General features: G+C 39.7%; 1 protein-coding gene across 3 annotated transcripts; it reads left to right on the top strand.

The window, feature by feature from the left end:
- The first annotated feature begins 53,946 nt into the window (after nt 1–53,946).
- Nucleotides 53,947–60,515, top strand: LOC148022620 (uncharacterized). 3 transcript variants are annotated; one of them, XM_087695580.1, is made up of 3 exons: nt 53,947–54,079; nt 59,238–59,549; nt 59,988–60,515. In XM_087695580.1, exons 2-3 carry the CDS (start codon nt 59,394–59,396, stop codon nt 60,144–60,146), a joined length of 315 nt encoding a protein of 104 aa, XP_087551706.1. In that variant the 5' UTR covers nt 53,947–54,079; nt 59,238–59,393; the 3' UTR covers nt 60,147–60,515. The 3 variants fall into 3 exon arrangements, with proteins under 3 accessions (XP_087551706.1, XP_087551707.1, XP_087551708.1); XM_087695581.1 differs by having other exon boundaries at nt 53,949–54,079; nt 59,190–59,549; XM_087695582.1 differs by lacking the exon at nt 53,947–54,079 and adding an exon at nt 54,149–54,256.
- The last annotated feature ends 11,574 nt before the right edge of the window (nt 60,516–72,089 follow it).

Here is a 72,089-nt window from a genome sequence, read left to right as displayed (position 1 = left end):
AAAAAGGCAAGATCTTGCCATTGTGAGGATTTTTTTATCATTTCTCAAGTTATGCAATCGAGCTCTTAAGGCTTCTAACCTCCCACCACAGGGTGTGTACTCTTTGAACACATGAGCATGAGGTGAGTATCATGTTGCATACTGTCCATTATACATCTTCTTTCTTGTAGATATGGCTTCTTGGCATTATATGCTACTTAAAAATATATGTCATGATCATGGCTTCCATGGATATTTGCTAGAATATTAAGTAACTCTTTCTAATTGAAGTTTCCTTCAAATCATTGGTATCAGAGCTTGATTTTGGTTCTATTATGGAGTCATTTTCATATCATAATCCAATTTTACAAACATTAAGATAGGCATTGCAATTAGAAATTTGGTCACAAGGTTTAGTTACACCATAGCCATGACTAAATAGGTTCTTCTATAACAAATCGTGGTTAATCTTGAAAGATATGGCTAAGAACTAGAGAAAAGTGGTGGAGGTCCTCCCATTTTAGCATGTCATGGCCATTGTTGAAAGGCAATTAAAGAGACGTGGACAAAGAAGTGCCTAGTGGACATAGTTGAGACTATCTTTTCCATTACTTTTTTGAAGCATGTCCGTTCCCTTCACTCTTCAAGCTTATTTGCAAGATTTCATGGAGGATCTCACCAATTTGTCTCTCCTTGAGCCTCTATGGCTTTAGCAGATACTTGATTTTTCTTCCACGCAATGCTAGGAGGGGGAAAACCATAGTCAAGGGGATTGGTGCCACATAGATCAACTACGATTTAGTGCAATCTACACTAATTTCAAGCTATGAATTACAACAACATGCAATGCATATATATTATCAATTGATTCATCAAAGTCTATCTTTATGGTGTCATCAAGTAGCCAAAGACACCCACATACTATTTTTGTTGCAATTGGATGCATCTTGCCTTGTTGGAAGGTCTCCCATGATGTCATGCAATATAGTTGACATGGTTCTCTTCATTGAACTTTATTACTAAGGATTTACACAAGGCCTTGCACAACCACCTTTTGGCCACAAAGTAATCCTCATTTCCACCAAGGGTGGCATCCCCCTAATAGTTGCAAGCATCCTTGCAAGAGATAAGTTTTTACAATCTTCTCCAACCTTTCCTCCTTTCATGTACACAATTCCTCAAGGCCTTATCATACCACCAATGTGTGAAATCAAGATCTTCATCATTTCCCAAAATCTTGGCCCTTGTGACATTGTAACTTGACACATGATTTGACATCATACACAGTCATATAACACAAACAACTTGTTTTATACACATTTCCACCCAAACTCTACACAAAACATGAAGTACCTACAACATATACAAGAGGCTTCCCTTATTTCCAAAAAAAAATATTGTGACAACATCAAGGAGGAGAGCTACCTTGAGATCATGAACAAACATACAATAGTGCTCGCAATATGTTTCTAGGGATGCCTCCTAAGTGATTGTGGGCTGAAATATACCTCTCTACCAAAATAGCACTCCAAATTCTCAAGTAAAAATAGTACCAAAAAAGGTTTTAAGAGCTATTTAAATAAAATAAAAATATCAAAAATTTCCAAAAATTTCTTTATAATAATAAAATAAAAATATCAAAAATTTCCAAAAAATGTCTTTAAAATAATAAGTCCCAAATTTGAATGCAAAAAGGTACCAAATGTCATCTCTAGGATACCAATGATTATCAAAATTTTTAGCAAGTAGTAGAAAAAAAACCAAGATCAAAGCTTGGTACACAAGGCATACAAAAATAAGGTATCAAAATAAGCTAAAATGATGTTTGCTATATAATGTATCAAAATGTACCAAATGTTTAGAAATGCATCAAGATAAAAACTACCCTACATCAAAACTAAGTACTTAAAGAACCATTCAGTTAGCACAAGAATACGTACATGTCATGTTATTTACAATTTGTATACAGAACCATTCAGCTAGCACAAGAATATGTGTATGTCATGTTATTTACAATTTGTACCAAAAGAATTTAACGAGGCATACCAAAGATGAAATACCTATTGAGCCTCCACTTATGGGCAAGATTCTATATAACCTTGGTGATTTCAATTTGATGCAGCATGCATTTTGACGCATTTAGATTTGCATGTACTTATTTTGCCTCTTCAACATCAAAAGGACCCTATTACCATGACTCATCAAGGCATCACTCAAACACAATAGTGTCATCCTTGATTCCATTTGCAATAGCATTGGAATGCTCAATCCTTAGCAAACTCTCCTTCTTTTCTTAGGGAGTTGTTCTCAACTCATGTAACCTACTCAACTTTTGCATATAGTTTGTCAAAACCCTATCAATGGTGGTGGCCTCCAAATCAAAAATGCAATCTATCACAAAATGTCAAAAATTCAAAACATTATCCTCTTTTGTGCAGATATTGATGCACCCTATGTGCAATCAATCTTTCGATTGGACCCAAGACTGCCTTGAAATACATTGTTTGCCTTCTATCAATTATGCAACTTCCTTTCCAACCCTCCAAGCTTGCTTCTCCATAACCTTAGCACACTCTCTCCAAACTTTGCCTATGTAAAATTATGTCCTAATGGGTCATTTTTGGTAGTATTATACCTCTTGAAAGCATAGCACCTGGCAAATTTTGATGTGATCTCCCTACATGATGGAGTATCCTAGTACACCTTGTAGAAAAGCAATATGAAATCCTCAAATAAACTTTATTGAAAATGGTTTAGGTAAATTGTGGCATTCTTTTGATGCCACTACTTGGACACAAAAAGCCACTAATCATTCTAAAGATCAGCATTGGATAAGTCATGAGTGACCTTCCCCTCAAGGCTTAGGACACGCTCCTCGTGCAGTTCTTCTACTATAAAGTAAAATTTGTATAGTATAGGATACTCATCCATTTTGTTTTTCCTCACAATACACAAGTATTTAATTAGTTACTGCATAGTGCTCACCACCAAAAATTCATCCTATAAGTTCTACATCTGATCAAGCAATTGCTTACCCTTCTTTGTGGCTAATTTGTCCTCCTGCACAAATGAAGTTTTCTCTATCCTCTCATCAACGATACATTTTTCCTCTCCAAGGATCGACCCATGTCCTCTTTGGGTGTGGTAGATTCCATGCTACCATGTTGCTCTTTCTTAGTGCTACAGACCTCTTATTGGCTACTAGTGGGTGTTTTGGTCCCATTTGTCTTTGATCATTTTTTGGTAGTGGCTCTAGGGGTTGCTCTTCAAGGGGATTGGCAAGTTGGAATCCTCATAGCAACTAGCACTCACAATACTCCAAAGCAATACTTACTCTAAAAGTCTACTAGCTTGACACCTTCAAAATTGTGGACACAAGAGTCCTCAATAAATAGAACCCTAGAAACCCTAAGTAGGAAGAAGAGAGCATTAAGTAGACCGGTGTCCATGAAACTATCCAATGAAAGACCTCATATCACATTTATACATTAAAAAAAGAAAGTTCACTTACATCCACCACTGCACATTCAACTATAGGATATCCAAACCATAATAGGCATCCTTGCCACGTATTTTTTTATTTTAGACTTTTCGCTACAAAGTTTTTTAATGTTTCTTTGAAGGTATCCTTTAAAAATCCAAACTACCTCCAAGTTTGCTAAAAGAACCAAAGGGGCAAGCAAAAAATTGGTACAAATTTTGTACCACCAAACATGCTTGCACGTAGTGGTCTAAACTACACAAAAGCTAGTGGTAGAGTGGCTATTTTATTTGTAAGAGATCTAGGTAAGCCCTTGATAAATTGTCTCAAAGGTTAATTGATTAAGCTTCACACAATAATCACCGCACTAGGATGTAAGATTATTAATGGTGTGCATAAGGTAATGTGCCTAGATAATTTCATTGTGGGCAATGCTAGTTAAATTCCTATTATCAATTGCACTTCTTTTTGTTTTCTTAAGGTAAAGGTTTGTTAGCATTTGCCTTTAGGGCATAAGCTTATACAATGGTGCACTGAAAAGGTGGTGCAAGTCCCAAAAAAAATTTGCCTAATGTTAACTCATGTTAAGTGGTCCACTTGCCTTGAAATTTGTGGATATCTTGATTTTTGAGAAAGAAAAGTATCTTTTAGAAAACTAAAGAAAAAGGGTTCTCTCTCTCTCTCTCTCTCTCTCTCTCTCTCTCTCTCTCTCTCTCTCTCTCTCTCTCTCTCTCTCTCTCTCTCTCTCTCTCTCTCTCTCTCTCTCTCTCTCTCTCTCTCTCTCTCTCTCTAGAGTGCCACCGGGGAACCATACCCGTTGCTTCAGCCTCTCCATGCTAGACAGGCCCATGCAGGACATCTTAAGATGACCCGCTCCATGAGCAGTTCCACACTGCACTTGAAGTGCATCTAGATTGTATCGAGTCTGTATACCATTTTGTACCTACTCATCTAGTTCACCATAGCACTAGATAGTAGCTTTACTGAGACTCGGAAAACTTCCCAAACCTTTTGTATGTAACCTTTTGGTCTCATAGGCCAACTTGGCCTTTTGTAGATGTTAATATAACTTTCTTCTTCTTCTTCTTCTTCTTCTTCTTCTTCTTCTTCTCTCTCTCTCTCTCTCTCTCTCTCTCTCTCTCTCTCTCTCTCTCTCTCTCTCTCTCTCTAGAGTGCTACCAGGGAACCACACCTGTTGCTTCAGCCTCTCATGCTAGACAGGCCCATGCAGGACATCTTAAGATGACCCGCTCCATGAGCAGTTCCACACTGCACTTGAAGTGCATCTAGATTGTATCGAGTCTGTATACCATTTTGTACCTTCTCACCTAGTTCACCATAGCACTAGATAGTAGCTTTATTGAGACTCGGAAAACTTCCCAGACCTTTTGTATGTAACCTTTTGGTCTCATAGGCCAACTTGGCCTTTTGTAGATGTTAATATAACTTTCTTCTTCTTCTTCTTCTTCTTCTTCTTCTTCTTCTTCTTCTTCTTCTTCTCTCTCTCTCTCTCTCTCTCTCTCTCTCTCTCTCTCTCTCTCTCTCTCTCTCTCTCTCTCTCTCTCTCTCTCTCTCTCTCTCTCTTTGTGTGTGAACAAAGGGCAATGCTCTTGCATGTGATAGTGCATCCTTGTTAGACTTTTGGCTTTTTGTTAGTTTCCAAGGGCCAACAATATATTTACCACTCCTTGTCGCCAATCAAGGCAATATCAATTTTTCACCAGCAAGAGAACACTATTGGCTTATATTATGGTATGGACCATCCATTGAAGCAACATTGCTATTTCATTTGTACCATATTTATAGGTCAAGTTCTTAATCAAATCCTCACTAGCTTAGAGAAGAAGAGACTTGGAGACAAATTTCAATTATATGATTGTAGCCCGCTCTCTTTCTCTCAGTCTCTTTTCTCTTCTTTAATAGACCCATTTTTTGAAAACTTGATTTGGTAGGTCATATACCTCATTATGATCTTAAAAATTTTCCATTAAGATCTTAATATGGTTTTAAAGTTTGATCTAACATTTAGAATCCTTTTATTGTGTATGTACATTTGTTTGTTGTTCTTTCTCTAAGGCTATGCACTATTTTCAACAAAACACACCACCAAATATGACATAGGTATAGAGGATGTGAAGATCTAGAAGGGAAATAGTCCAATCACAAGGGAAGGTAGGCAAACCTAAGATGCAGTTAACCAAGGCTAGTAGAATCTTGAAGGGATTAAGAAAAGGATTTCTTGTTTATCTAGTCAAACTCAACAAGGTCGATGATACCAAGGATAAAGACTAGACTTCATGGTTAAGTGAGTTCTTCAATGTTCTGAAGGAGCTAATAGGGTTGCCTCTTGAAATGGATGTGGATCATGAAATCAAACTAGTCCCTGGGGCCAAACTTGTAGCCAAATGGCCCTATAAAATGTCTATCCCCAAAGCAATCGAATTAAAGGAGTTGTTAAAGCTATTGTTTGATCAAGGATTTATTCATCCCAACAACTCTTCCTAGGGTGCTCCTATTCTATTCCAAAAGAAGGATGGGACCCTCATGCTGTGTATCAATTATAGGGAATTAAATCAAGTCACCATTAAGAATAAGTATCCCATTTCATCATTATATATAGGAAACACTATAATTAGATCACATGGTATTTGCAACTATAAGGGATTTTGTTCATGGGAGACTTTGATGTGAGGACAACAATGAGCAAACAATGCAATACAATTTAATTGTCATTGGGATAGTCACATGCTACTACTGGAAGCTACTAAAGTTAGGATCATGACACCGTATCCTCTTTTAGAATAGGATAAGGAGGTGGTCACAATCTATAAGCAAACATATATGCTTTCCACATTGAGTAAGGAGCAATATAGTGGAGTACACATTGGGATCTTGAGAGAACCTAGTTTATACATGACTTCTCAACAACACCTCCATGACTCATTAGAGTAAGTTATACATACTTCTTCTTCTTCATGATACCCTCACCCTCCACCACCTACTTACATACATATACATGTCATGGTACACTTTACGAATGATTGCCATCATGTATATGAGGATGCCTCTAGCACCTTCTTTATGATATGCATCTTATGACACCATTAGAAATGCATATTTCATAGCTTACAAATCCACTATACTCTTTTCTCTATCGCAAGCTTCCCCATACTCCCATTCTTCCTCTAAGGATACCCTAGAATAATTGGTATGGTGGCAAGTGTTGTGAGACTCGTTCATGTCTTAAACAATAGAGGTTGGGGAGGCTTTGGAGTGCAAAGCTTGATGGTTGAACTCACCATAACATATGACAACATGGATGAAGCACTAATAAGAGATGCATCAATAATTCTTAAGCATCAACTTGTAGGAGTTGTGTAAACAATTCTTGGTCAAAGGAGGCTTGGAGGTAGATTTGGAAACCATGATCACCTAGCAATTTGGCACATCTATGTAGAATCCTGTAGTAGGTCTCAAATGAGTGCTTCCCATATTATCCCTATGCCACCACTTGTATATTATTCACATTTAACATGGCATGTAAAGCCCTTGGGAGCATTATTTAAGAGTTGAGTTGGATTTTCCAATACGAAGATATTAGGATGTTGACATTCATGAAGGGCGAATCTTCTCTTTCCAAATCTTGGGTTTTTTATTTTAAAAAGGGTAGTGTGGATTTAAAAAAGGGAAAATGGATAGGCATAAATTTTGAGTATATCTATCATTGTACTTCCCTCCCCCTCCCTTTTTAAAAACTTTTTTCAATTTCATTTTTTTTCTCCCATGAAGTCCTTTTGATCCAAAATTGAGCATCAAAACCATTCCCCTCTCATCTCCATTTTGGTGATTTTTCATGGCCATTGAACTTCTATAGTGAGAGCGATCATGTTTTCAATCCTTCTTCTTGCATCTATATTTTCTTCTCTATGTAGCTATAGATTTTGGGTAGAACATAAGTGCTATCTCTCTCTTTGTTTTCTCTTCTCTACTGTTTTTTAGTTGATGTTGGTTCTAACTCTCTTTTTTTTTTTGTTCTTACACAAAACATTTTGGGCAACAGGCATATGTGCACATCTCTCTCTCTCTCTCTCTCTCTCTCTCTCTCTCTCTCTCTCTCTCTCTCTCTCTCTCTCTCTCTCTCTCTCTCTCTCTCTCTCTCTCTCTCTCTCTCTCTCTCTCTCTCTCTCTCTCTCTCTCTCTCTCTCTCTCTCTCTCTCTCTCCCTCTCCCTCCCTCCCTCCCTCCCTCCCTCCCTCCCTCCCTCCCTCCCTCCCTCCCTCCCTCCCTCTCTCTCTCTCTCTCTCTCTCTCTCTCTCTCTCTCTCTCTCTCTCTCTCTCTCTCTCTCTCTCTCTCTCTCTCTCTCTCTCTCTCTCTCTCTCTCTCTCTCTCTCGCTGTTTAGGGTTTAGAACTTTATGTTGGATCTAACTCTTATTATTGTCTTCTTACAGAGATCATTTTAGGTAAGAGATATAATTGTTCATTTCTCTCTTCTTCACGTCATGGTTCCTTTCTTTTGCTATTTAGGGTTTAGGATTTGATGTTTTTTCCAATTCTTACAAATCATTCTAGGAAGATTCCATAGGTGCTCGTGTGTGTGTGTGTGTGTGCGTGTGTGCGTGTGTGTGTGTGTGTGCGTGTGTGTGTGCGTGTGTGTGTGCGTGTGTGTGTGTGTGTGTGTGTGTGTGTGTGTGTGTGTGTGTGTGTGTGTGTGTGTGTGTGTGTGTGTGTGTGTGTGTGTGTGTGTGTGTGTGTGTGTGTGTGTGTGTGTGTGTGTGTGTGTGTGTGTGTGTGTGTGTGTGTGTGTGTGTGTGTGTGTGTGTGTGTGTGTGTGTGCGTGCGCGCGCGCGTGCGCGTGTGTGCGCTTTTTTTTTTGCTACAACAATCAACATAGAGTAGAGTAGAGGTTCCCTTTTCTATTCTTTAAATTAGTTTATAGGTGTATTTTTCCTCTCTCTTTTTCTCTTGTCATTGATTAGTTATTTTCTCTTAAGAGAGATTGATGGTTTCTTATATCTATCATTTTCAATAGGTTTTGATGATCATAAGTTTACAATCTAATGTTCTTATAGCAATCAATAGAGAGTAGAGTAGAGATTTTACCTTGTTCTTTGCAAATCAACTTATAAGCTTTTAAATAAATTGAAGTACTATGTTTGAACATGCAGATGTGACAGAAGGCTTAGGTGGAGCATGTAGCTCATGATTTTCTTAGTTGTGGTGGTGAGTACTTCATCTATTCTAGATGGAGTAGGTGTATTCGGAGTCCCCTCTGTCTATTCAAATCCACATGTCATTTGGTTGCCATCCATGTATCTCTTATGTTATGTACACATATATCACACAATGTAGTGAGTTATAGAGCATCTTAGGTGTCAGTAAAAAGTTTCCATTTGGATCAACATGCCTTTTGGTTGCATCCTTGTAGCTAATATTTTGTATTTTTTGTTCTTCTATGGGTTGAACATTTAGTAAGGTAGACTCTTGGGAGGGAATTGAAGGGTTCACTATGGGATATTGAGGTTGGTAAACTCAGTTGGGCCTAGAATTATCATTCAAGATAGCATTTGTGGATGTTTTGAGGGTGCAGGGGATATTTTATCAAGGCTATGATGTTAGGGTTTCTTTTGGAATAGGTGAAAAAATGAGTTCCCAAGGCTAAAGTTTGAGACAACCCTTGCACCCAAAAATTTCAAATGTATGCACTTGTCAACATAGCTAATGTGGAAATCCATGATGAATTTATATGAGCATCCTAATAAGATGTCGGTTCCCACTCCTTCCATAAGGAGATAGAAATGGTCTATGTTTTCCACCATTAGTTGTATTTTACACTTCATAGTGAGGTTGGCCGCTATAGCATTGTAGATGTGCATTAGTGGGTTGCATTGTCAATTTGCCTAATTATTGTGCTAGAAATAGTTTGGAAGGGTGTTGTAATCAGCACTTTCATCAATGAGTGCATTAGCTATAAGCTCTTTGGTAGTAACCAACCATCAAATTTATAGGTAAGTGGGTAAAATAATAAGGTCATCCTTTGCTCCTAGGTTACTAATAGTGGTAGCTTTGATGTTGAAGGTTCCAGGTAAGAGATTAGTCATGGCCTGATGGGTGAGTTATGTAGGTTTCTCCATTTGCTCCTACGATGTTTGCTCGATCATCACCATGATGGCTCACTTGGGAACGGTGGGCTATTTTATAGGTGGTTTGTGCAAACAATTATTTTTAGTAGGATAATACCATTTAATATGACTAACACTGAAATGGAAAATGCTCTGGCTTTCCAAGGTTTCCAACTCTACGTTACTAGTACTGCTGATTATAAAAACGTAGTAGGGTAAGGCCTCCAAGTTTCAATGTTTACTCATGTCCTTTGATCGAATATAGTAGTACAAGGTTGCCCTTGTCAAAGATCTCTCTCTCTCTCTCTCTCTCTCTCTCTCTCTCTCTCTCTCTCTCTCTCTCTCTCTCTCTCTCTCTCTCTCTCTCTCTCTCTCTCTCAAGCTCTCTCGCTAACTCAAAAATGACAAATGAGCTATCCCCCTACCTTCTTAGCTCCTTAAACCCTTTCTCTCTTGCTTTGTTACTTCTTGCTTCTCTCTCTTTGTTGTCTTAATGTCGTGAAGCTCTCTTTTTCCTATTTTTTTCCCTATTTTGGGCCTACTGTTACAGTAGAAACTCTACTGTGTATTTCTGGGTTCTTATTTTTTTCTTACCTAAATGCATCCAAATCACAAGCAATCACTTACATTAATCCAATCTACTTACCTATATCCAAAAAAACAGAAAAAATTCCTTACAAAGGAGATCGAATACCTCTTCAACACCCTCACTTCCTAACTATCTCAAGCACTAGCTCGGGGAAAACCCTACTTCAATGCTCGATTTGAAGTGCACAAGCACTCAAAGCTTGAATCCATTGGTTCTAGTAACAGAACCAAAATGTGGGAGCTTCTCGCTCGACCACCAAGACCCATGGACCGCTTATTATTTCAAGCGTTTCAAGCCAAGTGCAATGGCTATCTCTCACATAGTCATGCGTGCTCTCACACCTACAAGTGTAGTGCGCTTACCTCCATACTTGATCAAGTTGCTACTCCCTCTCATTTCTCATTCTTATTGAACCAAGTGTGCCACAAGTCCTCTTTAACTATGCTTGTTCACACGAGTGACTACCCTTTGCTAGGAGACTTTAGAGTGTTAATTAGGAACCTCAAGTTGGTCCATGTATGATGAGCCAACACTTCTCTTGTAAGGTAGATCACGCATCGACTAGACAACAAAACTTATGACATCCCGAGGATTTCAAAGGGCATTGTTTGATATTGAGGTCTATTGTGCTACTAATCATTATCTACCTACCATATGGCTAGATAGATATGATATAGGTGGTTTCATAGAGCAAAAATGGTATAAATAAATTAGAAATCATTTACATATGTGGTTTCTTAATATTTCAACTTATAAACTCAAGATTGAAAGAGTTAAAGATAACCTGAAGAAATGTCCTAAGTTATGTAATCTCGTTTACTAGGCACCTTTTGCAATCATGAATGTTGAGCTCCAAGAGAAGTCCCTCTTAGAGGAAAATAAGTGTCCTAACTTCAATAGGAAAGGGCCAATATTGAAACAAATGTTGAAGTCTGGATTGAAACCCTAAAAGATTACTTTGATGCAACTGGAATAAGAGTGGCTAACAATGCCATAATTGCAAAGCTACTACTAGTTGGCAAGGCATGCTTATGGTGGAAACTATGGTGCTAAGAGAATCCTACCATCAAAGCTTCTATAACTTGGGAAGATGTCAAGGGGGTCATAAACCATCAAAGTCCCTCTTAGAGGAAAATAAGTGTCCTAACTTCAATAGGAAAGGGCCAATATTGAAACAAATGTTGAAGTCTGGATTGAAACCCTAAAAGATTACTTTGATGCAACTGGAATAAGAGTGGCTAACAATGCCATAATTGCAAAGCTACTACTAGTTGGCAAGGCATGCTTATGGTGGAAACTATGGTGCTAAGAGAATCCTACCATCAAAGCTTCTATAACTTGGGAAGATGTCAAGGGGGTCATAAACCAAAGTTACTTGCTATCCTCCTATCATTCTATAAAGATAAACAAGTTCTTCAACTTGAGACAACTAGACCTAACACTAGAAGCATATTATTCCTAGTGTGTAACACTCATGAAATATGCTCCCAAGATGGATATCCACTAACAAGTTGCAAGATTTTTCCAAGGATTTGATCAACCCTTAGATACTTACCTAGAGTCTCTAAGGTTGAGTAACTTGCAAGATGCTCTTATACGAGATAAAGCATTAATCAACTCAAACATTGAAGACAATTGCCTCTTAAAAAATACCAAGGGAGACTATTGTTGTAGCCCCTAATCCATCTGGAATACATAATAGGATTGCAATGCCTCATACAGGAACATAGCACACTACTGTAGGTAGTGTGGTAAATACATCATATTGTATCATGCAACCAATAGAAAAACCCAAAAATAATAATATAAGAGCATGAGAATACATCCTACAACACTCATAATAGCAAATCAAAGACATAAATTAGAGAATATGCTGGAAACATATAAGAAAAATAGAGAAAGAAATGGCACCAACAGATCTTATAGATAATCAAAAATCTCCATCATACATCTAGTTGTAATCAAGAAGAATTTCCAAAAATGTGAGAGACACCCATAATACCTCTTCAAGTCATGCTTGAAAACTATAGACATAACTACACTTCATGGGGCATCTAACTTCATGAGACATTTAAATACTACTCACTCACAAAAATACTCAAAGCCTTTTACAATGAGGTAAACCACACAAAGAAACAATGAGTAGAGCCTCTCTAGTCATAGCTCTCTATTGCGGTTACATAACCCACTCAAAAGACTACCACAAAACCTAGGCGTATATATTATAAGTATGATATAAAAAACAAAGTTTGACAGTGATACCAAAAAAATTTCATGAGATGTGAGGCTTATGAGCATCAAGAGAATCAATGGATGGACTTTTCATGAGGTATGAGGTTTATCTATCAATGGCTTTGTGGGCTTTGATGGAGCTGCATTGCCCTTGCCTAAAATTGACACTATGCATACGTTGTCGATGGCAAGGTGAATGCACTGTGACTTCTAATCAACATTGCAATGTGCTTGCTTCTTAAATGTGCATCCTAAAATAGTGATTCTTTACCAACATCATTTGCGTTTGGCAACACATAAAATATCATGGGTATGATCTTATACTCAATAGATTCTACAACTTTGCACTTTTTCAAAAGCGCGTATGATTGACCCCCAAATGGCCTGAGTTTGCATTTGTGAGTTGTAGTTGTGGTCAACAGATGAGAGTCCAATGATTGTGAATTAAGATATTAAAGTCAGACCCCTCATCGATCAATGAATTGAAAGTATGTGTTTGTTGGGCGGTGACCGTTATGCATAGGTAAGTCGGTGCCACTACTTTCTCATATTTGTCCTCAATCTCTATAATCGTGGCAACTCGTACATTCACAGGGAACTCTAGTATCAGAGGCTTGTGCAGTGGATGTGCGGGAGGATAGTACTTCTTTATGCAGCTACCGTTGAAGAAGCCTATGCCCTCTTCATCTAGGGTCTCAAGCTCTACATTGTCGGTTCGACTAATTGTGCAGACTCTGAAAGGCCCTAATCACCTAAACTTCATCTTTTGTTTATAGCCTTTCACTGAGTATGAAGGGAGCTTCAAGCTCAACTCCCATGACCTACGAACCTCTTATTGGTCAAGTGTTTCAAGCCGAGTGGCCATGGCTACCTCTCACATAGCCGACGCGCCCTCCCTACCTATGGGGTGTAGTGATCTTATATTGATGCCTGATCAAGTACCCTCCTCTCCCGTGCACGCTGGTAGCTCCATGATCCTTGAGGCAAGCTCAAGCAACCTCAATCCCTCTCCAACAAGCTCCACCCTCCATAGCCGTGCGAGACAAGAGAAGAGTAGAGAAGAAAAGAAGATGAAGAGAGGAGATGGGGAGCTTCTTCTCCTCGATCCTTCACTCTCACACTCACTCCCTCTCTCAAGCACAAGCAAGAAGGCAAGAAGAAGAGGAGAAGAAGAAGAAGCTTTTTGCCACATACAAGAGTGAGCTTCTTATTTACTTTTCAACTTTATATACAAAACCCTAAATCCCTTTTGGGCAATCATCCCCTTTTTTACATGGCCGGTCATTGCCTAGGCCCCTTGTCCCATTGTTCTTCTATCTTCCTACTGCCCAACCACTTTTACAAATTGCACGGGTGAAAGCCCGGCACTCTTAAAATAAATCATGGTGCGCCTTGTGCTTTTTTACAAAAGTATAGACTTGGGCTTTTTCTCGTGCGCCTTTTTCCTTGATTTAGGACTTTCTTGCACTTCTTGTGTTTCCAGACTCTTCTTGGCGCGCCTTCGTCTTCTGTTTCACTTTTTCCTTGGCCTTGTCTTCTGCTTTAGATTTTCCAGCTTTTCCACCTTGTTGTTTGAGGATTAACATTACCCCCTGCCTAGACGAGTGCCAGTCCCATGGCACTCACCGTCGTAGGTAGCAGGCTCTGGCATGCACCGAAGATGTGAGTGGAAGGGACTACTACGATGGGCGTTGGAGAAGGCTTAGTGGTGGTACAGATGAAGGTGGTTGGCGACACTTTGTTGGCTAGCGTGGTTGGTGATAGGGGTGTTGAAGTTGGGGATAGGACCAGGGAGTTGCATTCATGGGTGGGCACATGTGTTGATGTTCGGGGGATGCTGGGGAGGGCGAGGATTCGTTGGTTAGCTTGTAGGATGATGAAGGATACGAATTTAGAATGGAGTGATGATGAAGAGCGGACAATTCTCTGTTGGAGTCGGCAACACCTGTAATTGAAGAGATGTATATGTGGTCTCTCCCTAGGGTTAGTGCTAGTCTTCTTATTGTGCACAAGACGTAGTGTTGATTAGTTTGGGAGACCGGTTGAACTCTCAGCAAGCTGAGAGTATTGTCCTGTACTTGAGGACCCAAATTGTACATATATTGTGGTGGTGCGGATATTATGTGAGTGCACATGCATGCTTAGATATTACATAGTTAGGAGACCACGGGTCTAGTTCCTCATAGCAACATGTGGAGGAAGCAAAGGTTCAGTGAGGTAGAAAAAGATATCAATGGCGAGGGAAAGTACACATGAATGTGCATGAGACATCGATGGGACTATGACAACACAATGTAGCATGGTTGAGTGCAGCAACACCTTACTTTCGGTAGCCGGTAGCCACTTGTATGGCTTGACGAGTACAGTGTACTTTCCATGGTTGTTCATGCATTGCTTACCACGATCGATTGCAATGGTATTAAGGCGGAGTGCAAAAAGGAATCGTGCAAATAGGTCAGGGTGACAAGTCTAGGCGAGACTAGCTCCCTAGGTATGACCTACCCCTGTGATGCACCCTGAACAATCGTGGGGAATGTGTAGAGGGTTAGGGGACTAGGGGCGACAGAGCCAGCCAACCAAGGTCACTGGGTGTACCTAATTTGAGGGCCCCTAGGCATCATGTTGTGATTGTGAGTTTTTTTTTATAAATAAGAATAACATGAATACAACCATTGCAATGCTTGAGGCTATCAACCTTTCAATTAGATTGGAAAATATCAAGATTCAAAGGCCGCAAAACTAGATATTATAGCAATGATTGTGTCCTTGCCTTGTTGCTAGAGGAACAGTTGTTGAGATGGAGAGAGACACTAGAGATTTTGCAAAACCCCTTTGAAACATGCAATGTTGGTACAATTGAGGTAACAACTACCGTGAGTGCCAGGTGTAGAGTGTGACCAGAAGGAGAGAGTGGCCACTAATCATGCTTTGGGCCATGCAATGTGGGCGATTGGCCAGGGTGATTTTCACCTTTGGTGGTGTGGCTTCGTCGTGGCTCTTTGCGAGGTTGGTGGTCTTGCGGTGACTTGGGCATTGAACACTTTCGTACAAAGACCTGTGTCGTCATGCATCCACTTGATACTTCATGAGAGTATATGCAAGTCACATGTATTGATTATAATGAACATATGCAATCACAAAAGGATATTAATTTATCAAATCCATATGGGCTGACTACGATGCATATCATCGGTGCTTGTTAAAGACATGGTATGTATTAGTAGTAGGTTTGCACAATTAGAGATTTTGCCCCTTTAATCACTTAAGGACAAAAAGTTATGGCAAGATGGCCTTTGTTAAGTTGCATATACAACACGGGGGCTATTCTATTTGTATGAGGCGGGGCGAGTTTGGGTGATCGGGCGATTGGGGCTGTGTCGGTGAGGGGCTCCCATCAAGCTAGCCGAGGAAAATATCGGCCAGGGCCCGAATGGTGTAGTCTCTGGCCGCAGTTGTTTCAAGAATGCTTTTAAACACTTCATCAAATTTGCGCATGTCTTTAGTTGCCTTCTCCGCCTTCGAGCACCTGGTGCCCGAGCGTCTGGTGGGGGCCTACACGGCTGATGTTGCTACATCTCGGGTGCTCCCTTGAGCCTTCGACTTCTTTGCTTGGGGATTTTTTGTCTTGCATCTTGGGCAGTGTCTCTTGGGGCCTCTTTTCAACATGTACCTCTTTAGAGTAGGCACATAGCATTCTGGTGGAGGTGCTAGTGCCTTACGCTCCCTTCGATGGCGGAGGGCTTCTTTGCAGGCCAGCTGCATTGTGTGCTCCATGACGGCTTCTGTGGAAAAATTTGCAAAATGTGAACTAAGGTTAGGCTTTGAGGTAAGATAGAATTATTTGCATGAAAGGGATTAAACAGTGGATTATCAAGCGCTTATGAGGAGGGGTGAGGTGAGGTATGCAGCATTCGTTGTAGAGGGACGGCCTTGTGATGATATTTGTTCTACTTTGATGCAGAGCGTATTCCAGTCATTAGCAGATCTTGGCTTATGCTAAGTTGCATGGACTGGTTGTGATGGAGTGGAGCAGGGCTCATCCTTGGAAGGATAAACCAAAAAGGGAAAAGGTGTATAGAAGGGGGTGACGCCCCATCCACGCCATTACAGATGTTGGTCAAGGCTTCCTATGGCAGTAATGAGGGTTGCAGGCCCTCCACCTGGAGGCAAGAATGGTCACAAGACTTGTAGACATGTGACGAGAGGAGGATCCAAGGAGCTCATCCTATCAAACCTAACTCTTCTCCCTGTGCTTGACTTATCATTGCTTGTGTGTGTTGGTATTATCTATACAGGGTCACAAAATTCATTGTTCATTTATGTAAGTATTTACAAATCCATGTCACTTAATGAGGATGAAAACCAATCGTAGAATTTCGAATTGTACTAGAGTGTGGCACACACGTCCAGTACTCGTGGCAACTTACTTAATAACAATAGATATTTTGCAACATCGAGTAGCATGGTACCTTGTCCGAGCCTACTCGCAACATCTAGCTCCTCCTTAGTGAGAACCTTATCAATTAGAGAGTTTTCTTGGCTAGTTTCGGCTAAGTCCATACCTTGAATGGCAGTCAGCATGAAAGGAAGTCGGCGCCACATAGGTTGGATCTCTTTGAGACCGCCATTTGGCCAATCGTTCCTCTAAGACGTCATAATCTGGGCTCCCAGTTTGGCCATTGTAACTCGGTTTTCAAACCAACACTTTTCAAATTGACTTCGACCCTCTAATTGTCGCTTTAGTTGCTCTATCTCTAAGAAATTTGATTAGCAGAGCACATCATTGAATGTCACAGTTAAGCGTAGTTCGTTGGCTTCCTCATCAAAAATGAGTCGCATGCGATCATGCAGGAGCCTGCCATAGTGCTCGTCAAGATGTTCTTGCTCTTCCCAGGATAGGGGAAATGGCAAGTATTCTTCAAGCTGCTCCCTAGGGAATGTGCCTATGTCTGCTAGGACGTAGACACGTGCGAATGCTTTGAGCCTAGCATCCAACTCAGTTAAGCATTCATCGACACTTCTATGTTCAATGAGGGCTTTCTCGGTTGCTATCTCATGCAAGGTTCTAGGAGTTTCCCTAGGCTTTAGCATAGCTAGGGGACTTAGGCCTAGATGAGCAAGATTGGTCAACTCTAGGATTGCTTATGTCCTCGGGGTTTCCGTGTTCCTCCTGAGGCTTTATTGTTATTGTATCATGGTTCTCCTTGGATGCGACTGGTATAGATTTGTCACCCTGTTGTGACAATGTTGCATCCAATCTTGATTGGTCAATGCAAGTTCTGTTGTCAGTGGATTGAGTGTTGTCAGCAGCCGTTGATGGTAATGGTTTCTTTGATTTTTTAGAGCACACGAATGTGCCTGAGGTTTCACCGCTATTAGGAGAGATGGCAATGGGCTCATTGGTAGATGGACTCGATGCTTTATTCCTCAGCCCATCAACGCTCTTGGTCTCAATCTTCTTGGTGTCTACAGCCACAAGCAACTGCCATTGTTTTCTCCTCTTTTTCTTGAGTAATTGCAATGCGTCCTTTAAGGACTCAAGACCCTGAACCCGATCAACCGTTGATGTGTTTGGTTGGGTCTCAACATTCTCTTTCTCTAGTGAGTCCTTGTAGGGCATGGCTGTGGCCGGTTGAATAGCCTTTCCAGGTTGATTGGTCAGATGCGCCCTCTCCTTGGCCTCCTCTTCAAGAGATCTTTCCACCAGCCTATGTTGAGATGGCAAGCTCAACACATGCGGACATTGATGATGGACCACCTGGATAGATGGGTCTGCACGTCTACACTTAGCACGTTGGTGGTCATTATGACACTCGCATGGCCACTAACTTATCCCTTATTATATTTAGGTTGTTACACCTACCTACAATTGGCAAAGATATAGAGTCAGTCGATTAGTGTAGTCAGTTATGCATTGATTGACTTAGAAAGCCACTTTCCTTTATGTTGTATCTTATCTATACTTTGTGTACATTGTATAGTGTGTGGAAGAAGAAGAAGAAACCAGCAAGAAAACATTTTTCCCTCCATCTCTCTTCTTGTGCTCTTGAGTGAGCTTCCTCTTGTGTATATAGTGTGTGTTTGGCACAACAACTCAAGCAAAGTCCCCCACCACATGATTCTTGACAAAATATCAGAGCCACGCAACTGAGAGAGACTCATTTTGAAGGTCGAAGTGAAGGAGAAGAAGTAAGGTTCAAGCAAGCAAGCAACATGTAAGATATCCGCTGTTATTTTGGGCGTCTGAGGCCGTTTCAGACCCTGTTTTAAAGCCGCAAGGTTACGGACAACAGTTTCAAGGTACATTGTGATTTCAGCTGTATCGATCGAAAGTGGGTGCACAAGTTATAGATTTTGAATCTGTAATTTTTGAGGTGTTTGAAGGAAGCAAACATATGGTTTATCTGCAAACAGGTTGTAGATTATATGTACTATTGAGCAATCAGTGAAAAAGGTTGCTTTGTGTATTGATGTGCATGTGTTGTGAAAGATTGCAGAAGACTAGCTTGCTATGTTGTAACCTTGTTTGTGATAATGGTAGAGAACAGTGGAAATCCCATTATTGAGAAGCTCGAAAAAAGCAACTACCCTTCATGGAAGTTCCATGTGATGAACTTCCTCATTGGAAAGGGCCTTTATGAGTTTGTTTCAGGTGAAGAAACGGAGCCAGAGCTGGGTATCCCTCCGACTGTAGATGAATTAAAAGCACGGAAAGAATGGAATGCGAAAAACAAAAAGGTGATGTACTGACTGTCTACAGTCATTGATAACACGATGTTGGGACATATCAGGAATACAAAAAATTCACATGCAGCTTGCACAATTTTTGAGAATATGTTTTCAGTAAATACAAAGGCACAAAAGATTCAACTCAAGCAAGAGTTGAATGCCTTGAAGAAAGCAAAAATGTATGTCAATGAGTATGTGTTGAAGGTGAGGAGCATTGCAAATGCTTTAGCAACGATTGATGCAATGCCTGATGGTGATGATTTGGTTTCATCTACTTTGAGTGGCCTTAATAATGAGAAGGTATGGAAATCATTTATTACTTCAGTATATATGGGGAAGCCATTTCCAGATTTTGATGAGCTGATCTCTCCCATGATTACCGAAGAGAGCAATATGCAGGGTGACTCATCTGAAAAAAATGGTGAACAGGTTCAAGCATTTTACTTAAGTTCAGGAAGGGGACATGGTAGATCCTCTTGAGAGGTTGTGGTATGGGACATGCTGGCAATAACCAACAAAACAGGTTCAATCAACAATTTGGTGACATGCAGGTTTCAGGAGGTCGATGAAACTTTAGAGGCAGGGGGAGCTCTAGAGAAAGAGGTGGATGGCAGAATAGAGGTTCTGGAAATTCTACTATTGTTTGACATTATTTTGGCAAAACAGGTCATATTGCAGCCAATTGTTATGCTAAGAAGGATAATATTCACAATGGTAAATTGCAACAAGGAAACTATGCATCGTTTTCATGATGGAATGAAGACAAAAATGAGCGTCTATTTGTTATGCAGCATATGATGAATGCAGTTACAAGAAAGGGGACACATGATGATGTATGGTATGTCGATTGAGGTGCATCTAATCATATGACCAGTCATGTTGAATGGTTTAGAGAGATGCAGGACTTACAAAATCCAGGTTATGTGTAGATGGGTGATGATTCATGCCACCCAATTTCACACATTGGAAAGATTCCCGTGTCCTTGTATGATGGCCAGACAAAGAGTTTGACAGATGTATTACATGTGCCATCAATCACAAAGAAGTCTGTTGGCCAAATGGTAGAGCAGGGGTTGCAAGTCTGATTCAATGCAAAATGTTGTTTTGTAGAAGACTTTTAATGATAAGTGCAGGCTCGCAAAAGGAAGTAGAGTTGGCCGCATATTCACTTTAGATGATGAAATTCCTACAATGGATGCTGTTATGTATGCTAAAGGAAAATGAGTAGTTGCATATATTGAAATATGGCATAAACGTATTGGACATGCAAATGTACAAAGGCTGAAATTAATGCAGTCCAGAGGATTGTTTACAGGGTTGCCTTCATTTAGAGTTGCAGAATTGCATAAAGTCTGTGAAGCATGCCAGTTTGCTAAGCAGGCAAGACAACCATTCTCACATGACAGAGAAGTGAGTAGAAAAATACTTGATGTAGTGCATACAGATATTCGGGGACCTACACAGAATGTATCTCTTGGTGGCAGCAAATACTTTGTCACATTTATTAATGACTATTCAAGGAAGTTATGGGTATACTTTATGAAGGAAAAGAGTTATGTGTTTGAGCACTTCAAATCTTTTAAGGCAGTTGTTGAAACAGAAACATGCTTAAAGTGAAGTGCCTGAGATCGAATGGAGGGGGAGAGTACCTCTCTAATGAGTTTAGTGGCTTCTTGAGGACTCATGGGATAAAGAGGCAATTTACTTGCACGTATACCCCACAGCAAAATGGGGTTGCAAAAAGAAAAAATAGGCATATTGCAGAAGTCGCACGGGCATTAATGGCTGAAAAGAATATGCCCAAACATTTTTGGTCTGAGGCTGTCCATACTGCAATCTATATTATGAACAGAACCCCCATAGCTGCAGTTCATGGGATGACTCTTGAAGAATGCTTTACTGGCAAGAAGCCCAATGTATCGCACTTAAAGGTATTTGGATGTGTTGCATATGTTCATGTGTCAGATGAGCTATGGAAGAAGCTTGATCCAAAGGCAAAAAAATATATTTTTATTGGATACTCTTTAGAGCATAAAGGGTATTGCTGTTATAACCATGTCATAGGTGAGTTCAGAGTAAGGAGGGATGTTATCTTTGATGAGATGGGCAGCTGGTATACACCTGATGGTGATGTATTAGATGATGATAATGATCAGGACAACTATATGCAGAAAGAAAAACAAGAATCTTGGAGTCTTAGTGGACCAAAAACATCATCTAGTACTATACCTACAGTGAGCCCTTAGTCTCCCAGACTAAGGAGTAGCCCCACATCTTCAGGTGGATCTATAAGTGTTGCAGGGAAGGACAAAGGAAAGAAGAAAGTGTTGGATGGTAATGATGCATCTACCAGTCATTTGGGATTTGACAGAGATTCTAGTGGTTCAGAGAGTTTGGATGATGAGCTTGGTATTCCTTCAGTCAAGACACCAGGTGTACAGAGAGCTCATAGTAATGTAAAGGCTCCATTGAGTGATTTGGTGGTGCACAAATCTAGCAAGGTCAGATACCCTGTTAAAAGATTTGGTTTTGAAGGTTATGCAGATCACCATTATGCTTATATGGTGAAACTAGTTGAGAATGTTGAGCCCACTTGTTTTGAGGATGCTGTTGGTCATGCTCATTGGGATGCAGCAATGTATGAGAATATTAGAAGCAAATAAGACTTGGGATTTGGTACCCTTAACTAAGGGTAAGAAAGCTATTGGCTATAAGTGGGTTTACAAAGTCAAGCATAATGCAGATGGTTCAGTTAGCAGGTATAAAGCTAGGCTAGTTGCAAAAGGCTATGCTCAAACATATGGCATAGATTATGAAGAGACATTCAGTCCAGATTCTAGGATGGCAATTGTTAGATGTGTGATATGTTATGCAAGTATGGTATGACAACATGTAAGCCTCTTTTAGTACCATTGGAGCAAAATATGAAGGTGAGTGCCAACTTTGGGGATGAGATAGAAGACCCTACTATGTTCAGGAGGATAGTAGGGAGTTTGATTTACATGACTATCACAAGGGCAGACTTGAGCTATGTTGTTGGCCTTGTCAGTCAGTTTATACATATGCCTAGATAGCCTCATTTGGATGCAGTTAGACATATATTGAGATATGTGAAGTCCACGTTACATTATGGACTTTTTTATGAGGCAAGTGTGAACGTACAGGTCTTTGGATACACAGATGCAGATTGGGCTAGTAGCATGTCAAACAGAAGATCTACTAGTGGATTCATGTTTTTCCTTGGTAGTGTAGCAATTACATGGAGCAGGAAAAAGCAACCTACAGTTGCTTTATCAAGTACAGAGGCTGAGTATAGAGGTGCTGCTATGGTAGCATGTGAGGTGGTATGACTGCAAAAGTTATTAGGTGATTTGGATGTGCAGGGAGAGCCAGTCGATTAGTGTAGTCGATTATGCAATGTTTGACTTAGAAGGCCACTTTCCTTTATGTTGTATCTTATCTATACTTTGTGTACATTTTATAGTGTGTGAAAGAAGAAAAAAAAATTAGCAAGAAAATATTTTTCCCTTCATTTCTCTTCTTGTGTTCTTGAGTGAGCTTTCTCTTGTGTATACAGTGTGTGTTTGGTGCAACATCTCAAGCAAAGTCCCCCACCACACGATTCTTGACAGCTTAGGCTTCAGGTGCTTTGGCAGTGCCAATGGTGTCGAAGATGTTGGTTGCGACACCTCTTTCACAAGTGAATAGCCAAGGATGCCTTCCACCAGAGGTGTCGTCACGGCCAAAGGCTGTGACTACCGTGATTCCTGATTGGAAGTAGTAATGGCTAGTTCAGTGGACTAGCTATTATTAGTAGATTGCGGTGTTAGGTTCTCAGGCAGACTGGAAGTGGTTGTGTCTTTTGTTGCCCTTTGAGCATTCACTTGTGCAGATCAAGCCTCAGTTGATCTAGTCACATTAGATTGCACAGTCATATCCTTGGGCCGAGAGCTATGGGTGGTGTCATGTCCCACCTCTTGGACATCTGGAAGCTTGGATGAGGATAGAGATTGGGATTGAGTGGTTGCACTTGATGACTGCTGTTGTGCTTCCTGTGTCTGTTTAGGGAAAGAGGGTGTAGGAGACTTGGGACCCCAAAGTGACTTTGACCCTGGCTGGGAGATTTGCTCGTGGCTATTAGATGATTCTGCCATTTGCGTTGTTGAGCATTTAGCCTTGCCATGAGCAATGTTGCACCTATGATGCTTGTTATCCACTTGGGAAGTCAAAGGCTCCTTAGACACTAGTGGCTTTTGCGTACCCTCAACAATTACATTTGATATTTGCTTGTCTAGCATGCTAGGCTAAGGATCCACCCTTCGAATAGTCCCACTTGGTTTCTTGATTTTGATTGTGAAGGACTCGGTCGCTCAAATGTTTTTGACTCGAAACTTGGTTCTTCATTTAGATTTCCTCCTACGCTTCCCTGCTTGTGACATGAACTGGCCTTCAACTGACGGAGGTGGCTTAGCCGGGGGCTTTGGTACCCAAATCCATCAATTACCTACGTAATACCCTTCAGCACATAGCAACGCTTTGGATATCCATCGCGACATTGTGCTGGCTCTCCATTGATGCCTTCGTCTGTAAGCCTCGGGCTTCTTTTGTGGTCTTCTGTGATATTTGTAAGTCTAAAGCATGTCCTTGGCATTGTCTCTTGACATTCTTATTTTAGGTATGGCCTTGCCTTCACTGGTTCTCTCTGTTCAATATGTGATTGTATCAACTCTTGCAACAAGTCCTTACTCTTGTTCCTAGGCTTGCCTAGTATGTCAGAACATTCCTTGTCTTTCCCTCAAGGTTTAATGAGGTCACCCTTGCTAAAGGTTGCAATTATCCTCACACTCAGTAGCATCAAGTGTATCCTCTGTGCTACATAATCGGCCTCACACTTCGTCACCCTTTTGAAGGGTCATCCTAGAAGGGTTTCCTTTTCACAATCAGCACTATTTGGAGGGACATGGAATAGGATAGGCAAGCTTCCAATTTCAATGGTTACAAGGATGTTGCACTTCCCCATAAGTGCTTGGGAGTGTCCCCCGTAAGAACTAAGAGTTGCATTAGTCGGTGGGAGCTCTGATTGGCCTAGTAGGGTCCATGCTTCATAGGTTAAGATATTAAAATCAGCTCCTTCATCGATGAGAGTGTCGACACAGTGCTCCCTTTTTGCAGCGAGTTTGACTTTAAGATAAACGGATGGTATTATGTCTTCATCTTCAGGGTCTTGGCTTGTAAATTCAAGCATTTTGATACATGCCTTTGAGTCCCCAACTCTGCAACTAGATGTGGATTCTCCACTAATTCCATGGGTCGTCTGTGTAGTGTCATTCCAGGTGCATCTATCAGTAAGACTATCATGTTTAGTCATCCTCGCAGTTGTAGCTTGATGTTGTTTCATTCCACTTTGACTAGATGCAGTTTGGACGCAACACATACGTGTTTTTTTGGTGTGGCCTTTTTGTCTTTGTTAGCTAGATTGGCCCATTGAGGCTCTAGGTTCTCTACTTGTCTTTATTTGGGTATGGGCTTTTGGTTGCTCCTCTGCAAGTAAGAATCCATGCTTGTTTGGTACCATTACTATACTAGGGTCTAATTTTGGAGAACCTGTCACAGCACACATTTTCTCTCCAACCTACTAGGGGGAGGTGCGGAGGGGGGCAAAGCCCCCTCTACGGGGGTCCTATTAACAGGGCTCTTTGGCACCCAGCTATGCCTCAGGGTCTATGTGAGTTCCTTGTTATTGAAAGCAGCCGTCAATTTTATTCGCACTTGTGCTTAGTGCTTTCCAATGCACATTGCCAAATCAGGCTTCTCCCTTTCAGTGCACTTTAAATGATGAAATCAGCGTGGGGTGCAAATGCAAAATGACCAATGCAGTTCCTACTCTTCCCTCTTTTGTTCGTAGCCTAATATGGCTCTAAGCGCATTTCCTGGCTATCCTCTCATATAGTCTAAGGTCTATGCTGCACACTCTATACTCCGTCAAGGCCCAATTGGAATCTGAGGGTCAATTTCAGCTCTAAGTCTCACCTGTTCTATGGCCTACTTCTAGAGATTGACTCTAGGCTACCTAGATGTGGTTTCTCCAATCTCTGGCTTCTGAGAGCCAGGTCCGATACCTAGGGATATTTGGGGATGGGTTCGAAGCAGCCTTGGCCTGAGGAGGTGGCTCATTTACCAGTTTACAATGTTTTGCCCTGGTGGTCCGATTCAGTGAGTTGGACTGTTCGAGTCTGGGTGGTCCGACTAGTGGAGTCAAACTGTTTGATCGAACCAGGTGGTCCGAGTTTCAAAATGGGTCTACTGCCATGTGGCAGGATCCGACTGGCAGAGTCAGAGGTCAGGTCATGTAGTTGGTCTGATCAGACCGAGTGGTCCAACTCTTAGGTGGTGCGCCCAAGTCAGGTGGTCCAAATGGTAGACAATCCAACTTCGAGAGTCGAACAGTCTGAGTGTCCAATTCCGGGACTCGGGCACCTGCAGAGTGGTCCGACTGCATTTGTTGCGGCGTAGTTGCGAGGGCACGAATAATGAATGCAACACGTGGAGATCCTAGCACAAGCTCCAACTTTCCAGATCCAACAAGCATAGCTCAGAGAAGGTCAAGGAATACCTAGGATGGCTGGGCGACGGCGAAATGACCGGATCGAATCCCTTCTACACCTGCACTCATAGTCTCTCTCTCAAGCTCTTTCTCTCAATGTCTGACTGCAAAATGAGGCTTCCCTTGACCTTTTGAGCCTCTTATTGCCCTACAAAAGTTTCCTTCAACCTAATGGTTGCCCCTCCTGCACCCATCTACTCAAGATTTAGATTTTATGCCCGTTTCTCCCTGTTTTCAGCAACAAAAAACCCTTCTGTTTTCCCTATTTCCTTGGTCCTAGTCCTATCCTAATGCAACAAAAATAAAAAATAGTGGATGAGATTGATTTACATACTTGCTTACTCAACAACAAACCAAAATGCTTACTTGTTCGAAAGATCAAAACACCTAAATCTCCTATCTATCTCAAGCACTAGTTTGGGCTGAAAACCCTACTTCTATGCTTGATTCAAAGTGCGCGGCACTCAAGGCTTGATTCCGTCTATCCTGGCAACGGAACCAAAATGAAGGGAGCTTCAAGCTCAACCCTCGAGACCTAATGGACCACTTATTGGTCAAGCGTTTCAAGCCAAGCGGCCATGGCTACCTGTCACATAGCGGATATGCCCTCCCTACCTATGGGGTGTAGTGAGCTTACCTTGATGCCCGATCAAGCACCCTCCTCTCCCGTGCATGCCGGTAGCTCCACGATCCTTGAGGCAAGATCAAGCAATCTCAATCCCTCTCCAACAAGCTCCATCCTCCATAGCCGCACGAGACAAGAGAAGAGTAGAGAAGAGAAGAAGATGAAGAGAGGAGATGGGGAGCTTCTTCTTCTCGATCCCTCACTCTCATGCACTCACTCCCTCATACTCACTCACTCCCTCTCTCAAGCACAAGCAAGAAGGCAAGAAGAAGAGGAGAAGAAGAAGAAGCTTTTTGCCACACACACAAGAATGAGCTTCTCATTTAGTTTTCAACTTTATATACAAAACCCTAAATCCCTTTTGGGCAGTCATCCCCTTTTTTACATGGCCGATCATTGCCTAGGCCCTTTGTCCCATTGTTCTTCTATACAAATTGCATGGGGGAGAGCCCAGCACTCTTGAAATAAATCATGGTGCACCTTGAGCTTTTTTACAAAAGTATAGATTTGCGCTTTTTCTCGTGCACCTTTTTCCTTGATTTAAAAATAGTTCCATCAGCTTGTTGTCCTAATCACTATGCAAAGTAGAGACTACATGGTCAAGACGTTCAGTAATATCTTATTTTTAGATTTAGCCTAGCCATTTACTTAAGGGTAGTAGAGTGAAGATTTCCTATGAATGATTAGGAAGGTAGACAAGAGATGGACAATCACTTTGTTGCTAAAGTATGTGCCTTGGTCACTAACTAGTTCAATGGGATAGCCGAATTGTGAGATCACCTGCTCCCAAAGAAACTTGGCCATGGTTCTCGCATCATTTTTTCTAGTGGCTCATGCTTCTACCCACTTTTTTGTGAGGTAGTCTGTGGTGACAACTATGATATACTTGACTTGTGAGTATCGTATAAGACTAATCGCCCCAATGAAGTCAATCCCCCATTTTTTGAATGGTTGCCTTGTGATGATTGGGGCTAGCTCCATCCTGTCCTTGCGAATGGGGACCTTGGTCCATTTTGGCACTCATCATAGTGTTTCACAAATTATGCTACATCACAGAAAAGCATGGGCCACCACAATTGAGACAACAACACCTTGTGTATTGTCGTGTCTCCACCACTAAAGTGCCCTTTGGCAATTTCATCATGTGTCTCCGCAACAAGTATGTCATGCATTTCATGTACATATACACATCTTCGTAGTAAGCTATCTTGCCCTAACCTATAGAGCTAATTGACTATCAACTAATAGGGTTGTATCTTGAGGATAAGTCACTTAAGCTGGGTCTTCTCAATAGGTCTTTCAGGTAGTATGTGCTCTAGCACTTGGACTATGCCATCTAACCAATATGGTGTCAAGTCAAATCTAAATAAATATTTCTTGCTAGATAGGTTAAAAAGATTCTTGTTTCTTGGTAAGTGTGCGGGACACATTGATCAGCCATGAAGTGTTTCTTCCCCTTGCATACAACCCTGAAGAAGTCGAATTCTAGTAGAAGTAGTAGCCACTTGGCTATGTGTCCAATAGTGCAAGATTTTTTTACGAGATACAATAGAGCCTAATTGGTCTACAAAGAAAGTGAAAGTCGTGGCTAAAAGATAATGTCAAAATTTCTTCACATCAAACACCATGGCCAAACCTTCTCTCTTAGTTGTGGAATAGTTTATCTCAGTATCCATGAGTTGTTTGCTAGCAAAGCTCATTGGATAGTCTAGTTTGTGTTCACTAGGTTGACACAAAACAGGCCCATGCTAAACTTCAAGGCGTCAATATGTATGTAGAAGGTTATGGTCCAATCTAGGGCTCTTAGGATTGAGGCAGTTGTCAGAACCTTCTTCAACTCTTTGTATGAGCATTGGTATTCCTCGGTCCATTCGAATACTGTCAGTAGTTTGTAGAGTGGTCTAGCAATTAGCACATAGTTCAACACAAATCGCCAATAGTACCTTGTATGTCCTAGGAAGCACTGAACTCCCTTGTAGTTGATCAGTGGTGGAAGGTCAACAATAACCTTGACTTTCAAGAAGTTAGTGTGGCAATGTCATTCTTGGACACCACATGCCCCAGGATGCATCCATGCTTCACCCAAAGTTGTCACTTAAGGGGGTTCAATGAGAGACGATACAATTTGCATCATTCAAAGGCTACGTGGAGTTTGTCTAGGTGTTCCCTCCAACTTGAGTGAACACACAGATCCTCAATGAACATTTCTAGCTATTGCCTAAGCATGTCCTTGAAGATGGCACACATGAGCCATTGGAATGTGGTGGTGCGCTTGGCGGCCCAAAGGACATGACTATGTAGGCAAAGATGCCCACTCGGTAGCAAATGTGATCTTATGCATATTATTAGGATACACTTGCACCTAATTGTAACCTAAGAATCCATCCAAAAATTTGTAGGCTTATTTGCCATCCACTCTCTCAAGCATATACTCAATGTACGATAGTTGATAGTTGTCTCTCTTCATAGAGCAATGTTGACTTCTTATAATTGATGCACACTTTGATTTTTTTATTCTTCTTCAAGATGATTATGATGGAAGAAACCCAATCCGTGTGCTTAATTTCATAGATAAATCCCCCTTGATTGCATGAGCATGCTTGGGATTCATTGGGTATAGTTGTTGCTTGATCAACATCTGGTGTCATGAGAATATTATGAGTCGCTACCATAGATCTACTCCTTTCAGCTCATCAAGGGACCAAGCGAATATGTCTATATACTCTTTTAGAAGTGCAATGAGATTTGATTCTTCCTATGTGGTCAAATCATCATCTATGAAGACAAGTCAGGCTTCTCCCCTTCCCTAGCCAGGTCAATCTCCTTGACTTTGGCAAGGCCCTTCTACGGGACCATTCACTTGTCCTTACCTCTTGGCACCGAGCAACATCACTATTCTATCACCCTTCTTGAATTTCATGAATTGCTTTGGTAGATCTTGCAATTTTTTCTACTCCTCAGCTTTCAACTCCCTAGGTTCTCTCTTTCTCTCCTCCCTTCACCATATGTGCCTTAGGTGGACTGGTAGGTCCCCCTTGGTGAATTTAGTCTTGAGTGGTTGGGGTATTTTAGGATCACTATTTGAGCTTACTTCTAACTCAAAATTGAACTCTTCATCTTTGATAGAAGAGGGAGTCTCTCCTGGTGGCCGTAGCTCTAAAGGTGATTCCATTCTAAACAATGATGTGGCACTTGGTTGGGTGAGCCCTGCTTGTTTGTAATCAATTGCCCCGAAGTGCTCCAACCACATGTGATCGCACTCTGTTTGCATGGTTCCTCTCTCAATCTTAAAGGTATTTCCCTTCTGTTGTTTGGAATCTACTCATATTTACTCAATCACATCTCTATCAATGTCATACTCTATTGTATCAATCTCTTCTTCACTCTCTTCATGGAGGAAACAACAATCTTCATACTCGCATCAGAATTGTCCTCATTCGACTGCTCATCATCTTCTAGGTTTTTATGCTCCTCTTCTTTCTCATCCATGACTAAGGCCCAATTGTACATTAGGCTCAAATCATGTACCTTGGTCCACTTCCACTTGGGTTTGTCCATGAGATCCTTAAGGGGTTTAAGATTAGTGACTAGGTTGCTAACTAGCTTGTTCGTCAAGTACTCTAAGATCTCGTGGAGCTCTAGCTTGTTGTTCGGGACATGGAATGTGATTGGGGTGGGCCAATTACAAGAGCTTCTAGCCATCATGCATAATGGTACTAAGGGCTTATTGGTGGGTTCACGAGCTATCTTAACAGCTTACTCATATTTCTCCTTGTTGTCGGAGAATGACAGATCGATGGTGGCTAGCATGTGCATCCAATCTCGCTCATCCTCAGGGCTAGGGATATATTTTGTTAGCGGCCTACCATATTTTCTGACCTGAGCATCACCCTTTAACATAACAAAGATGGTGTAAAGAGCAGTGCTCATGTCCGCCCATAAGGGCCAAGTTGTACATAGTACATATACCTATCTAAAATCATTATTGAGGTACACTCTTCAGTACCACAAATCTTGTGTCTATGTCTCTTCTCTCTCTCAACCTACATCTTTACACAAAACCTCCATTGCAGCTAACTCAACAAAGTGGTATCAAAGCTTGGTTCAAGCAATTAGGAGCTTGACATTTCTTCAAGTGTAGCAGCTTGAAGTTGAAGAAGAGTTCACTGTGAAGAGTTTGAAGGCAGAGCAACAAGGTTTGAAGCTTCTTCTTGAAGCTTGAAGGTTCCCTCTTCATTTGAGCTTGTTGGCAGCCATCATTGGCCACTTGGGGACCGCCCCATCATCTCCAACACTTGGACCATCATTCCAATCTCATCAAGGCTAAAGCGCCATCAACATGGGTATGCAGATCTGGTTTTCAGCATGCTCATGATCTATAGTAGCTACTTCTCTTCATTTGGCATCATGGTTATCTCTAGACTTTGCATCTAATGCTTAGCATTGAGCATTGAAGTGTAGTATTACACTTTAGGTCTAAAATACATAGTATTCAAATCTGTAATAAACAAGGCAGCACCTTCTCTCTTGAGATTGATGCTCATATAATAGCTATTTGGATGTATCTTGATGATAGTTGCTTTGAGAACCATGTGGCATTGTCTTGAGGCCATTTTGAACTAAACTTGGCAAGGATTTGGTTCATTTTGCATACATATTTGTGGCTGAAAATAGGGCAGCAACTATTTCTTGAGTGAATAATGCTTATGATTCACTTATGTGATGACTATCTGATGTCCATTTGATGCTACATGACTTGGAGATGTTATGTCCATGATTAGAGATCATTTTGGGGTGATGAGAGTCATCATTTTGCTTGGTTTTGACATAGATTTGGCTGCTGGAATAATAGGGCTAAATGACATTTTGATTGTGTATACATTATGTATTGCTTCTAGACTTGGCTCGTGCATTCTATACCATGTATTTATGCTTATGGTTGATGTTACATGGTTGGATTTGATTCCGGAATGCATTTGAGCAATGATTAAACCTTGTTTTTGGATCAGTTGTACCTATAGGTCTACTACTGTACATTCAGGATAGTTTTCTGCATATTCAGGACAACATACCTCACTGTCAATAAAGTCGATATATTTCTATTATGCAAGAATATTATGGTGATGTTTTGAGTAGCTTTGCATGATCTTTGGAGCTCAATCTCAGTCAGTCTAAGAGGTTATTTCAATTTTGAATTTTCAAGATAGATTTTTCTTGAATGTTAGGACTGCACTCCTGACATGCAGGACAACCACCTATATTGTCAAGAATTTCAGGATTGCACTCTATTTTTGTCAAGAAATTGGTATGTTTCCTATCATTGAATGCTTTTGAGGAATTTTGGGCAATGAACTAATGTATGTTCTTGCTACTACATAGTTGGGGATATTCCTAATATACAACTAAGTGGATTTTGAGGCTTCCATTACTTGGCATTAGCTGTTATCTATTGTCATACAATTATTTGGCTATAAACCATGGCTAGCAGCAATGAAAATCATCTCATGCATATAAAGAAAAAATCTTGAAGGAGGACACAACTTTGTAGTTTGGCAAAAGCAGTGCTATAATAACTTGTTGCAGAAGAAACAAGCAAAGTGATTAAAGTAAAGCAAACAAAGCCAGCTGATGTAAAGCAGGACAATTGGGATGAGCTGAATGAGCTTGCATGCTCGACCATTGAGCTATCGATTTTCGATATCTTGTTGTTTAACATTGAAGGGTTGGATTTTGCTTATGACATTTAGAAGAGATTGGAAGAATTGTATGCCTAGAAGAGTGTTGCAAGCAAAGTCTACTGGTTGAAGAAACTCATGGATTTACATATGAAAGAGGGTACTCCAATGTCTACTCATCTTAATGAGTTTAACTCCATTTTCAGCTAGCTTGCCACTTTGAAGTTCAATATTGATGATGAGTTCAAAGCTATGTTCTTGCTTTGCACTTTGTTAGAGAGCTGGGATACCTTTAGGACTGCTATGAGCAATCTAATGCTATGCTTTTGCCTATATAAAGAATTCTCTACTCATGGAAGAAATGAATCGGCAAAACAATGCATCCAATAGTCTTCCAGTGCTTTGCATACTAGAGGCAAATCACAATAGAAAGGCAAATATAATAGTAAGAGATGCAGTAAATCACATAATAAGGATGTTGAATGCCATCACTATGGCAAGAAGGGTCGCTTCAAACATGACTACTATAAATGGAAAAAAGAGAAAGGGAAGGGCAAGAAGATGGATGATAGCAAAGAAGAGAAGAAAGAGAGTCAAGCTGCTAAGAAGAGCAGTGTAAAGATCGAAGAGGTGAATGTAGTCAGCCATGAGAGTGACAATGGGAATGATGTACTCTTTGTCTCTTCATGTTTCAATGTACATGCTTTGATAGCCGATACAGATGATGATATGCACACTTGGATTTTGGATTCAAGTGCTTCTTTTGATGTCACCCCTCACCTTGAATGGCTTACAGACTATATAGGAGGTCGACATGGTGCTATCCATCTTGGGGACAATTATGCATGTGACATTGTAGGCATTGGCAGTGTGCAACTGTAGTTTTAGTATGGATCTATCTTCACTCTTCAAAATGTAAGGCATGTACCGCAGCTCAAGAAGAGCTTGATTAGTATTGGACAACTAGATGATGATGGATTTCATACCACCTTTGGCGATGGGAAATGGAAGATCTGCAGAGGATCTAGGGTTATTGCCAGAGGTTGCAAGAGTGATACTTTGTATCCAATTCATGTATCTAGTGTGTGTGACCTTGTTATCACCGTGACTAAGTAGCCAAGTGTTTCCTTGTGGCATGGCTGGTTGGGAACATGAGCCAAATAGGAATGAAACTACTTTCTCATTTTGGTTACTTGCCTTGTCTTCATTATGCTGATTTTAAGCACTGCGATCATTGTGTTTATGGTAAGCATGCGCAAACATCTCATAAAAAGTCTCTTTCACTTGAATCTTTGCCTCTAGAGATAGTACATTCCGATGTATGTTAGATGCTAGGGTTATCTCTAGGAGGAAAGAAATATTTTATCACATTTGTTGATGATGCTACACAGAAGGTATGGGTTTACCCTATTCGTAGCAAGGACAAAGTGCTTGACAAGTTTCAAAAATTCTTGGCATTCGTTGAGAACCATATTGATAAGACACTTAAGTGTCTTTGCTCTAACAACGGTGGGGAGTATGTGTCCAAAGCCTTTCAGGAATTTTGTGACAGCAAGGGGATAAAGAGGGAGCTCATTGCCCCTCATAATCCATCCCAAAATGAAGTTGCATAGTGCATGAATCGGTTGGACCATACAAGATAAGATCTGTACGATGTTGTCTCATGCTACATTACCCCATGGCTATTGGGTAGAGGCTATTATGACAATCGTTTATCTAATTAATAGGTCACCGAACAAGTCTTTGTGGGGGAGAGTCCTTCAGGAAGAGTGATCGGGTAAGCCACCTTCTTAAAAAAGAAAAATGTAGCAAAATGGAACCAAAAGTCCTTTAAATGCATATTCCTAGGATACAATGGTGAGGATGAGATGGTTTATAGACTTTGGGATCCCAAGAAAAGAAAGATAGTATGCAAAAATGATGCCATCTTTCATGAAGATCGCATGCATAAGCAACCCAAGAAGACTGAGGAAGTTGAGATGGTTGTTTTTAGGGAGGATGTACCTTTTAGACAATCATTTGTGCCCAATGGACAGCAACGTATACATGTTGCAAATGATCCTGAAAATGCAGGAAATGGTACTGGAAAATTATTTCCCATGATACTCCACAATTTCAGCTTGAAAACATGCACTTAGAACAGCCTGAACTATCAAGATAGCATGCTGGAATTTCAAGACAGCAACCTATACATGCAGAATTACAGGCCCATATTTCAGGAAAGCGACTTGTAAATGCAGATTTGTAGGCCCAGCAACCAGCAAATGCAGAACCTTTGTTGTGTAGGCCAACCCAACCTTCAAGGTAGCCAAATAGGTTTATTCTTGGTGCGCAATATGATGTAGATTATGTCATATTGACAAATTGTGGTGAATCATCATGCTTCAAGGAAGCAATGACTAGATTGAACAACAAGAAGTGGTTCAAGGCTATGTTGTCAAAAATGGAATCACTTGATAAGTATGGTACTTGGGACTTGGTGCGGCTACCTAAAGGGCAAAAAACTCTTCCACACAAGTGGATTTACAAAATGAAGGTCGCTTCTAGTTCTTTGCAAAGCATAGTTAGTTGCAAAGGGATACAAGTAGGAACATGGAATTGACTTTCACAATATCTTCTCTCCCATAGTCAAGATGACTACTCTAAGAACCATTTTGGGCTTAGTTGCAAGCTGAAGATATGGAGCTCATACAAATGAATGTAAAAACTGTATTTTTACTAGCAATCTAGATGAAGACATATGCATCCAACAGCCTGAAGGTTTTGTAGCTAAGAGAAAAGAGAAGATAGTATGTAAGCTCAAACCGAGTTTGTATGGGCAAAAACAGGCACCGAGGGAATGATATCATAAGTTTGATACTTTTATGCAATCTCAGGGCTTTCAGAGAAGTCAAGTTGATCACTGCCTGTACACCAAAAGGCAACAGATAGCAGTCTGATTATCTTGGTTCTATATGTTGATGACATGTTGATTGCTAATAGGGATACTCATGCCTTGGATTCATTGAAGAAAATTCTTCATGGCAGCTTTGACATGAAGGATCTTGGTGATGCTAATCACATTCTTGGGATGCGGATACTCAAAGATAGATTGAAGGGGTTACTCTATCTATCTCAGCAAGAGTATATATCCAAGATTTTGCAGCGTTTCAATATGGAGGGGGAGGAAAGCAATAAGAGTTCCATTGCCTCCATATGTGAAACTCAATGCAGACGACAACCCTACATCTGATGAAAGGCTGAAATGGCCAAGATTCTGTATGTTTAGTCGTTGGCAGTTTGAAGTATGCTATGGTTGCTACATGTCTAGACATTGCATTTGCAGAGGGAGTGGTTAGTAGATACATGGCAAACCTTGGTAAGAAGCATTGGGAAGCAGTGAAAGGTATTATGGGATACCTCAAGGGCACAAAGGATTCATGCATCTGCTTTGGTAAATAGAAGACATCTATCATTGGCTTTACGGATGCAAACTATGCTGGATATGCAGACTGTAGGAAGTCCACTACAGGGTATGTGTTTAACTTCACAGGGGGATCTATCTCTTGGATATCCAGGTTGCAAAAGTGTGTTGCACTGTCTACTACAGAGGTAGAGTATGTGGCTACCACTGAGGCATGCAAAGAGGCCTTATGGCTGTCATGTTTGGTTGCTGAGCTTGGGAATACTCCACTATGACAGTTAGAGTGCTATCATGTTAGCACGGAACCATGTCTTTCATGCAAAGACAAAACACATATAGGTGAAGTATCATCTCATCTTAGAGGTACTTAACAGCAAGATCATTGAGTTGGTCCATGTGCACATTGAAAATAACCCTACAAACCTTCTCACAAGGGTCTTCCAGTAGCAGAGAGGTTTGCCCATTGCCGCTAGATGATCGATATTGGATAGGTATAGTCTTTTCAACTTTGTACATACTTAGACTTAGCTAATTCTTTTCCTCTACCTTTGGGCACATTGCCTTTAGGGGAGAGGTTGCTGGGATAAAGGGCAGTGCCCATGTCCGCCCATAAGGACCAAGTTGTACATAGTACATATACCTATCTGTTAGGGCTCGGATTCTACCGTTCATTTAGTACTATTTCATATATTAGTATTAGTATGCATGTAGTCTTTTGGGTCAGCATATGTAAAGCAGTCTTTATACTTCATATGATGTGTCACCTGAAAATCAGGGCGCAGGTCCAAAACGTTAGGCAGTTGTATTCGAGTAGTTAGTTTCTGATCATGAATGGAATATGACTGTGGGTAGCGCTCAGGAATGAATGCTGATGTTTGATGGATTTGAATTTCTTTTTGCTCTATCTAATTATGCCTATATGGTGCTTTACAAGGTGGTTGTGTACCAGGAATTAAATCTATTTTGTGGTCTTTTGGACGTGAAGGAGGTAATCCAGGTGGTAGATCTTCAGCAAAACAGTCTTTAAATTGTGCAAGAAATTCTTTATGCCTAGGGTGCATATGTTTTTCTTTAACTTGCAGTTCATTCACCCAAATTAGATAAGATTTACTACTTTTGCGTAATGCACGTTTAGCTTGAGTATGAGAAAGCAGTGGAAAAGCATTAGATGCATGCATACCATACAATGTAATATATTTTCCTTGAAAATGAATATTAATTGAATGTGTGGAATAATCTATATCAGGGTTATGCTGATGACGCCAAGGCTTACCTAAAATAATATCACTGGACTGTAATGGTACAACTAGAAAATTCCTTCTTTCAGTGTATTCACCAATTTGAATTTCTAAATCATGCACCTCTTATGTTCCATTATACCTTGTGCCTAAGAATGCTGCTTTAATGTGATAATGCATAGGAACAGTTTGTAATTTCAATTCTTTCACTAACTTTGCAGAAATAAAATCATGTGTACTACCATCATCATGCAAAATAATCTTTTCTTTTCCATGCACTAAACATTTCATTGTCAATAAAGAATGTGGAGTTGGCATACCTGGTAAAGTATCCGAAGGAGTAGTAATGTCGTCTTCATCTTCCGTGAAATCAGGCATTTCTTCATGTTCTTCATCTTCCATTGCTCCAAGATAGTTGATATGGACATGTGGCTTCTTTGATTGGCAATTGTCTGCTAGATGTCCAGGTTGGTGGCATTTGTAACACACGATAGGTTTGGCTTTAGATACATTGTTTGCAATGGCAGGAAGTCTAGGAATATTAGGATTTGGCTGTGAAATTGGCTTGGGGTTTTGATTGGTATTGGATGGTAAAGCAGGTGGTTTTGCCCAAGACTTACAGAAAGATGATGAAGGAAATCTTCCAGCATGCGTAACTGGAGTAATGCATTCCAAAAGCGTTCGGTGTACTGAGGAATATGCTCACGATCTCTTTGCTGAAGAAGGTCCCATTGCTTTATGGCTTTTTCATGGAATTGTGGAGGAAGGAAATTCTGCATAAACTTCTTCTTGAAACTCTCCCAGGTAGTGGGACAATCTATACTCTTACGAACCATGGTCCACCAAAGAGATGCTCTATCCACTAAATGATTAGTGACACACTTGATTTTATCTTTTTCAGTGTATGTTTCCTCATGAAAGTAATCATCAAACTGACTGATGAATGCAAGAACAGTTTTTCCATCTCAAATGCCATTGAAAGTACGGAATTTGAAATTTCTTTTACTTATCTTTGTTTATTTGTGGATGGATTGAGCTTCGAGAGTCGCATCGATGGTACGTCGGATAAGATCTTTAGATTGTGGTTTCTCTTTGTCGATAGTCGATCTTTGTAAATTGGCCAATTGAACTTGCAATGCTTGCCGAGCTCTTCGTTCTTTATCCAGCTGCATCATAATTAAATCTAGCTTTTGATCCATCGTAGGTTCAGGAAGATCGCCTGCAGCCATTAAACCATCCATATGTGGTTTCGTCATTCTGCAAAACTTCAAAAGACCTCACACTCTCAAAATCCAATTAGCGGGATGAGCGTAGCTCAAGATCGGGTGTACAAGGGTTATATATTTTTGTGTGGGGCTTTCACAATCTTCGTCTTTGGCTATTGCGAGATTTGTAATCTTTGAAAAATCTGCATTTTGACCTTCTGCATGTGCTGAAACTGGTTCAGCAAGTCTGCGTATGCGAACAGTACCTTCCAGGGAACAACTTTGCAGTTCGGTACTTTTGCGCAGGAACAGTGCTTCTAGGAGTTTTGAATAGAAGTCAGTTCTGACTTCAAGTTACTTGCCAGACCTGCAGAGTAAGTAATTTTTGACTTGCAGATTTTAGACTTGTAGACTTTGTAGATTTTGTGTGACTTGACTTAGAGTAGTAAGCTTTGAGCTTGATCAGCCACATCGTCGAATTTTAGAGGGGGGGGGGAGGGGGGCGTTTTTCTGACGCGGAATTTTCAAATGCTGCCGCCCTGCCGTCGACTGAGATTTTTTGAAGCTTTTAAGCTTCTTTAAGCTTAATAAGCTTTATATTAAGCTTTTATGCTTATGAGTTTTGAAACTTATCTCTGTATATCCATGACTTGTAGAAGAGGATGTAGGAGTGGTCCTTCGCCGTTGCAGGCCGGTCCTTCGCGATCAGAGACTGGAAACAGAGGTTCTTGACCGCCAGGAATCCACCCGTATCGACCGTTCACGATGAGATTGACCGTAGAGCTCGATCGTTCCAAGAGCTCCGCCTTCGCACAAGATGGGTAGCGATTGGAAGCTTTCGATCTCAGCTTCGCTCTGATACCACTAGTGCGTAGATCGGATGCCGTATGCTCACGTAGTGAATGCCGGAAGGTCCCCAAGAACAAAAGAACTTTACTTTTTGCACAAAACTCAAGGTAAAAAGCATGCACGACATGAACATGCGCCCATCAAAATATAAGTGTGAACTCGAATACTCGCTATCCTCCAATGCTTTCCTCCGCCACTGCTGCTATCTCTACACATCAACTGAAGCATTCACAATCGTTAGTAAAATAATACACTTAAACCGACAAAAGTGAATACCTAGCAGTCTTCAGCTACATAAATAAATCAACTGGTTAAAAATCAATCCTAACCTTAATTTATTAAGAGTGCACACTCTAAACTCATAAACGTTTATTCATTTAATATGTATTTTACGGAATCACCCGCTATGGAATCACCCATGTACACACTAAATTAATGAAATGCCCGAAAAGGATAGGCGTCCCCATCAACTTCTCGCACAAAGAATCCACTTTGTGTATGAGCCCCGGTCAACAAAGTTTACGAAATCCACTGTAAAACCTCACGGAATCCACCGTGGCACAGAATCCACGGTGAAATATGCCTCCTGGCATCACTTACACCAGGTAACATGTATCATCTTGCTTTTAGATATGTATCATTGCTTCATATAGGAAATCTAGGTTTCTACCATCGAACATTGTCATTTTTTGTTGCTGTTTTTAACCAAAGACACAAGGAAGCAATGACATGATCGCCAAATTGTTGTGGACCCTAATCTATATGGAATGCGTAATAGGAGTACAATGCCTCATATAGAAACATAGGACAATACCATAAACAATGCAGTAAATACATCATAATGTATCAAGCAACTAATAGAAAAACCCAAAAATAATGGCATAGGAGTATGAGAATACATCCTACAACACTCATAATAGCAAATCAGATATATACATCATAAAATATATTGGAAATAGATTAGAAACACATAGAAAAATACAGTGCCAACTATCAAATCTCATAAATAATAAAAAATCTCCATTCATACATCCTGTTGTAATAATGAAGAATAACCAAAAACATGAGAGATACTCATAATATCTCTTCATGTCACACTTGAAAACTGACTACATAACTACACTTCATGAGTCATTTAAAGACTACTCGCATATAGAAATATTAAGACTATAGTAATAGACCATGGTAAGGGCAAACATCATGCATCAAGCCATACCTAACAACTATGACACCTTGGAAGACCAAGAAAAGAGATGCCACAAGCGTGGCAAGATAGGCCACATCCAAAGGATATGTCCCAATCATTGATGCTTCCATTGCAATGAGCTAGGGTGTATCCAAGTCAATTTCCCTAAATTAGGCCAAGGAAATGTGGAACTAGCAAGGAAATAAATGTGCATAAGTTCAATACTCGGTATACTTTAAGAGTTGAATAATGGTGGAGATGTATAGACCACTATAACCTTCCAATATGTACAGATCCCTAGAAGAGATCTCGATGCCATGCAATGAGCCTTTTGTAATATCTTGGGATTACTTGAGGGACTTTGTAATTTTAATATTTAAATATCACTAGAGTAGCATAATGAAAGCAACGTATGTCCTAAACCATAGATCCTAGGATCTAATAACAACTTGCCATTGAAATCAATGGCCCTCAAGTTCTCTCAAGATGAGGACATCTCAATTCCTCTTTAAACTCCTCTACGTTGACATGAACAAGCACACCTCTTATGTTATTTTATGGCCCACACATTCTACTATGACATCAAGCCACTTCTCATCGTTGCTTTGGGAAATAAGCCAACCTCGGCCAACCCCTCTCTCTCTTTCTGAGCATTGATCATAGCCTTGAGTTAACTAGAAAATATGTCATAAGCAAGCCACATATGATAAAGGTGCCATCATTACAAGCCTTGGGCTTGTGAAAACTATAGTAAAAGAAGAAATTCAACTCCGAGAAATGATAGACTAACTACTCCATGATTACCATTAAGATGACCTCCTAATCATCACATGGAAATATTTTATCTAAACATAAGTAACTTATTCTAGTGGCTACTCATTTTTTTGGGGAAATAGGTTGTTGGTACCTCTGCGTCAAGTGGCTACCCTTTTTAAGTCAATAGCTACCACAAAACTCTCCCTATTACTACTCATATTCTCCCTCTTTGTCTTGGTTGAGAGAGAGAGAGAGAGAGAGAGAGAGAGAGAGAGAGAGAGAGAGAGAGAGAGAGAGAGAGAGAGAGAGAGAGAGAGAGAGAGAGAGATCCTCGATAGCATCATCAACTTTCTCATCAACACTTGTGTATCATCATAATGGAAGAGAAACCTTTAAGGAATGCCTATGAATCAAAAGCATACTGGGTGAAGTATGTGTAGCATTGAACAACTGATAACACCCCAAAGGAGTGCTTTAATTTTAGGACTTGTAATTGAATCACCTCCAGAAACTCCAATTGCTACACAAGTTTTCCAAGTGGCTTTGTATAAACCTTAAACTCTTGTATTAGGAACATGGGTAACACTTAAAATATATATATATAGATATGGATAAAAGATGGTATCAAATCCATCTTAAAGGGAGCTTAATAGGCCATATGTGTTCACGTTATGCTCAAAGAAGAGTACACCTTGAGGATTTATACGCAATAAAAGTTGTTATGATAGGATAGTAATAATGATAAGCTCCCAATTATGTCGATTGAGTTAACTATTGTTGCAACAGTAACTTGTTTCTTAATTTTGAAGAGACCCCATCACCTTCATGAGATGATATTATATGCCCTATTTTAAGTAACAAAGGAACTTATTTGCTTGAAACGGGAATATCCCCATTTCATAATAGTTGTTGGGATATCGTTGCTCTTCGTGCTACAATGAGAGTAGAAAAGCATGATTATGTACTAAAGTTAAATCCCTAAAATAGTCTACAAGAACATAGTCTAGAAGGAGTTTATATTCTCTAGGATGAGAGAAAGGACAAGATGGTTTACGCATATACGTGTGTGGAATAGAATAAACTTATGAAACTCTTTTAGTAATAAAGGAGATTAAGACCTTATGGAAGCATTCTTGTAATCAATGACTTAAGTATGTGAGTAACTAGATGAATCCCTATCAAAAGAGCTAGGATTAAATTATTGTTTATACTATTTTCTAAGAGATTGCGTAACATTGTCTTTGTTTCTTTGACCTAAAATTATGTGAAGGACCTTCTGTTAACAAGTCTAATCAAGGAAGTTATTTTTCAACATTGAACTACTAATTGTGATAGGATTAATTAGACAAAGTAAACCCCGTGTGTGTGTGGGTAGGTGGTAAGCAGGAGGGCATCCATCCTATGGTTGGGTGGCCGTGATAAGTTAGGAGGCTTCTCATCACTATAAATAGGGTTAATTATGATTGAACAATGTGACCTAGGATTTGGTTGTAGAACTAACTTAGTGTTGTTTTAGCAGGGTTGGGTTTATGCATTTCAATTCACTTGATAGGATGTTTATGCATTTTATTCTCATTGAAGATAACACCATGATTGCATGCTACCTTCTTACCTTCAAGATCCCAAAGACAGTAACACCCATCTCATGTGGATCACCATATCCAAGAAAGATGCACTTCTTGGATTTTAGATCAAGCTCGTTTTGCTTGTCCCTAGAGATATGGCTCGTAACCAAACACTCACAAGTGATCATAAAAGAGTGTCTTTCTAGAGCACACCTCTTTTGGATTCTTACCATCCAATGCCTTGTTAAGTGGACTATTAATCACGTGAGCAACTATCTTAATAGCATTAAGACAAAAACCATATGTGAGACCCACATAAGATAGCATAATGCGAACCCTTTACTGAATAATCCTATTCATTTTCTCAACCACTCCATTTTGAGATTGGTTTTCTGGAGCAATTAACTCTCTTTTGAAGCCACACAATTATAAACATTCCAATATGTATGACAGGTATATTCTCCACCATTATCAATTCTCAATAAATGTAGCTTCTTTCTTGACTAATCTTTCGCATAAGGGCCATTGTCAATGAAAGTAACAAGTAAGATAGTCCACCTAAAGAAACCATAGTAGCCATATACATGCATGCATCACTATGTTTTAAATCCAAACGTTTGGATCTTCTAGTACCAACACCCCTTTTACGTGAAACTTTAGTAAGCTTGTCATGCATATAATGCTCACACATACCTAGAAGTGAAAATTAAAAAGATGGGAGATCTTGACAACATGAAAATATATTCATTCCAATAAGAGACACATGGTCTAAACAACAATGCCAATGTGATAAAAATGGCTATTCATGAAGCACAATATGGCCTTTCACATCACATATATGAAAAGAGTACAATGTGCCTCGTTTTGGCCCTTTGACAGCTACAAGGGACCCTTTGTATACCTTCCAAGCACGATCAACAAAGATCTCATGGTAGCCATAATTAGTAAGCTCTTGTTACCTATTTGACTTGTTCTTCAAGTTTGATACATGCCATACATTCCTAAATACAAAAAAGGAACCATTAGCCAATGACAAGTATACATCTCCCACATCAACAATGTTGCAAATCAATTTATTTCCCAATTGGATGTATCCCTTTCTTCCATCATTATATGGGCCAAACCATTCCCTATGGGAAGTAACATGAAATGATGCTCATGAATTAAGAATCCAATCCTAATACATGCCATCATCAATAGCAACAATGTAAGCATCCTTAGGTGTAGATACATAAAGCACATCATCATCTTCACTGCTTATGGTGTTGACCTCTTGAATATTTGCATTTTGTTTCTCCTCGTTCTTGCTATCATTTTCACTTTTTTGCTTTCCTTTGTTATTACTTTTCCATTGGAAACAATCCTTCTCGATGTGACTCTTTTTGTTGTAGTAGTAGCATTCCATGTCTTTTAAAGTGGAAGACATAACCTTGAGTTTCCCATGTCATGGGACTTTTTGCTTGCATTAGACCTCCATCTAACTATAAGTGCACTGGAGTTCTTAGAACTTGCATTGTTCTTTTTGTTCACCTCTTTTGTAAGCAAGTTACTTGCCACATTAGCACTAGTAAATCCACTTGCAAGTGCTAAGTTATTAAGGAAATTTTGAAAAGTATCCTAACTTTCAAGGTGACAAGTAAGAACATAGCCTTCATCGAGCCATTGTTCTCTTTTGTGTTGTCAGCTAAAGAGGGTATTAAAATCATTGAGATTACTAGGAATTCTCCTTCTTCATGCTAAGGTCAATGAGTTTCTTCAACCAATATATTTGTGATGTAACACTTTCCTCTTCATATAAATTGCGTCTTCAAGACTCGATAAGCATTGCCTTTGATATCCTTTACATTGAAACATACTGACTTAGAGAGAGTAAGCATGATGGTAGTGCATGCAACCTGATCCATCTCATCCCATTCATCCTTGTTCATATCCTTAGGCTTTGTACTATACAATTTAATTGGCTCGATCTATCTCTATTTTATACCAATACATTATAAATAAGCTATTTCCAAGACAAAAATTTAATACAATCTAGTTTCAATGTTAAAAAATGCATTTTTTAAAGCAAAAGAACAACCCATAGTCGTTGCGATATGTACCAAACATCAAGCAACCAAGACACTATCATCTGCAAGTCCAAAGAGATAATTATAATTGTAATTTGAGTGTCGTTGCAACTGCTAAGCAATGGCTAATGTAGCACCAAAAAATCCAAAACCGATGACAAATCACTCCAACATATATTACTTTTTTGCAAATTTTTTGACTATTTTTCATGCATAAAACAATCCTCGAAATAATTGCATCTGAGCATGGTGCGCAGATCGGACGCAGATAGCTCACGTGGTGAATCCCGGAAGGTCCCCAAGAACAAAGTACTCTACTTTTTAGCACAAAAACCCATGTAAAAGCAAGCACGACATGAGACAAGAGACAAATTGGGTTCAATCTCCCCCATGCCTTGTGTGAGCGCTTCACAAAGCATGTATTTAATGTATATTTCCAATCTTCATGCTCAAAAATAGCCCAATTACAAAAATATGACAAGCTTTTAGCTTTTGAGTTTGCTTTCTACCAAAAATAGGAAAATAAAGCTAATGGACGGTGCCCAAAGAGTCTGGCACGCCCAATCTCAATGTCCAAATAGAAATAACATATCCAGGCGCATAAGCGCATACAAAATAATAATAAATAATCGATGTCTCAATAGACATAACAAAATATAGGCGTGGCGCCTATCAAAATATAGTCCAAAGGTCGAAAACCCGCTAGACTCCAATGCTTTCCTCCGCCACTGCTGCTATCTCTACACATCAACTGAAGCATTCACAATCGTTAGTAAAATAGCACAATTAAACCGACAAAAGTGAATACCTAGCAGTCTTCAGCTACATAAATAAATCAACTGGTTAGAAATAAATCCTAACCTTAATTTATTACGAGTGCGCACTCTAAACTCATAAACGTTTATTAATTTAATATGCATTTTGCGGAATCACCCATGTACACACTAAATTAATGAAACGCCCGAAAAGGACAGGCGTCCCCATCAACTTCTCGCACAAAGAATCCTCTTTGCGTATGAGCCCCGGTCATCTAAGTTTACGGAATCCACCGTAAAACCTCACGGAATCCACCGTGGAATATACCTCCTGGCATCATACCCCCGGGGTGGGATAGCAATTGACCTCAATTGCTATTAGCTCAATGTGGAGCTAACAGAGTGGGGAAAGCATTTAGGTCTCTAGCGTGCATCCATTGTGCTTCCTCTACAGGATGGTTCTTAAATTTCACTAGATATCTAGAATACCTTCGGCCAGTTCTAGTGGTCATGTAATCAGTGTCTATGATGGCTTCTGGTTCAAGTATTTCAATCTCTTCTTCTAGTAAAGGTGGGTTTTCATAGACAGGGTGGATAGGTAATTGTCCTCTAAATGGTCTCAATAAACTAATATGAAATGTATTATGAATTTTCCAATGGGATGGCAGTTCTAACTTGAATGCATTGTCATTAATCTTATGAATGATTCTAAATGGTCCGTAGAATCTAGGAGCTAGTTTGACAACTGGATGTCTATCTACACTTTGCAGTCTACGCTTTTCTATTCTAAGCCAAACATAATCATCAACTTTGAAATTCATGGCTTGTCTTTTCTTGTTGGCTTGTTTGGTATATGATTGTTGGGCTTTAGCAATCATATCCTTTACTTCATCAAAAATAGTGTTATGCATAACAGCAATATCATCGGCACTTTGTATTCTATTAGACAAAGATGCAACAGGGGTAGATAATCTATGTCCATAAATAACTTCAAAATGTGCTTTCTTTGTAGATGTGTGCGGTGTATTGTTATATGCAAACTGTAATAAATGTAAATGAGTATCCCATGTCTGAGGTTTAGAAATAGTGTATGCACGTAAAAGATCTAGAATGGTGCTATTTGTGGCTTCTGTTTGTCCATTTGTTTCTGGATGAAATGCAGATGAGAAATCAATCTTTGTGCCTAGATTTTCAAACAGTGTAATCCAAAAATTATTACAAAATCTAGAATCTCTATCTGAAATAATCACTTTTGGCAATCCATGGTTAGTAAAAACAGTTTTCAAAAATAACTGTGCTGCTTGTGATGCTGTTAAAGTTTTCTTACATGCAATGAAATATGCTTGCTTACTAAATCTATCTACAATTGTCCAAATCATGTCATGGTTAGATTTAGTATTTGGTAAACCAGTAATGAAATCCATAGATATATGTTCCCAAGGTTTAGATGGAATAGATAAAGGCATTAATAATCCATACTGTTTACCATGATGTCTTTTTATTCTTTGACAAATCAGACATTCAGAAACAAAATTAGACACATCTGCATCCATATGCGGCCAATAAAAATCTTCAGTTAACATGCGTAATGTAGAAATGATACCTCTATGACCTTGATATGGGGGACAATGAATTTCATTTAAAACAAAAGATCGGAATGGAATAGTAACACACAGTCTCTTTTCAAAGAACATGAATCCATCATTATATGACAATGAATCAACAGGAATGAAATTATTTTGAACTAATTTTTGCCAATCAGAATGAAAAGTAATATCCTGGTGATATGTGTCTTTCATAGCAATTAAAGAATCAAAAGATATGATAGAAATGTTATGAATTGCAGGTCTTCTACTTAATGCATCAGCAACTACATTTTCTTTTCCAGGTTGGTATTGAATGATAGGATGGAAACTTTGAATGAATGAAGCCCATTTGATATGGCGGTCAGAAATTTGGGGTTGGCTAAGTAGATGTCTAATGCTTTGCTGGTCGGTCTTTATCATGAATTCTGAACCCATTAAATAATGCTTCCATTGTTTTAATGCTTGGACAACTGCTAAGAGTTCCTTGTCATAAGTGGAATATTTAAGCTCAGAGGGTTTCAGCTTAGAACTAGAATATGCTATTGGATGGTTGTCTTGCATTAGCACAGCTCCTATTCCTGATCCGCTAGCATCGGTCACAACTAAAAAGAATGGTCTGTTAAAGTCAGGCAATTGTAGAACAGGGGCATTGGTCAATGCACGTTTGAGTAAGTCAAAGGATTTCTGCTGATTTTCAGTCCATTGATAAACAATGCCTTTCTTAAGAAGTTTGGTCAGTGGTAAAGCAAGTAATGAGAAATTACGTACAAACTTCCTATAGAAACTAGCAAGACCAAGGAATGAGCGTAATTCATGTACATTTTTAGGAATAGGCCAATGCAATATTGCATCAATTTTCTTAGGATCAACTTTTATTCATTCTTTTGATACAATATGACCTAGATATTCTATTTCTGTCTTAAAGAATTCACTCTTGTCAGGATTTGCAAATAATTGATTTTCTTTCAGTAATTGAAAAACTAATGATAAATGCTCATAATGCTCTTTTTCACTTTGACTGAACACTAAAATATCATCAAAGAAAACAATCACACAATATTGATATTTTAGAAAAATACGGTTCATCATTCTACTGAAAGTAGCAGGTGCATTAGTTAATCCGAATGGCATAACTAAGAATTCGTAATGGCCAAACTGTGTCCTGAATGCAGTCTTAAATATGTCGGATCTATCTAGCCTCACCTGATGATATCCAGACTTAAGGTCAATTTTACTAAATATAGAAGATCCTTGCAGTTTGTCCATAAGGTCATCAACTCTAGGTATAGGATACCTATTCTTTACAGTGATCTTGTTTAATGCTCGGTAGTCAATACACATCCGATAAGTATTATTCTTTTTCTTGACTAGGAGCACAGGTGCACCGAATAGAGAACTGCTAGGTCGAATTAAACCTCTATTTAGTAATTCTTCTACTTGACTCTGGATTTCTTTTTGCTCTATTTGATTGTGCCTATATGGGGCTTTGCAAGGTGGTTGTGTGCCAGGTATTAGGTCAATCTTATGGTCTTCTGGACGTGATGGAGGTAAACCTGGTGGTAAGTTTTCTGCAAAACAGTCCTTAAAATATGCAAGAAATTCCTTATGCCTAGGGTACATATGATTTTCCTTTGCGTGCAATTCATTCACCCAAATGAGATATGATTTAGTGTTCTTGCGTAGTACACGTTTTGCTTGAGTATGCGAAAGCAGTGGAAACATATGAGATGCATGCATACCAAATAATGTAATAGATTTTCCTTGAAAATTTATATTCATTGTGTGTGTGGAATAATCTATATTGGGATTATGTTGGTGTCTCCATGGCATTCCTAGAATAATGTCGCTAGACTGTAATGGGACAACTAAGAAATTTCTTCTTTCAATATATGGACCAATTTGAATTTCTAAATCTTGAACTTCTTGTGTGCCATTGTACCTAGTGCCTAAAAATGCAGCTTTTATGCGATAGTGCGTAGGTACAGTATGCAATTTCAATTCCTTTACCAATTTTGCTGAAATAAAGTCATGGGTACTACCGTCATCATGCAATATAATTCTTTCTTTTCCATGCACCATACATTTCATAGTCAACAATGAATGTAAAGTAGGCATACCTGGTAAAGTGTCGGAAGTAGTAGTAGGATCATCTTCTTCTTCAGTGAAATCCGGCATATCCTCATGCTCGTCTTCGTCCATAGCTCCAAGGTAGTTGATATGTGCTGATGGCTTCTTTGAATGACAATTTGCTGCGAGATGCCCTGGCTGGTGGCACTTGTAGCATACGATGGGCTTGGCTTTGGTCACATTATTTGCAATGGCTGGGAGTCTGGGTATATTTGGATTTGCTTGTGGAATAGGCTTAGGATTTGAATTGACAGTGGATGGTAATGCAGGTGGTTTAGGCCAATTCTTGCGGAAAGATGGTGATGAGAAACGACCTGGATTAAACCTTCTGAAATTGGAATTGAATTGTTTAGATCCATAATTACCGTTTACTTGGAATGGCTGTGGTCGTCGATCTCTTCCACGTAACTTATCTTCAGTGTCGTGAGCTAAGGAGATGGCGTCTTCAAGGGTAGCAGGCTTGAACATATTCACCTCAGCGTAGTAATGTCCAAGAAGTCCAGACATGTACTTCCGCTTATGTGTCGTCTCTGGTACGTCTTCAAGCATGCGTAGCTGTAGGAGTGCATTCCAAAAACGCTCTGTATACTGTGGAATAGGCTCACGATCGCGCTGTTGAAGTAAATCCCATTGCTTGATAGCCTTCTCATGAAATTGCGGTGGTAGGAAATTTTGCATGAACTTCTTCTTGAAATCTTCCCATGTAGCAGGACATTCTATGCTCTTGCGGACTACAGTCCACCAAAGTGATGCTCTATCTATCAGATGATTAGTAACACACTTGATTTTATCTTTCTCGGGATAAGTTTCCTCATGGAAATAGTCATCAAACTGGCTAATGAATGATAAAACAGTCTTTCCTTCTCTTATGCCATTGAAAGTGCGAAACTTGAAACTTCGTTTACTTATCTTAGATTCCTTGCGAATGGTTTGTGCTTCAAGAGTGGCGTCGATGGTACGGCGAATCAGATCTTCAGCTTGCGGTTCTTCTTTATCAGTGGACGCTCCTTGTAGCTTTGTCAATTGCGCTTGCAAGGCTTGCCTAGCTCTTCGCTCTTCTTCCAATTGCAGCATGATAAGATCCAGCTTTTGTTCCATGGTAGGCTCGGGTAGATCGTCTTCAGCCATAGGATCATCCATATGTGGGGTAGTCATCCTGTAAAACTCAACAAACCTTTCTCACTCAAAATCAGTTAGCGGGATGAGCGTAGCTCAAATTTGGGGTTACAAGGCTATGTATTTTTGGGTATTTTCTTCTTCAATTTTCAGAAATTCTGCAATATTTCTGTCTCCGTTTGCTGAAAGTACTTCAACGAACTTGCAGATAGGTAAAACAGCTTGCTGCGAACAACTTTCCAGTTCAGAGTTTTTGCATACGAACAAGTCTTCTATGAGTTTCGAGCGTTAGTCAGTTCTGATTTAGTCTGACTTGCAGAGTTGCAGACTTAGCAGACTTGCAGGGTTGTTGACTTGCTGAACTTAGGCCGACTTGCAGAACTTGCAGGACTTGATTCCAAGTGACTTGCTGAACTTGACTTCTGTAGTGCGAGACCCGGAGTATTTTGACTTCTCTGCCCTGTGTAACTTGCAGAGATTTGTATGATTTAGCTTAATTAGACTTAGTGATTAAGCTTAAGAGCTTAATGGTGGAATAGCAGGCCGCCGTTTTTGATCGTGAGGGGGGGGGGCCGTTTTTTTCCGCGCGTGATTTTCGGAGGCTCCTCTTGCTGATCGATTTGGAGATTTGAAGCTTATAAAGCTTCTTAAGCTTAAGACTAAGCTTTAAGGTAATAACAAACTTGATTATGAAAGATCTTATCTATGTTTGCAACGACTTGATGAAGAGAATGGATGAGTGGTCCTCCGCCGACAGAGATTGGTCCTTCGCGATCTGACAGTGGAAACAGGGGTTCTTGATCGCCAGAAGTCTGCCTGTATCGACGGTTCGCGACGAGATTGACTGTAGAGGCCGTTTGTTCCTGGAGCTCCGCCTTCGCCCGAGATTGGTAGCGATTGGAAGCCCTTGATCTCTGCTCCGCTCTGATACCACTGGTGCGCAGATCGGACGCAGATAGCTCACGTGGTGAATCCCGGAAGGTCCCCAAGAACAAAGTACTCTACTTTTTAGCACAAAAACCCATGTAAAAGCAAGCACGACATGAGACAAGAGACAAATTGGGTTCAATCTCCCCCATGCCTTGTGTGAGCGCTTCACAAAGCATGTATTTAATGTATATTTCCAATCTTCATGCTAAAAAATAGCCCAATTACAAAAATATGACAAGCTTTTAGCTTTTGAGTTTGCTTTCTACCAAAAATAGGAAAATAAAGCTAATGGACGGTGCCCAAAGAGTCTGGCACGCCCAATCTCAATGTCCAAATAGAAATAACATATCCAGGCGCATAAGCGCATACACAATAATAATAAATAATCGATGTCTCAATAGACATAACAAAATATAGGCGTGGCGCCTATCAAAATATAGTCCAAAGGTCGAAAACCCGCTAGACTCCAATGCTTTCCTCCGCCACTGCTGCTATCTCTACACATCAACTGAAGCATTCACAATCGTTAGTAAAATAGCACAATTAAACCGACAAAAGTGAATACCTAGCAGTCTTCAGCTACATAAATAAATCAACTGGTTAGAAATAAATCCTAACCTTAATTTATTACGAGTGCGCACTCTAAACTCATAAACGTTTATTAATTTAATATGCATTTTGCGGAATCACCCGCTATGGAATCACCCATGTACACACTAAATTAATGAAACGCCCGAAAAGGACAGGCGTCCCCATCAACTTCTCGCACAAAGAATCCTCTTTGCGTATGAGCCCCGGTCATCTAAGTTTACGGAATCCACCGTAAAACCTCACGGAATCCACCGTGGAATATGCCTCCTGGCATCAGAGCAACCCTTTGTGTCTCCAATGTAGCCAATTTCCTTGTTGAAAAATTTCGACTATTTTTCATGTAGGGGATAGCCCTCGAAACAAGTGCATATGAACAACCCTTTGTATCTCCGATGTAATCAGTTTCCTCGCTACAGTGTAAACATAATACGCTTGAGCTAGATTTTTCAAAATAACTATTTCAAAAAATTTCAATGTGAACGAGGTTTATGAAGCAAAGGGAATTAAGCAAGGGGTTTATCACATGAACGTTTTAAGGCTTAATGAGAAGTTGAAGGTAATGAAGAAAGAAAATATAGTTTCTCTTGTAACAAAATTAAAAAATCCATGCAAGCTAAGAATGTTTTCATCACACCTAATCACTACAAGTACCTATTTAGGTATTGATCAATTGATTTCAAGCCTCCAAAGGTTGATTACCAAGCCCTGATAATCACAAATTTTGATATCTTCTTGTTGTTTAACTTTAACATGCCTTGTGCTTCCAAACACAAGCAAGCTCTAAGCTTAACAAGCTCCTTGCTTAATCTAGCAACTAGGTCCCACGCTTATGAGCATAAGCTAACGCCTTGCTTATGAAGAAAAGGTTGCCCATGTGCTTGCATACATCAAACACATATAACCTCTTCCCAAGCATTCCAAAACTAGGTAGGTTTTGCCTTGAATCTAGCCACTATTGCATGTCAAAATGCTTTGAAGTCAGGCTATGGAAGCCCCTTGATTGAGCCTCAATGGCTCCCCAAATTGGAACACCTATTTAGCTTAAGCGAAGAGCTCGCTAGTGAGATTAGCACCTCTTTCCTATTTGGATAGTAAGCACAAATGTTACAAAAGATGCTCAAACCCTCGACCTTGTGATGAGGCTTGACTCTTCTGACTCCTTGTTCCAGCCACAACACAACTTTGGTACCACTCAAAGAGGAAGCAATGATGGGATGCATAGTACAAGGTATGAGCTTGCAATATTGTGTGTGAGAGAGAGAGGAAGCACACACAAAAGTTTTGGTGGGTGTCCTAATACCCTTATTTTTCATTATCTTCACTTGTACGATTGTATAGTGTGTACTAGTTAAGGGGTGCCTTTGGCCATTGGCCTTTACCTAATAGTAAGGAGTAATTTGAGATAGATATAAACTTTATGGCTTTTTTTGCACTCTAAAGGCATAGCAACAAACATAAAATAACATATGAGACTCAAAAGATAATGTCTGATGCTCTACCAGCAAGCCATCGAAGCCTTAACCTATCAAAGTAGGAGCTTTGTTCTTTTTAGGGGTTGCAAAGGCTCCTTCCATCTCATGTATTCAAAAAGGGAATTCAAAAAGGGTTTTTTTCACCTTTGAGTTGCTATTGCATCAAGGGAATCAATGCCTTGGTTCTTGCTTGTAGAAGCTCCTAAAATCCTTGGACCTTCATGACAAAGAAAACATGAAACTTTTATGACTTGATAGTTAATGAATATCTTGTTGGTCCTTGATCATGGAAGTCTTTGCAATTAGGCAATACTACAATGTTTATTCTTACTCGCACGTGTCAACTTTGTATCATTAATGAGAGGTGTCTCATGCATTGTGCATTGACCTTGCAACCATGCTTACATATAACATCCTCAAAGATACCAAACATAGAGATTTGAAAGACTTTTCAAGAAGAATTAACTACTAACAAAAGCACACAAATGTGCATAGACTCATCATCCCTTTGTTAGCATTCTTTCCTAAAAGTTAGCCATTGAACTCAAGTTTACTACGTGCAAATTTTCAAAGAGTAATCACATTGTCGTGCACTATAAATATAGTGATTCTAAATATTCTTTGATAAGAAGTTCCAACAAGTATTTGCACTCTTTCCTCAAGGTAAGCCACATTAATTAAATATTAAAGATCAAAACAAAAAAATCCTAGTCATTGTACTATTATAAAAGCATATGCTCTAATAGACAATCTATACTATTAGTTAACGAGAGGTGGGAGGCGGGTGCCATGTGGCAGCCCCCACCTCCCCCACAAGAAAAAAAAGAGAATGCGGGGGCGGGTGCCACGCATCCAACACCCGCCCCCACCCGCAAAAATCGCGCCCGCCCTGGGGCGAGTTTAGGCGCGGAGCGCCTAGTACTACATAAAGCACCAAGAAAAAATAAACTTGGAAGGGCAACGCTCATGCGAACTAGAACACTCTTACTTTGTGAAAATTGCGAGGGAAAAAATATGGTGTCTTTTGGTAAATTTTCAAAATTTAGAGGTTATTTTTTTGTGGACGAGTGGGAGTTTGGTAAATCCACCTGCCCCGCAAAACCAAGAGAAAACCGAGCAGAATAGAATAGTTATTTACTGACTTGTTCAGCATTTGCGAGGGTCTTCCCCGCACCAAGCTGATCGCGAGTGCATATCCAGGTAATTTCCCGCGGAATGCTGCTTCTTCTGATTTTCAATTGCTTTTCTGGGCGATCTTTCACTGCACGCCTTTACATACCTCCCGCGTCACGCATTTCAGAATTCATATTCAGTGTTGTTGTTGTTGTTGTCGCTGCCTCGGTGCTGGTTTTCTGCAAAATTCTGTGCATATATACGGTAGGTTAGATTGGATTGATTTTACTGCAACTTTGAGATGGTACATGTTTAGACAAACATAGTTCCCATATGCAGAGCGTTAATCTTCGCAAACCACCACATTTTCCAGACTGTCTACATTGGAACACAACAATTATGCGCTGATTTATTTAATTCTTCTGCCAAATTCTGTGCATGTATATGGTAAGCTACATTTGACTAATTTTACTGTAAGCAGCTGTGAATTGGTACATGTTTTGACAAACACGATTCCAATATGCAGAGCTCTAATCTATGTGTAAACCATGTTTTCCAGACCTCTTACGTTGGACTATAGCAATTATGCCTTGGTTTAGTCATTTTCCCCTGGGTTTTGTCAGTTTTATTCCCATGCATGGCTACATAGTTTTCAATTAGCTGGATTAAAAATGTCTGGAAATTCAACTTTAGAGACTGGGTTTGCACGGGCAGGTTTGCCATATGGCAATTGGCCATGTTCAAAGTCATGAAAGACTAGGAAAAGGCTGGAGAGGGCAGTCCTGGGGGCAGAGACAGCAGGTAAAACTTGATCACAGCAAGCAAACTGATCTGTGCGGTCATTTGCTGCTGGAAACAATAGAGAAACCCTAATTTGCTGCAGGCAACAGTCCTAATGCACCAAATTGGGCAAGCAACTTTTATTGGAGGCTCATTTGATGCAGGCAATTGCTGTTTGGGCACCTTTTGGGCAGGAAGACCAGAAAATTCTCTCCTACCGCTTCTTTGACCTCCATACTTGATGCGCGTCCAATCTGGTGATGTAAATTGATGTTTGAAGCCTCAAATTTGGACCTGGAGTGTTGCTGTTGGAATTTTGCTGATGTCAAGTTTGTAACCAGCAAGAATTAGGGAATGCATGGCTGCCTTGGGATTAGGTTGATGACAAGTAGCCCAAAGCGTCAATGAGGGCACTAGATCAGGTTGATGACAAAAGGCAGCATTGCATGATGGAGGAGAGTCTTGAATGCTCAGAGTGTGCTCAAGTTACAAGAGAAGAATGATGACCAGCTGGTGGTGAATTGCTATGAATAGTAGAAATATGCCAGATCTGACCAATTGCTGCTTGTAGAGGCCCAAAATACTGGTCGATTGATCTATAGGTAATAATATAATAAAATGATGATTTTGCCCCTATTGGATAAGCTGGTTGTCTCATCAAACTCATGTGATGCACCCTCTAGTTATTGAAAAAGAAATGTAAAGGCTAGAAAAGAACCCTCAATGAGTATGAAAGCACTAAAATATTGATCGAAAAAGAAACCCATTGAAATGCATGCTCTAGAAAGAGTTGCCTCTTCCATCAAAACACATGAAATGAAAGATAGAATGTCAGAGCTCTTACTGTCCCCATCTTGACTCAAATCAAGGCTCACAAGTAGGAGATGGGTTGGCTCGTAAATCCTAATTTTTGTTGTAAATTAGGGTTCAACAGTAGAAATTCTTCAAATTGCATCCTCTTGGAATTGAATTTGGTTGAGATGTCTTGAGGGAAGTTGTAAATTGTCTCAAAGAATAGAGAGGGAGTTGAATAGAGAGAAAACTTGTTCATCACCAAAAAATGGAGGGGTCAATTGTTGTCCTTGATTTTTTAGTCCTTGATGAAATCTCCTATAGCCAATGAGACCTCGAAAGCAAGCATCTACAATTGGAAGTGCACCATCAGCAATCTCTCTATAAAGAGATGGTTCAACTATTGTTTGTGCTCTCCCAAGGGTAGAATATGCTATCACCTACATCAAGATTTATTCTCTAATAGATATTTATTCCAAATTAGCAGTTGCCAGTAGTGATAAAGCTCCCTCAATTGGTCATGCTTGAAAATCCTCCTCTCTCTCTCTCTCTTTCTCTCTCTCTCTCTCTCTCTCTCTCTCTCTTTGTGCCTTGCCCCACCTTGTCCCCGCCTTGACCTTGCCTTGTCCCTTGCCCTACCTTGACCCTGACCTGTATGTATCCAAAGATCCATGCCATGTATGTCAAAGAGAGCTTGTCAAGGCAAGGCCATGTACCCATCGGTAAAAGCATGTACCACACATCAACAAAAGAGATAAAAAGCACGACAAAAGAAAAGGAGCATAAAGAAAATACTTTCCGTTGCTACAACCAAACAAAATATTTTTCCCATAGTGGATGTAAAAACGCTACCAAGATGTAAAGTTTCAAAACTTAACTTGACTAGGCTGCCAAAGAGCTAGTCTCTTGGTCCATGTTCACATGCAAGGGGGGCAAAAGCCAGCAAGGGTAGAGATTCATCATTTGAAGGGGGGTGTTGAGAAATCAAATGATGTATGCCCATAGAGATTGAATGTATGCCGATAGAGGTTGGATGTATGCCCAAAAGAGGCTTGCTCATAAGTGGCTTTGTATGAGAGAGATGAGAAAGATGCTCTAGAAGCTCTAGGAAGAGATGTTCAAAATCCCGTAAGCACAGAGAAGAAAAATGGTACTATCCAAAAAGCTATAAAGGCATGTACTTGACACCCATTTAAGTAATGGTACAAATTAATTTGAGTCACTCAAGATTGTGTTTATGAGTCCAAACTAATCTATCTTGGAACCTAATTCACTTGAGTTACAATTTCTCATTCTGATAATGTATCGTGTGTTTGACTTGCGTCCACTATAGCAGATCTAGTTCTAGGTTCATAATTCTCAACAAATCCGAGGCTTATGTGACAATGTATCAGCCACCACATTCTTTTTTTCATCTATGTGCACAATTTGAAAGTGAAACATAGATAAGAAGTTGGCCCATCTTATGTGCTTCTCAAATAACTTATTTGAGTCAAAAAGTAGTACAATGTTCGATGGTTCGGTTTGCATTGTGAAATCATCCCCTAAGAGATGGTGTTTCTATGTCAAAAATTTTAGAGATTTATTTATCTCCTAGATAAGCATTGGTAGTTTATTGTTGTATGGTTAGTACTCTCAGGCACAATTACACATTTCGTAATTTTCAAATCGGGCAGCTCAATGTAGTCTACAAGTCATTTTCGGCATTTATAGACTGATAAAGAACATAGTTAGGGTTAGGGTCAATCAAAGACAATGAACACTAATTTGAAAATTGAATGAATGAATATATATGATGCTCAATGTAGTAAACACACTAACCTCAAAATTTCTCTAGGATTGGGGCAGAGAGTGTGAGTTGGAGAGTGTCGTACTTTGACAAATCTTGAAATGCAGCAAACAGCTGCTGAAGATGTTTGGGAGCAGCGAATGTAGGTTTGAGGAGGTTGGATCAGTGTTAGACAGGTAGAATCAGCAGGAAATCAGCAAATGCAAGTGGCTGAGATGACCCGGCAGCCATGGGACTGCTGTAAACAGCAAAACACAGGCTGTGGGGTGATGTGGCAGGGCTGGTGGAAGCAGATGGCAGCAAAACACTGATCAGATGATGACATCAGCAATTGCGAAAGGAGATTGGGTCAAATGCTAACTGGATGATGATCAGCAGCAATAATTGCTGCAGTTTTTGGTTGTATATGTAGCACCCTGAAATCTGTCACTAGGTACAGAGGGTTGGAAGTAGGCATTGCGTGTAGGACAGCAGTAGACAACAACTTGAACTGAGATATCCTTTGAGAACAATGTGGACAGCAGAGATAGGTACCAACAATCTGCAAAACAAGATAAGGTTGAGTGGTGGGCAGCTTGTCTATTTATAGGAGTGTGGATCGTCCCAAATTAGAGTTTGGCTTATGGGACACAAACACTCTATCGGAACACTCACCGTTCAATGAAACTTTGGTAATAATTGAGTTTTGGGGCTGTAATAAAGAGCTAATCAGTTTATAATGCATTGTTTAGCTCAACACCGCCTCTCAGGCTCAAAACTGGAACCAGAAAGGGATTGTCAAGATAGTTCAAGCCCATTTTCACCCCTAGGCATTTGACCCTAAAATAGCTTGAGCATTGGGTAAAGGATGCCCAGCGGCTACCTAGTGACCTATCAAGGCTATAGAGGTGATGGTTATCTTACCAAGGGAGCCCAAAGTATCACCTTAGAGAGGCCAAGGGAACATCGAGTGATGGCTTCTTGCATGCGTTTGGGATATGTTAAGATGACACTTCTTCAGTATCCCTTAGCTTGCTTCTTGAGAGACACAGGCCTTAGTTGACACACTCCACTCCTTGAGCATCCATTGCGTCTTACACCTCTCATATACTAGTTTTTTTTTGTTGAAGTCATCTTGTTCATTCTCTTTCCAGCTCTGAGCTCATGTGCTAGTTGTGTGGTTTGCAAACCCTACTGTATTCTTGCATGCAGTGTTCAAGTAGAAGTGGGCCTCAATTCCTGACTTGAGATATAAATTAAATTCAGCTGACTTAGTCTATGACAAGGAAATGTTAGCGTTGATCCCAGATCCAAAGTAGCGAAACCACCCTTTTTATGAGAGGGATTTCAAACTTATGATGGATCATTGGTCACTCAAGTGACTACAGGATATACGCATGGTGTAAAATGTAGCAACTCATGTGATTAGCAGGAAAATCCTAGTTTCATAAACATGATACACCCCCCTTTTTGTAGATTTTGGGCAGCTCTCTAGGAACTTTGAGCCTGAATCTGTGCTTTATGAAAATTAGAGGCTTGATGTGTGTTTGCATTTGCTTGCATGATCTTGTCTTTTGAGTTGCATCATGTTAGCACTTTATCATCCTCATCTATTCATATGACTCATGCTCCCTGGATGAATCAAGATCAAACATTGAAGCCAACATTTCAGGTTTACTGCATAGGAGGTTCAAGTTCTATTTCCTTTGCATTTTGCACTATATTATTTGGAAGGTCTCTCAAGTTGTGTGTTCTCTTTTATAGCTGAAGCTTAAATATCTGAATTTCCGTGGACTTCAAAATATTTTCTATGAAATGCTGATGGCTGTGGTTTGTGGTGAATGATTTCAAATGGAGGTCTTTGGGAATTGGGGACGTTCTCCTCAATGGTTCATGTTTTTCCAGGAGATGGTGTATTAAATGAAAGACTTGAAGCTTTGCATCAAAGGGCCAATCTGCTAGCTATTGAGAATGTGTGGCAATATTACTCTGTTTGCAAGGAAAGGTTTCGAGTGTCTAAGTTTTTTATTGTTTCAAAATTGACATTTCGGGGCGAAGATAATGTCAAGGCCTATGGCATTAGGCTTGGTTCTTCTAGTTTTGATACTTACATCACAATCTGAGTGGAAGCAGCAACCCAAGAATGAGCTTGAGCTCACAGCCGCAGCTTCCAAACAACAACAGATTGCAACCAAGCGAGAGCTTGTCAAAGAACAGGTATGCGTCTGTTGGATACTTGTTGCAGTTTTTTTTGTTTGGGTGACAAATCAATTAGACCGATTTTGATTGAGTATGCCATTTATAGAAGTCTGAGGCTTAACTTGAGAGAGTGAAATTTTTGTTATTATAGCTTTAGACTATTTAAAGTTTAGCTGTGCTTTTGGCACTGTCAATCTGAGTGGCTTCAGGCTATTGTTATGGTTGGGATTATACTACAGGACTTACCTGCACCTTATGATGGAAGTTGTAAAATATCTGCTGATTAAGCAGATGTACCTGCTCAAGCAGAACTTTTGAACCTGCATTTGGTTTTACACAACGATGGATTTCATTAGATGTTCTCTTATTTTTTTGCCTTAGTCTAGTATCCAATTTGATTTTAACTTACAATATTTAATACAAAGTCATTGATCTTTTTGTTTGCATTTTGTACAGATAATTTTATCTCAAGAAAAGCGGATATTTGTGTTGAATGAGTTGGTAAAGAATCTGCGGCGGCAATTAGTGCAATGTGAAGAAAACACTGCAAGAAATGTCACGGAAGTGGCAGCTGATCCACAGGTAGAAACCACCAAAATATATGAAGATGTTTAGGGTATTTAGTTCCAGTTGATGTCACTTTTTTTGTGGGAAGAGCAATTTGCGATTATCAACCAGCAAATGTTTAAACCAAATGAGGAGATGCTGTTAGTGTGGCTCAAAGGAGATTGATTGGAGTTTAATGTGAGTAAACAGCTGGTGTAATACTACAATGCATATGGATTTTGAGATCCATGTGGGAGCCGTAGCATGCTTAAATGCTATGCAAGGTTGAGAAGCTTGATAGCATCCAAGATTGTTCATTACTTGGTGTGTTCAAGGAATGCTTAAAACTGTGTTATATTCTTTTTATGACATAGCTACATGTATATCATGGTTTGAGTGCACATAATTGATGCTGTGTAATTCTATCTTTGTGACAAATTGTCCAACATTAGGGCTCTTCCAGAGCTTAGTTTGTATGTGGAAGAATGATGAGCTAACATGGTGGCTCCTTTTCAATTTTCACACATGGGGTTCTATGGAGAAAATCCCCTTCATTTGTGAATGTGTGAGATTGAATCAATTCAAGAGGTAAGTGGTTACTATAGTTGAAATGACTGCTTTCTAAATTACAACTGGTCGGGTCAATACCCTGTTTTTGATTTTGAATGTGTGCCAGCCTATGGACTCCCAAGCAGATCCTTTTTACATGAGCGGAAGGGGATAAGAGGTGGGCGGCAACTGTATAACATCTTGGTCCTATCTGCAAGCAAGGCTAATTACTTGCTACGTTGACCTCACTATACCTAACAGTTTATTGGTTTTTGATTCCAAAACAAGTAATGATACGAATCTCTTCAACACCTTTTTGGAGGACTCTTGCATATTACCTTCAAACTGGTCAAATATACTTGCATATTGTGTTATCTTTGAGCTTGTTTACCTTGTATGTGTTAGTCTATCTACTTCACCACTTTATCCTTGTACATTAATGGATATCAGCTGCATCCACTTGGCAAATTGGCCCGAGTTGAATTTATTAGAAATAGTCACACCACATGTTAAACAGTCCACTCTGATTTGGTATCAACATCCCACCCATTTGAGTTGTCCTTGCAATTATGTTGGACATCACATTCTCTATTGAATGTTCAATGAATATATGGTACCGATGTCCATTCATTCATGATTCCATGTCAATGACACTCATCTCGTGTAGACTTCTCTCTCAAACTCTAGAGAGCAAAAACTGACAGAATTTGCTCTATGTAACCATGGAAATAGGAATAAAGACGGTATTAGCTGTGTGACAACTAAAAATAGTCAATTTGAAAGGTTGATCCACCCACATGCTAATGCATTTAAAATATTAACAAAACTGCTCTTGAATATATGGAGATTTTGACTATTCCATTTGTGCTTTTTGCTTAGAAAGTGCAGCAATTTGTGAAGATGAACGTACTGAAATTAGTGGTGGTGAAGTAACACAAATCAGCAGCATGCGTCAGGTATTATTAATTCATTGAATATGTTGGTGAAGTTGAGTCACATTCCAAGGTGCACTTCGGATGCAGCATGCCATTTTATTGACCTTCATGCTCTTGGAAAGACTCTTGGAAATATTTTTGTATTGAAAGGTTCAACATAATCACATAACACCTATTGTAATGTTGGAGGGCCTTTTGCTCTAAGTAAAGACATCTTTTTGTGAAGTGTGCATGGTGGATAGGCAGAGGTATCACAAAACTGTGACATTTTAGGATTTTTTTTAGTAATTACTTTTCAAATGGGAGGTTGTTGATATGCTTCCTTACCTATAGAGCTATTGGAGGTGGTTGATGCATTCCTCTACTACATACTTTTTTGGTAATGCATTTTTTGCCTAATGGCTATATATTTTAATGGGATTTCGCTTAAACACCATTTGAAGGATGGTAGGTGCTTTTGAGACCGTGCCATTAGTTGGGAGGAATTGATATTGTGACCAGCTTGAACTCACACCCACTTCCACCAACTAGGCAACGGCTCATTGACTCTGTTACATACTATTTGGTTGTCACATTATAGGGTCTCTTCTAGCTCCACACTTGTGTTGCGATGTTAGAGGTTTTTAAACCAATTTGCTCTTACCATCACATTTGAGATAGGTTTATCATAGGTTGATTTCCCTTGACAATGAAAACATGAGTGTAATATTAACACATTGTAGGGTTACTTTTCTTTGATTTAATAGCATTAATTGCTCTAGGGCTAGTCGGGGAAAGTGTGGCACCACATTGGTGCTTTGCATTTGTGTTGTCTGTCGGTTTGTTTGTTTGTCTGTTTGTTTGTTTATCTCTCTCCTTTCTTCTCTTCCTCTCACTCCCTTTGGATGGAATTCTATTGGAGTCACTTCTTGTGTCTCTTCGATGATATGGGTTGCTATTAGACTTACATCCCCTCATAGGCTATAGATGGAGATAGGCACATGGGCAGATACTTTGGCGGAAAGTAGGACTTGCTAAGTTTGTGATTGAGAGAGCTTGGGATGAAGTACTACATATGTAGGTGTACAATATACTATGACATATGAGGATGGTATCATTACCTCTTGTGACGATATTAGACCTCTTCATCGTGGTATAGAATTTGATAATTAGAGATGCTTAGGTCTCTTTCTCCTTGAGCTATAAAGGTGTCACATAGCACTATTGCAAGTCTAGAGGTTAGCTCACCCCACAGGGACCTACACTAAAAACAAAAACACACTTTTTTCATGGATCAACCCCTCCTAACACTAGAAGCTTGGTATTTTGACCATGATGACCCCATCTACTATGACCATAATTGAGGATGACGTACTCAGATTGGAGCCATTATCACAAGATATTGGAGAGTCACCACCAAGCACATCATTTGAGCAGTTAGGGATTGCATCATAATTGACATCATGTGTAGACATTGAGATTAGCTAGTCTATAGTCTCCGCCACAATTTTGGTAAATAATGTTGTTTGATTAGGACTTCCTTTTCATTCTATCGATGGGACAACACTAGACATGGTTATACTCTAGCATAGTCCCATTGTACAGTTATTCTTAGCATTGTTTCATAGGCCACTTATCACTATTATCTTAACCTTACTATTGATGGGATAACATTAGATATAGATGTATTGTGGATTTTGTCTCATAAGCCACATTGGCCTTGTATAGATGTATGTATCTCTCTCTTTCCTTGCGCGCACGTGCGCGCGCACACACACACATCCTCTTGCTAGTTGGCTTATCTGCAAGTCCTCTTGGTGGCCAAGTGAATGTTTCACATTAATCCAAGAGGAGTGGATTAACGAAAGGGAAACCCTTGCATATATGATATAAACTCATTTTTCAATTGACTTTACTTTATTGTGACCACTTTGCTACTTAAAGAAACATTTGTATTTCCATTTTCATTAGAGAGGCTTGTTGGACACTCGAGTAATTTGGAGGGTCAAGAGAGGCGAAATTGATGTTGTGTAGTTGACTTGGAAGCCATGCTTGCTACTATGAGCATAAGTAGGGGAGTATCACAACAAGTGCAAGAGGTGGTTGTAATGTAGGTGGGTATATATGGAGACGACCTTGGCTAGCAATTGTGTGAGAGAGGGAGAGGCTTTCATTACTAATATTAAAATAAATAACATTAGAAACTAACATTAAAAAAAAGAACTTTTTGGGGGGGGGGTGATGAGCACCCGCCACATGGCAACCCCAATGCTTGTCACATGCGATTTCCCAAAACATTTTTAATATATAATATGTATCATAGATTATCTCATGTGAAGTTTATGATTAGTTTGAATCTCTTGATTTAAACTAAAAAAAGATTTTAAAGATGAGAGGCAAATGCAATGAAAAACTAAAGGCTAAATACACAATGTTCTTTCATTCAATTTTGATGTAAGGTTATGTTTGAAGGTGCTTACCTTTTACAAAACTATGCTAATGTTGTATTATAAATAAAAAGGTAATTGCAACACTCAGTAGTGCAATAGAGCATTAAAGCCAAATAGCTCGTTTTCTTAAGTCTTGAAAACTGGGGTTTTATTTTTGGTGTCCTTAAGGGATTCAAGGTAGCCTTTCGAAAAGGCTAGGGTAATCATCCATGAGGGATTTGTGCTTGAACCTTCCAATGACCACTTGATTCTTGAAATACACACAAAACAAAGCACCACAACTCTTTAGAGATTAATAGCTCGACCCTTCCTCATGCTTGCAAGGAAGGGGGAACACAAGGGTGAGACAATGTTTGTTGTATGCTTCCCACAAGGGGGGAACAAGGATGAGACATCCTTCCTCTTAGACAACTTATAATGGTTTGGTAACCTTGCAAATGAAACAAATTCAAGTGGAGTGCAAGGGTGAGTTTTCCCAATATCTGGTTGTAGGTACTTAGCTAGATGCATCTCTTGGACCACTTGGACAGTAGGCCACTCTGCCTTCTTCTCTTGTGATAGAGTGATAAGCCAATTGACTTCTCTCCCACTTAACTTGTCCTAGCAAGGGAACCGATCTCTTCGATAGTTGTAGCACCAAGGTCCCATATAGATTTTGAGAGTCTAGCATTGACTTGAACTAGGAGAGGTAGAGATGTCTACCATTGGTTAGCCATACAAAGTCCTGAAATTTCCTTTGTATGGTCTCCTGACTGGAGAGATTGAAAGCAAGCAGGGTAGCCATAATAAGTAACTAAGGGAGGTGAGCATGTACTAAACCACAACTAGTCTAGCCCCTAAGCTAAGTGGGATTTTCCTCCACTTGTCCAACTTGAGGGATACATGGGCATTGAATCAATCCATCCTTTTGACTCATGGTGTTACTAGATCCTAAGGGTTGGGATCAAGCTATTTGAAATTCTCACTAGGCTTTAGAATCTTAAAAGTTGTATTGTAAAATGCAATGATTCAGGTCCTTCCATGTCAAAGGAACAAGCTCCATCTTAGGTTGCATATCAATAATGTCGAGAGCTCAACAAAACTCCCCATAAACTTCTAGTTATGTGTTGATAGAGACCTTGTCAGGCTACACAAGGCTTTGATTATCATTTGCAAAAGTCCTAGTGCAAAGTTTTACTCATTAGGCAACGTGATGCCTCGAATATTTCTCTCTTGCACTTTCTTATCTATTCTTCATCAATAATGGGTTTGTAATCAAGGTAAACAATACAGTGGCTAAAGGTCATCCTTCTTGAATGGAAATTTGTAAAGAGAATGTGGAAGAGACCATATCATTAACTCTATCATAAGATTTTTTGAGGTCCATCTTGATTATAGCACAAACTTAACTTGTTGACTAAGCACATTTGTATAGAGAAAATGAGGTTGAGGAAGGCGTCATGGATGTGGTGCCCATGGATGAGCCCAAATTGGCTAGCATAGACAATCTTGGTACCAAAATTTGATCCTAAGGCAAGCACCTTAGCAAGCATTCTATGACAAAAATTTAGTGTGGTTAGGGGTTGCTAGTGAGATGGCTTCCTCCTCTCTCCAATGCCTTTGGAACAAGATTGATTAGCCACTCATTCAATCCTCTTACACGTATCCACCCTTGCGTGAATGGCCTCTCTCTTTGTTGGCTATCAAGGGGGCCTACATGATCCTCAAAGAAGAGTGTGAGGATTTCGACATTTAAAGACTTCAGGGATTTCCTTGTCTTCCTTTACTATGTTGCATACCTCATCTTCACTAAATGCAAATGTTTCCCTCTTTTGTTTTACCTTATAAGAGTTTGAAAAGAATTGGCTCAAAACATCTCCCATCATCTCCCAATTTATCCTTAGTTGGACTTTGTAGATTGAATTCATAAATCTCCCTAAGCTTGAAGGAAACCTTCAACTTCCTCTAACAACTTGTGAAGATGATGATAATGAGGATTAGCAGTGATAGATCATGTTGGCTCCCACATATAAAAGGGTGTTGATGATAAGAGGAAGTTGATGCAAAAGATGAGAGGAGGTGTTGTGTAGAAGGGCCTGTTTGGCACCTTTGAAAAAAACCAATTTGTTGATTATTGGAGTTGCCAATTCAATGACAATTGGAGTTGTTTTGATCTAATGGCATTTAGGCAGCTGATAGTTAAGTTGTTGGAGGTAAGGCTATCATTAAAGTTGCTGATGTTGAAGTTGATATAATTTAAACTATTGTTAATAGCTTGATCTTTGCTATGGCTCTTTGTGTTAGTGATACTCTCTTTAGAACATCTATCTCACAAATAAACGAGCTACGAGATCTTTGTCCCTTGCAGTATTGTAGGTTATTTTCAAACCATCCACAAACCTAACATCATTTAAGGACACATTGAATCGGAAAGGCGAAGGGCTATTCATAGAACTTCCAACCATGAGGATTATAATGGCACACATGATAAGGATGTGCTTTGAGGAGCTGAGCTCTTGCATGGTCTTGAATTTGTGGCTTCCACTAATCCACTAGGAATTATAATTCACATGGAATCTATCGAATCTAACTACTCGCCAAGTACTACCTTCTTGGGTGAAAGGAAAAACATTGTTTGAAATGGCACATTTTACTGCATCATCCTAGACTTTCAATAACAAATCTTATGGTGCTACTTTTCTCAATTCACTCGATTATCAAATAGTAACAAATCGGACCAATCGACAAAGATGAAATAGTCCCTCAAAAGTAGAAACAACGTAACTAATAATACCAAAGCTGAAATGAATATCTCGAATCGTTTGTTATGTCAGAGGTTCAACTTGACAGGATAGTCAATAAACTTTCCCAGACAAATAACTAAAGTACCTCTATTAGCTGTCAGAAATCTCTATTCAAATAAAAAAGCTTGATTGGTTTAGGCTCAACCCGATCACTACCCCTAGCTTTTGCTATGCTAGAAGAGTCATGGTTAACGTGGTTTAGTAGCTCTTGAAATTGATGCATGTCCTCTCCTTGTCTCTTCTTGTGTAAGAAAGAGCAGACCATCATTTTCTAGACTAATAGGGATCCCTATTCAAAGAATATCCATAAACATCATAAACTAACTGTGCTTTTCAAATGATCAATAAAAAAATTATTGAAGAGTTGGCTTAAAAAATGATATTAAAGAGATATGTTACTATGCCAAGTGAAGATGATGTTAGGTCCATCCTAGTCTTTGAGGGCTAGGTTGTAGAAGGATAGGTATGAATAAAATCATCCCATGTATATCTTTCATCCATCAACATGTAACCTCCCTTATGAGATCTATCAGCACACACATCATGTTCCAATCACATTACTATTAAATTAGCCTAGTGTTGCACTTCAATGGCGAAAATGCTCAAAGCATACAAAGAAGCCATGGCAATCTCATCTTCCCCACTTTAATATGATGGCTACCACAAAATTTCCATCTCCTACCTCCATACGAAGGAAGGATTGAGGGTTTCCTTCACAAGAATGTTAAAATATGGTGTTAGGGGGACATGTACTATCCCATAGCAAAGTGAGGAAGAGAGGGCCACTTTTGAAAGCTATATAATGATGTACTTGGCTCTTTGATTATGCAAGCAATGAAGTGAAGTTGTCAAGCTTCTTTATGCCTCAACTCTTCAATGCTATAGAGCTAATTAACTTGGCCTAAAGGGCTTCATTGTTGGTTTCCATGTTTGCATTCTTCTTCTTCTTCTTCTTCTTCTATACTCCATGGCATGCTTTAGCTCTAGCTCTAAATCCATATTTTCTAACAGGGTATTAGAGCCTCATTCTTGAGGCTATGAGGTTGAGGGTGTGCCCAATTGCTATGTGTGGAGCTCAACACAAGGAGGTTCAAGGTCAATAAATTGTGTTTATGCAAGCAAGTTGAAGCTTGGAGCTTGAAGCCCATAGCCATAGCTTGCAAAGGGTTGATAGGCTTTTGGAGCACTTGAAGGGTTGCCATTCAAGGTAAGCATGAAGTTATATCATTTCATCTACTCATTACTATGTTTGGAGTGAGTTGGGGGCTACCATTGTGTTGAGATATGCAAGCTCAGTCTATCTACTACCTACGAACATGAGAGTTGTGTGTGTGTAGTTGTCTATCATGTGTGTATCTTTAATAAGTTGGTAGTTGACTTAACTAGAGTTAGTTAGTGGCTAGTCACTAGTCACTTAGACCTAAGTTAGATGTACTTTGGTTTTTTGGTGTGATGTATAATAATGATGAATCTCATTGAGAATGGTCTGCTCTCTGTTGCCCTTATCTCTCTCTCATCTTTCTACATGGTATCAGAGCCATGAACCCCCATGACCCCATGAAGTAATGGAAGTGTGAGAAGCATTGAAGCTCACCAGAGATCGGGAGTTGGAGTATAGAGCTGGAAGCTAGATATGAAATCTCTGCAATAGAGTAATGGCAACCATGGTGTATACTTCAAGTGGTATGTATTAGAGACATCTGAGTCCTATCAATGTAAGAGCCTATTGAGGCTTAGTTGTTGGGTTATTTGGCATGTGTTCAAGCTCTTAAAGTGAACATTTGATTAGAGAAGATGAGTAGCTAGAAAAACATGAAGTTGAAAGGATTGTGCCTATTTTTGTTTGATGCAAATGAGGCAAGAATGACTGCTGGATATCTTGGCAAATGTGAATGGCATATGAGGCATGGTTGAACTATGCTTGAAGCTCATTGCTTCAGTCTGCATATCAGTGTGAATGCTCATTAGTAAGCTTGTGGAAAATAGTAAGTAGTCACCTCTTGGAAGTCTGGCAACAGAAAGCATCACAACAAGCATTGATTTCTTCATGACAAACATCAGATTGAGCAGATCATTGTAAGATTGTACTTGTGTGGATAACATCCTTGCTAATAAGTCAAGCTTCTTTTTTGTCCACATTGGGTAGATGGTTCACTTGTTGGCTTGGCATTGTGCGTGCCTTCAAACTCATGTATTTGGGCATGAACAAGAGCCTAAATTTTAGGTATTAAAGTGCATTTATAGATCTGAAATACTCTGCAAGCTATCCTGAATATTGATAGTCCACAATTGATTGATGGCCTATATGGACATCATGGCAATAGAGTTTGGCATCTTGGTTGTATGATTTGGAAAGATTGGAAGCTACTGAGCTACAATTAAGGAATATACTTTGCAAATGAAGATTGAAACAAAGTCTGGAATAGAATGTATTTCACTGCTTTAAATCACTACAAGCTGTTGAGATTTGGACTGTCTTTTTGATGGTATTGTAGTTGACTGTTGCTTATTATAGATTTCGGTTTGTCATTGAATGTAAAACCATATCTAGATGTCTAGTGGGTAGTGAATGGAACCTAATTGGAATGCGTTTACCCATGAATGGTATGACACCTATTTGGGGATGTTTTTGACATATTTGCAATCTAAAAATACAGTGGTTTCTACAATCAATTTACTATCACAAATCTATGGATTGAAACTATCTTACATAAGCTGTGTCTAAACAAACACTTGCTTAGTGATTGGTTGACCTGGTTTTGTAGGGAGTCAAGCATTGTTTGGTCACTCATTAATTGTTGAAGACTACATTGAACACATAAAGTTAGAGAGATGGCAAATGTTGACAGGATTGATAACATAACTCAAATAATGGGTGGGAAACTTGATAACAACAACTATGCTATCTATAAGTTTAGGATGGAGAACTTTTTAATTGGCAAGGGTTACTGGGACTTGGTTATAGGTGTAGAGGCTAAGCCCAAACTCCCCGGCAAGAATGCACCTCCTGATAAGCTTAGGGCACATCGAGTATAGACTGAGAGAGCTCGAAAGGTACTGCATTGGCTATCCCTATGTATTACCGATGCTATGGCTATGCAAATAATGAATTGCAACTCATCGAAGAATGCATGAGGTATTTTGATGAGATACTATGGTACTATCGCTAGTACAAAAAAAATATAGCTGAAGTAGAAGTTTAACACAATGAACAAGAAAGGACAGTCCCTTCAGGAATACGTGACTGAGATAAAGAAGATTGTAGATCAGCTAGCATCCATTGGGACTGAGGTAGATGAGAGGATTTGGTGGCTATGACCCTGAATGGTTTAGGGCCTGAATACAAGTCCTTCGATATATCAATTTCACTCATTAGGGCTGAAATGCATGACTTTAATGAATTGATATCCTTCCTTATCCATGAAGAAGTGAAATCGGGTTTGATTGTGAGCTCGAGTAACTCTAAAAATAGAGATGCAACTTTTTACTCTAATCAGCGAGGCAGTGGTCATCGTGGTAGATGTTCAAGCCGTAGTAGGAGAATCCAACAACATGCATCTCAGGATGGGCAGAGTCATCATGGATTTGATGGTAGTAGAGATGGTGGATACTCCTGTGCGAGGGGGAGATCTTAGTGTAGGGGTGGAGGATCCTAGCACGCTCAGTCTACTCATGAAAATGCAAACAAGGATAAAGATTGCAATTAGTGGCAAGCATGGCCACATTGCAAAAGAGTGCTGGAAAAAGTAGGCTGATCAGAAGGGTAAACAGCAGGGCCATTATGCATCTTCTAATCATGTAGAGTCTAAGATTGGTGAGAGACTATTTGCTATGACTTATGTACGCAACAAGGGTAAGCAACATGAAAAGTATGATGATGTCTAGTATATAGATTCTAGTGCCTCGAATCACATGACACCACATGGTGAGTGGTTTGATGAGCTGAAAACATGTGCTAATGGCTATGCATGTACTGGAGATGATTCTCATCATGACATAGCACACACAAGGATTGTTCCTCTGGTTATGCTTGATGGCAAAAAATAGTAGTTGCATGATGTATTGCATGTTCCATCAATCATCGAGAATCTGTTATTTTTTGGTCATATGTTGAGCAGAACCTGTAGGTACAATTTAATAGAGATGGCTATTGCTAAAGGCCAGTGACATGGTAGGATATTTACACTAGATACAAACATCCCTGAAATGATGTTATGTTTGCTCATGATGGGAAAAGTATCTAAGACATTGATATATCGCATAAGCGAAATGGACATACAAATGTCCAAAAGCTGAAAAATATTCAACATAAGGATCTTGTTATAGGGTTGCCAAGGTTTAAATATGTTGATTTGGGACATGTTTGCTTAGCATGTCAGTTTGGGAAACAAACCAGGTTTTCATTTGCCAAGAATACATAGAATAATAGTAGGCTTTTACAGCTTATGCACTCAGATATCTGGGGACTGGCGCATAATGGATCATTGGGTGGGTCTAGATACTATGTGACCTTTGTGGATGACTATAACAAGTACACATGGATATACATCCTAAAGCACAAAGATGAGGTTTTAGACAGCTTCATGGATTTTAAAGCTCATGTTGTGCCTCATGCTTACAATGGTGGTGGCGAGTACGTGTCAAAGGAGTTTAATAGAAACTTAGCAAAGCATGGGATCAGGAGGCATCCGGGGTCATGTTGAATGAGAAGGACATGCCTTTCCCTTATTGGATTGAAGCAGCACTTATAGTTGCCTATGTTATGAATAGAGCACTTATAGCATGAATACATGAAAAGACACCTTATGAGCAGTTGTATGGCTATAAGCCTCACATCCGATATTTGAAAGTATTTGATAATTGCGAATGTTCATGTTCCAGATGACAAACCTATGAAACTTGACCCTAAAGCAGTGAAGTGTGTTTTCCTTGGATACTCATAGGAAAGAAAGGCATACAAGAGCATTATTCTAACTACTCTAGAGATATTGCTCAGCCATGATGTTGTGTTTGATGAGTTAGCATCTTGGTATGCTACTAAGCAGATTGCAGTATATGATGACACTTCACAGGGCATGTATGCTGAAAATGGACAACAAGACACTATGTCTACTAGTGGACCTACTTAGGATGCATCTGGCTGTGTAAGTCCTTAGACGACAAGTAGGCTATGGAGCCATGGGTCTCCATCCATTGACATGGATATGTCAGTGAGGGGAAGAGATAAAGGAAAAGAGAATATTTTCGATGATGTTAAAGGTCCATTGACTTCAAGATACAACTCTTCTAAGAGTCTGGGTAGTGAGTTTGGCATAT

The sequence above is a fragment of the Lygodium microphyllum genome, chromosome 16 (genome assembly GCF_053477565.2).
Source record: "Lygodium microphyllum isolate KBCC chromosome 16, Lygodium_microphyllum_v1.1.10, whole genome shotgun sequence".
Lineage (NCBI taxonomy): Eukaryota > Viridiplantae > Streptophyta > Polypodiopsida > Schizaeales > Lygodiaceae > Lygodium > Lygodium microphyllum.
Note: the sequence above shows the minus strand (reverse complement) of the source record. Positions and strands in the feature narration are given on the sequence as shown.

Bases quoted from the DNA above. Each gene is read 5' to 3' on its own strand.
- LOC148022620 (XM_087695580.1), top strand. From the start codon at position 59,394: ATGTCAAGGCCTATGGCATTAGGCTTGGTTCTTCTAGTTTTGATACTT. The intron at 59,550-59,987 runs GTATGCGTCTGT...CATTTTGTACAG, and splicing joins GAGAGCTTGTCAAAGAACAG to ATAATTTTATCTCAAGAAAA.